General features: G+C 41.8%; 1 protein-coding gene across 1 annotated transcript; it reads right to left on the bottom strand.

The window, feature by feature from the left end:
- Positions 1–18,354: 18,354 nt before the first annotated feature.
- Positions 18,355–64,183, bottom strand: LOC126417140 (proline-rich protein HaeIII subfamily 1-like). Its single transcript, XM_050085036.1, has 4 exons — positions 64,121–64,183; positions 52,867–53,041; positions 48,624–48,959; positions 18,355–18,608 (listed from the first exon to the last, which is right to left on the bottom strand). The coding sequence occupies exons 1-4, from the start codon at positions 64,181–64,183 to the stop codon at positions 18,355–18,357; spliced, it is 828 nt and encodes a 275-aa protein (XP_049940993.1).
- Between the last annotated feature and the right edge of the window lie 7,906 nt (positions 64,184–72,089).

Raw genomic sequence — 72,089 nt, 5'->3', positions numbered from 1 at the left:
TATAATGAGGTAAGGAATAATGAGTAGTGTTTAGGGACTCTGATTTATGAAAAGGATGTTGGAAACCAAGAAACGTACTTTAAGAGTTATGAAATGTGTTTGTATATGCGTGACTGTATCACAATACTGACAAATACACTCCTGGAAATTGAAATAAGAACACCGTGAATTCATTGTCCCAGGAAGGGGAAACTTTATTGACACATTCCTGGGGTCAGATACATCACATGATCACACTGACAGAACCACAGGCACATAGTCACAGGCAACAGAGCATGCACAATGTCGGCACTAGTACAGTGTATATCCACCTTTCGCAGCAATGCAGGCTGCTATTCTCCCATGGAGACGATCGTAGAGATGCTGGATGTAGTCCTGTGGAATGGCTTGCCATGCCATTCCCACCTGGCGCCTCAGTTGGACCAGCGTTCGTGCTGGACGTGCAGACCGCGTGAGACGACGCTTCATCCAGTCCCAAACATGCTCAATGGGGGACAGATCCGGAGATCTTGCTGGCCGGGGTAGTTGACTTACACCTTCTAGAGCACGTTGGGTGGCACGGGATACATGCAGACGTGCATTGTCCTGTTGGAACAGCAAGTTCCCTTGCCGGTCTAGGAATGGTAGAACGATCGGTTCGATGACGGTTTGGATGTACCGTGCACTATTCAGTGTCCCCTCGACGATCACCAGTGGTGTACGGCCAGTGTAGGAGATCGCTCCTCACACCATGATGCCGGGTGTTGGCCCTGTGTGCCTCGGTCGTATGCAGTCCTGATTGTGGCGCTCACCTGCACGGCGCCAAACACGCATACGACCATCATTGGCACCAAGGCAGAAGCGACTCTCATCGCTGAAGACGACACGTCTCCATTCGTCCCTCCATTCACGCTTGTCGCGACACCACTGGAGGCGGGCTGCACGATGTTGGGGCGTGAGCGGAAGACGGCCTAACGGTGTGCGGGACCGTAGCCCAGCTTCATGGAGACGGTTGCGAATGGTCCTCGCCGATACCCCAGGAGCAACAGTGTCCCTAATTTGCTGGGAAGTGGCGGTGCGGTCCCCTACGGCACTGCGTAGGATCCTACGGTCTTGGCGTGCATCCGTGCGTCGCTGCGGTCCGGTCCCAGGTCGACGGGCACGTGCACCTTCCGTCGACCACTGGCGACATCATCGATGTACTGTGGAGACCTCACGCCCCCATGTGTTGAGCAATTCGGCGGTACGTCCACCCGGCCTCCCGCATGCCCACTATACGCCCTCGCTCAAAGTCCGTCAACTGCACATACGGTTCACGTCCACGCTGTCGCGGCATGCTACCAGTGTTAAAGACTGCGATGGAGCTCCGTATGCCACGGCAAACTGGCTGACACTGACGGCGGCGGTGCACAAATGCTGAGCAGCTAGCGCCATTCGACGGCCAACACCGCGGTTCCTGGTGTGTCCGCTGTGCCGTGCGTGTGATCATTGCTTGTACAGCCCTCTCGCAGTGTCCGGAGCAAGTATGGTGGGTCTGGCACACCGGTGTCAATGTGTTCTTTTTTCCATTTCCAGGAGTGTATTTTATTTGGACACTTATATTTTTAGGATTTTCTTCCTACAGATTTGCAACGCTAATTCTTGACCTGTGAAATATTTTTATGTGAGACTGTCACTGTAGCGGAAACTGGTGTCGTAAATATTTCCGTAAGAAAGTTAAGTGACCACCTGCACGTAATGCGTTGTGGGCACGCAGCTGTGTCAAACACCTGGAGAACAAGCCATTAGGGTGTGCCTTTCCAGAAGCACAGGTAGAAAAAAAAAAAAAAGGAAAAAAAGGCAGGCTTTTAACCTCGCCATTGACATTCCTTTAGAGAAAATATTGCAATTGCGACACCCTCATTACTTCCATTAACCTTGCTATTGACATTCCTTTGCAGAAAGCATCGCAAATATTACACGCTCATTACCTGAAAACATATGATTACTCGTACTTTGTGCTAATTACTGCAATGCTTATGAATTGATGGGAAATATTCGTACATCTGCACACCTGATTATGACAAGTGTCTTTCTATGAGAGTTGAGAGCTACTGACTTACGAAATGCCACATGACTATTGAATGATGTATTTATGCTTTGGTTTGCGTAATTGCTTATTTCATTTGACATCTGTTTTCCAGCTGTGTTGCAGCATTGGTTTCATAAAATAAAATTAAATGCATTTGCTAATGTGAACACTTTCTGTCAACAGATCTATTAAATAATAATTTTGTGATCCACATTCTTCAAAAAAGGAGCACTTGGAAAGGAAAGAACAATGAGAAGGGACTAGTAACAGTAACACGTAATTTTCTTTTCAAGTACATGGTAATATTTCTTTTACAATAAGTTGTTGTGGTGCACCACTTTAATTACTTAGACATTAAGATGTGATTATACATTTCCCTTATCTGCATTGTTATCCTTAGTGTACTATTTTTTCTGCTTGAGCTATGTCATGTTTAGATATAAGCTGCTGTTTGCCAGGCATAGTGCTACTGAACTTTAATTTGTGTTACTCTGCTAAGCCAGATTTATTTTTTTGTTGCTGCACATTGGTTCATATTGGTAATTTAGATTTACTGTAGCTTGCTTTGCAATTTTCCAATTTTTTGGTCATTGCTGTTTGTGTTACTTATTTTGTGCTGCTGCATTGCCTCGTCCCTTAGTTTAGCATCTGAGCTCAGTAGATTTATGTTAGCTTAAGAGGAGGTAGCCTCTAAGAGAATGAGTTGCGATGAATTGGAAGAAATGCATTGAGACAACAGGTTTAGGTAGGATTTTCTTGGAAATAAATGTTGAGGTAAGAAATGTGTGAACATATAAATACAGAAAGCATGCTTAGATAGAATTTTTTTGGTGGAAACAAAGGATGAAATAAGAGGAAAGATATATGAAGTTTTGGGTTGGACTGCAGTACCAAATGTTACACTGAAAACGAACCCTGTCCTTTCCTATTGGTGTTATCCCACTATGTGTTTGTGTACCCTTGTGTATTCGTTTTCTTCCTGTCTCTGTGTAGTTTCATAGAATTTTTTCTTCTTTTAATATTAAGCTACATTGACTATGATGAGGAATATTGTTATCCTCAGATATAATTGGCATTAATAATATGTTATTTACCTTGTAAATATGCTTAGACATTATTAATTCTGTTTTGTTTTAATGCTCATGTGTGAAGTTGATGTTTCAAAAGTTATTGTGATCTTTTATGTATGTACTCATGTCATAATTCCACTGATGTATATGTTAGATCGATTCTTTTGTAAAGCCTGTACTACAAATGTTATCTGTATTGTTACGTTTTTAATGATGTATTTTGTACCTTTGTTATTGTATTCTTATGTTATAAAATTGTAATTGTCGCCAGTTCATGATATTATTAACTTGTAAGTTACATTTCACTGCACACGTTTCTGTTGGTCATAGTATATGGACAATATGTGAGAAGTAGAGTCTGATAGTGTTTGCACGTGTGTTAATGATTCAGCAAGGGACTGGATAACAGCATTGCTGGTTCTAGGGACAATTAGAAAAAAAACTTTCTGAGTGCACTAGTGGTGGTTTATGGACTTGCTATATTCTCTGCAAGACTCTTCGATGGTGATTGTGCACCTGCACAGTCGCAACAGATGGCTGCTGGCTGTCTCTACAAGGACTACAGTGGGTCTGCAACTTTGATGACTCACCAATACCATCATCTCTACAAGGACTACAGTGGGTCTGCATCTTTGATGACCCACCATGCCATTATTTCTACAAGGACTGCAGTGGGTCTGCACCTCTGGTGGCCCACCAATACCACAATCTCTACCAGGACTCCAGTGGGTCTGCTCTGTGATGACCTACCTACCAATATTCTTCAAAACTTCGAATGACTCTGCTGTGGGTTTGCTCCATTGTGGCCCATTACCTGTCAGCATGTCAAGAGTCAGCACTGTCTTTCCGTTGGAAGGACAACACTACTTCTTCAAGACGGCATGGAAATCCACTACTTCCGTGTGCATTGTCTTTTACTGCTCAGACTTTGAGAAAAGAAACGGCAGTTTCACTGTGATGAATGATCAGGACTGTCTTTATAGACTGTGAGAAAATTTCAGCTTTTGACCAACATTGTATCAATAAGTGTGTGCATTTGATTTCTTTGTTATTGTAATTATGAAAAATTTTTTCAAATCTGTATTGGGCACTGCCCAAACCAATTTGTAAAATTTTTTGTGGGGAGCATGGGGGCTATGTAAGTAGGCTGTTTATTTTTTCTCTATGTAAGTAGGCTGTTTATGTTTTCTTGTTGGCAACGTTAAGTAGACTGTTTATGTTTTCTCTATGTAAGTAGGCTGTTTATGTTTTCTTGTTGGCAACGTTACGCAGCGCTCAATATGAAAATCACTGGCTGTGCTGTGTGCAGTCTGTGGCTGCTTTGCATTGTTGTAATGCTCGCCATTGTAGTGTTAGGCAGCTGGATGTGAACAGCGCGTAGCGTTGCGCAGTTGGAGGTGAGCCGCCAGCAGTGGTGGATGTGGGGAGAGAGATGGCGGAGTTTTGAAATTTGTCATGAACTGCTATATTTATATATGATGATATCAAGGTAAATACATTGTTTGTTCTCTATTAATATCCTTCATTTGCTAACTATCCCTATCAGTAGTTAGTGCCTTCCATAGTTTGAATCTTTTATTTAGCTGGCAGTAGTGGCGCTCGCTGTATTGCAGTAGCTTGAGCAGAGAAGATTTTTGTGAGGTAAGTGATTTGTGAAAGGTATAGTTTAATGTTAGTCAGGGCCATTCTTTTGTAGGGAATTTTGAAAGTCAGATTGCGTTGCGTTAACAAAATATTGTGTGTCAGTTTAAGCACAGTCATGTATATTGGTTGAAAGGGGACATTTCAGTATGAAATCATTCTGTTTTTTGCTTGAAGGGCCGTATTCTGGTACATAAAGGTTTTGTAATTTAGGTGTCATAGGCAGTGAATATCACACGTTACACACCAGGAAATGTAGGAACGTGAATTAGACATTGCTGAAAGACGTGCAGGAAGAGAATCAATTAGATTCTGGAGGGCATTGACCGGGATGCTGAGTACAGTGCTATGATTACTTGTTTAGGTTTCTCGGTTAAGGATTCATGGCGCGAACGGTGCGATCGAGGTGATCCCACTGACTCTTTATTGGTTGTAAATTCGGGGAGTTGGGCGGCTGGGGGAGTTAGGTTAACTCATCCTGGTGCTCTTAGAATCACATGCATACACGGAGCTGTGCGACATGTTGCAATGCCTTGCTGGTAGATATCATTGTGCCGAGGAGAAAGACTGCCGGTAGGACATTTCGCTCAAAGATAGGGGCATACATGTGTTGATCCACTGTACATGCCAGAATGAGGAGATCACCCAGAGAACACTACAAGAGGGTTCCCAAGGCCATAACGTTTTTTTCTTCGATCTGGACTATTCCGACGATTGTTCAGGGTGTTTGCTTTCAGACGTTTCACACCGATGGCGCTAAAACATGATTCATCTGAATGAGCGAGTGTCACCTGTGATGTTACAAAATAGAAGTGATGTTGTTATTCAATGGAAAGTTGGAAATTGAGATTTAGCTTACTGTTTTATCAATCACAATTGGCGTAAGAATCATGGATTGACCATTGTCATAAAATATTGCATTATGAGATGTGAATAGTTTTTTACTTGCAGTTTCGCGTGGCTTGAGGCAGTCACAACTTGCGTGCTATTGATTAAGAAATTGCGTTACCGTCTTTCTAATTACTTCATGATCGTAGATACGATTATACCCGGTTATTGTTATGACAAAACAATTTCCTAAGGGACCAGAAAGTTCTTAAGGGCGCAAAAACAACTGTAACATCACACAAAAGGGAAATTCAATATTAAAGCTGATGCAAGAAGACGATAAAACAGTTTTCTTTATATCAAGGTAACACGCACATTGGATTGCTGATCTTGGTGTCTGTAATATTAGCAAAATGCATAATTAAAATGAAAATAATACTGAGGAGATAATAGGAGTGAGCACTGCTAAATGATTCAGTATTCCCAGAACAAATATTTATTATAACTAAAACATATATCGTACCTTAAGCTTAGTACTACAATGACGGTAGATTTTTATGTCTGTATCATGTCCATTGAGCGCTCTTTTATATAGCCATTGTCTTCTTTGAGTCGCTCGTGCGTCGTCACGGTAAGTTATAACAGTTCTTTACACTTCACTAAAACTTAGACATAACACGTTTTTATACATTTAGTAAAAATTAGATCAGACTGCCACAAATCTGCGTCAGTCTTACTTGAGAAAAACAGTACAAGTCTCTTTAGCGCTCAAGGCTTCATTTGTTCTCCAGCGAACAAAATAGTGATGGATCGTATATCTATCGGTATTTTCCTGTTTATATTGCCGCCCAAAGACGACGAATTACATTATTTAGAAAATCCCACCGTCGCCATGCGACGTCTCATTATACATTAATCATTATTTATAAACAAGTATTTGCCTTCTGGCTGAAAGTATTAACTCCTCGTATTTGCTGTTTTAATGAAGTCAAAAATAGCGAATATCACACACCACACTGCGGTTGTCTAGTTGTGGTGCAGGCGTGCCAATGCCTGCGCTTGTAGCGGATGAGTAGTTGTCAGCTCGGGTGGATGAACCGTGCAACTGCTGCAGAGGCCTATAAGGTCGTTGGCGAGATATCGTTGATAACGTCTTGGTTCATCGGCTGGTCAGTTAATCAACAGTTGCACGTCTGTTCGCCCGTATGCATCTCCGCAGCTGTCGTTCACAACAGTCACTTATGGTCCATGGCAACCCACACTTGCCTCAGGCCTGGCTCTGGGTAGTGCCATTTTGCCATGCGTGGTATACTTTAACGACGAATTGTTTACAGACTTACCTGCCCCGGGATGTTTCCTGTCGTTACCCAAACGCCACTGATGATGCCCTTTTGGATGTTGAATAAATCACTCTGTTTCAGCATTACGACAACGACTACCGACTACACTGTTGTCTGCGTCCCCCCCCCCCCCCCCCCTAATATGCTTCATCTACCCTCTTCTGTTAGAACTGCTACTTGACATCTGTAAGAGGTTACTGGAAATTAACGTCGAACATAGGCAGACACATTAATGTCGGTGGACCGTGTATTTATTTCCCAGCCTGCACTTCATAGGTAGCTCGAAGTACTGCAAAAATGGTTTTCTTGATATAGCCTAACTCACCAGACATCCTTGAAATAACACACAGACTTCTTTGGTGCTCCGTAGGAGGTGTACTGCTGGTACTAATTGCCTATGTGCTCTTCGAACTCTGGCACACGCCATGGCAGTGACGTGGTCGGTTGTATCAAAACAGAACAGGAAGAAGTGCGTTTGTGGACGTTAAAGTTACGACGTCATGAATAACAATGGCCTAGTTCTAGTGTACCAGTTGGTTGACACTGAATGTTGTATCACTTACAGCTGTGTCGCACAGTGTAAGTTGAACCGTCACATAAATATTGCAGATTAGAGTCGCTTCAGGACAGTGACAATCGGTTTCAAACCTAACAGTAATTTCTGCTGACAGTGAATGTATGTCACACTCAACCTTTTCCGAGGGATTATTGCGAAGGGAACTGCATACAATCGATGTCTCCAGTCGTCTTTCTCGCTAAAGGCTACTGTTCAGAGCAACATAAGACTCTGTATGATTGCAATGGGCAAAACAACATATACAGTGGATGCGTGCGTTGTGGTTTGACCATTCGTGATCTTTCCTCTTTTCAGAATGATTCGTGGCATCGAATGCACGGATGGGCTCAAAGGCGCTTAAGCCGCAATGTGTGGAGGGTGTAGTACAGGGCCGATGTGGTTCTGTTTTGCTTCAGGAGTGTCTTGCTTGGAATGATTTTGGTCCAGACGTTTGATTAACGTGAACGTGAACCAGAATATTTATTTCAACGCTGTCGGTGGCCGATTGTAGGCCTCTCTTCTACAGCTTCATGATGAAACTATCGTCTTATTTAAAAAGGCAGCTAAAATCTACCTGTTATGCAATACATTGTGTACATTTGAAACGTCCCCTTTGAACAATTATACAAGACTGTGCTTAAACTGACACACAATATTTTGTTAGCGCAACGCAATCTGACTTTCAAAATTCCCTACAAAAGAATGGTCCTGACTAACATTAAACTATACCTTTCACAAATCACTTACCTCACAAAAATCTTCGCTGCTCAAGCTACTGCAATACAGCGAGCGCCACTACTACCAGCTAAATAAAAGATTCAAACTATGGAAGGCACTAACTACTGATAGGGATAGTTAGCAAATGAAAGATATTAATAGAGAACAAACAATGTATTTACCTTGATATCATCATATATAAATATAGCAGTTCATGACAAATTACAAAACTCCGCCATCTCTCTCCCCACATCCACCACTGCTGGCGGCTCACCTCCAACTGCGCAACGCTACGCGCTGTTCACATCCAGCTGCCTAACACTACAATGGCGAGTGTTACAACAATGCAAAGCAGCCACAGACTGCACACAGCACAGCCAGTGATTTTCATATTGAGCGCTACGTAACGTTGCCAACAAGAAAACATAAACAGCCTACTTAACGTTGCCAACAAGAAAACATAAACAGCCTACTTACATAGAGAAAACACAAACAGCCTACTTACATAGCCCCCATGCTCCCCACAAAAAATTTTACAAATTGGTTTGGGCAGTGCCCAATACATATTTGAAAAAATTTTTCATAATTACAATAACAAAGATATCAAATGCACACACTTATTGATACAACGTTGGTCAAAAGCTAAAATTTTGTCACAGTCCATAAAGACAGTCCTGATCATTCATTACGGTAAAATATAGTGTTTTTCTCAAAGTCTGAGCAGTAGAAGAAAATGCACACGGAAGTAGTGGATTTCCATGCAGTCTTGAAGAAGTAGTGTTGTCCTTCCAACGGAAAGACAGTGCTGACTCTCGACATGCAGACAAGTAATGGGTCACAACAGGCAAACCCACAGCAGAGTCATTCGAAGTTTTGAAGAATACTGGTAGGTAGGTCATCACAGAGCAGACCCACTGTAGTCCTGGTAGAGATTATGGTATTGGTGGGCCACCAGAGGTGCAGACCGACTGTAGTCCTTGTAGAGATAATGGTAATGGTGGGCCATCAATGATGCAGACCCACTGCAGTCCTTGTAGAGATAATGGTAATGGTGGGTCATCAAAGATGCAGACCCACTGCAGTCCTTGTAGAGACGCCAGCAGCCATCTGTTGCGACTGTGCAGGTGCACAATCACCATCGAAGTGTCTTGCGGACAATATAGCAAGTCCATAAACCACCACTTGTGCATTCACAAAGTTTTTAAAATTGTCCTTAGAACCAGCAATGCTGTTATCCAGTCCCTTGCTGAATTATTAACACACGTGCAAACACTAACAGTCCCAACTTCTCACATACTGTGCATATATTATGGCCAACAGAAACGTGTGCAGTGAAATGTAACTTACAAGTTAATAATAAGATGAACTGGTGTCAATTACAATTTTATAACACGAGAATACAATTACAAAGGTACAAAATACATCATTAAAGAACATAACAATACAGATAACATTTGTAGTAAAACAGACTTTACAAAGAATAGAAATAGACATATACATCAGTGTTACAGGAATTATGACATGAGTACATACATAAAAGATCAGAATAACTTTCGAAACACCAACTTCACACATGAACATTAAGACAGAACAGAATAAATAATGTATAAACATCTTTACAAAGAAAATAACATGGTATTTGAAAAATTCTACAACATAAATCTTATTAGCTAAACACATAAAGACAGGAAAAAGACAAATACACAAGGGTACATAAACATATAGCGGAATAATACAAAAGGAAAGGACAGGGTTTGTTGTACTGCAGTATTTTGCAAACAAAACTTTCTTTATTTATCGGAGATCTCCCTTCATTCGTCATTATTCCCAAAAAGTCCTATCTATACCTGCTTTCTGTATTCTATTCATATTTCTTTCAAAATAAATATGGCTCATTGTACAATACTCATTTAGGCCCAAACCGTTTTCATGTAACTTTCAAAGCATTTTTCCCCTATTCTCCATAGTTCGTTCCTTATATAGTCTACCCCCTCTTAAGCTAACTTAAATCTACTGAGCTCAGATGCTAAACTAAGGGACGAGGCAATGCAGCAGCACATAAAACAATTAATATAAACAGCAATGAAAAAAAAATGGAAAATCGCAAAGCAAGCTACAGTAAATCTAAATTACCAAGCAATTCAACATTACAACTAATATGAGGCAATGCGCAGCAAACAAAAAAAATAAATCTGGCTTAGCAGAGTAACATAAATTAAAGTTCAGTAGCACTATGCCTGGCAAACAGCAGCTTATATCTAAACATGACATACCTCAAGCAGAAAAAATAGTACACTAAAGATAACAATGCAGATAAGGGAAATGTATAATTACATCTTAATGTCTAAGTAATTAAAGTGGTGCACCACAACAACTTATTGTAAAAAAAATATTACCATGTACTTGAAAAGAATATTATGTATGCAGTTACTGTTACTAGTCCCTTCTTATTGTTCTTTCCTTTCCAAGTGCTCCTTTTTTGAAGAATGTGGATCACAAAATTATTATTTAATAGATCTGTTGACAGAAAGTGTTCACATTAGCAAATGCCTTTAATTTTATTTTATGAAACCAATGCTGCAACACAGCTGGAAAACAGATGTCAAATGAAATAAGCAATTATGCAAACCAAAGCATAAAAATATCATTCAATAGTCATGTGGCATTTCGTAAGTCAGTAGCTCTCAACTCTCGTAGAAAGACACTTGTCATAATCAGGTGTGCAGATGTACGAATATTTCCCATCAATTCATGAGCATTTCAGTAATTAGCACAAAGTACGAGTAATCATATGTTTTCAGGTAATGAGCGTGTAATATTTGCCATGCTTTCTACAAAGGAATGTCAATAGTGAGGACAACTGCCTCCCCTTTCTTTTTTTCTACCTGTACTTCTGACGAGGCACTCACTAATGACTTGTTCTCCCGGCGTCTGACACAGCTGCGTGCCCACGACGCATTACGTGCAGGTGGTCACTTAACTTTCTTACGGAAATATTTACGACAGCAGTTTCCGCTACAGTAACAGTCTCATATACAAAATATCACGTGTCGAGAATTTGCATTGCAAATGTGTAGAAACAAAACCCTATAAATATAACAGTGTCCAAAAATTTTTCGCCAGCATTGTGATACATTCACGCATATACACACATTTCATAACTCTTAAAGTACGATTCTTGGTTTCCAACAACCTTTTTCACAAATCAGAGTCCTTAATCACTACCCATTATTCCATATTTCATCATAAGAAATACGTAGCATAATCAAACTCCTCATATACGGTATCATCATCTTATTAAACATAAACATACCTCAACCGTATAATACACATCGTCGTCGTAATAATATCATAACATCTTAGTCAACTCTCAAAATCGTTGTAGCTTCCTCCAATAATTTCAAAACCTAAAAAAAATATTCTCTGCTCATTTCAATAGTGTCATCTGCCTCAAACGTACTTTAAAAATCATGATCTCATACCAAATACATCATTCAAAGCTCTCATAGTATCACAATGGTTCCGAAAAAATATGAAGAGTTCACACAGTACAGACAAAATACAATTTCGTAAGTGTGAAGTTATCCAATGGTGTAATTACGTAAACATGTGTCATTGACGTAGTAAAAAACATGTTTATCCCTCAGTTAAATGATCAGATAGCTGTGTAATTTATGTTTTAGAGAAATATGGTACCGATGTGTAAAGTTGTATAAGCAAATACCATATTAGCTAGGGCTCCTTATGCTTGCCACACACATGGTACACAAAGTAAGCGTGTACCTCCCTGAGGATTAATGTAATTATACCCTCAGTGTTACAGATTACAGCAATGGAATGAAATGTATCACGGAAAACCTTTGTATCATTGTACTCCAAATATCTTTAAAAATAAATGTTTTAAGTACAAAATCAATCACTCAAATACGTGTCCTGTATCGCAAAATGTGCGTCTTGTTGCAACATAATCTCTGTGGAAGTGTCGTAGTTATCGTCCTCCAAAAGCTAAGTTCTGCAGAAGCCAATGTACTTAACTCATGATAAACAAAAGTGAAATGCTTTCTGTATAGATATCGTAGTTATTACGCTTATTGTTGTGATGAAGAAAGTACTGTACTGTAACGTATTGTTGTGCTACGGAAAAGGCAGTCTCATTGTAGCTATACCACAAAAGTTACTACTAAAACCTGTTTTACTTTCCAGAAGAATTCAGAAAAACTGTGCAGATATAAAACAGATATAGCGCAAAAGCAACATTGTAAATTGTCACTCATTAGTAGCGTCGTGATAAAATCGTGTATCTGTCACATAAACTAATCACTCTGTCGTCTGGTATCTCACAGAAAGTACCTTAAATCCAGAATGTATTTTCAAGTAAACCAAAATGTTGCATTAAAATCTCATTAGCAGTACTGGTAAATGTTTTAATCGTGCAACTAACACGCAAGAATGTACACACACAATTACACTGTGTCGTCTGTTCGCAGTAACAATGCATTCGTAATTTCTGTTTAAATAAGTTCTCTTGGTTCTTGACTAGATATTTAACTTCAAACATTGTTGCATGGTAACAGTTTCTGAAGCATACTAGTAACATGAAGTGAAACGTTTTATGGCAAAGACAAAGTTAAAAAGCAGATTATCTTTCAATAAACGGTTTTACATGTGAAATCTGGTGTAAACCTTTACTCTTCATAGTATTCAGAGTTTGAACTTGAATGCAATTGTCAGGCAGTATACGTCGGTAAAGAATACTGGAATTTTTCTCAAGGTCAGCGTCTTTGTCATTTTTCTCTGAGCCAGCCGGCGCACGCGGCTGCCTGCGTTGCAAGTCATTGTCTGTTCCTTTGTTGGCGCGCGTCGTTATTGGGATTAGGAGACCTAACTTCTACAAATTCACGTTGTCGAAAGTGCCCTGCTCTGTTTCAATCCCGCCAGTTCTGATGCAATTCAGATCTGTCGTTACGATCATATCGTCTGTCGTCATGTCAGTAGATTCCATAGTTTCTTTCTTGTCGGTCACGTGGTGGAGAATTTCTCCCTGAGTCGTAACTGCGCGCTGGACCGTTGTGTCTAAAGTTATTCTGTCTCCCTTGATAATAATTGTTTTGGTTCCCATATTGTCTGTTTCTCTGATTGTCTCTGTGATAGTCATTACTACGGAAATGCGATCTTTCTCTGTAACTATTATTACTCTGCCAGCGGTTGTCATATGGGTGGTGTCTGTTTTGGGCACGATTTGCGTTGTAAGAATAGCCTTTTCGTGTCCAGTTATTGTTTCTGTCATCACGGAATTGTGACGTATGTGACCTGTAGTGATTGTTTTCCTGTTTTCGCATCCGGCGACTGTCTGTGTCAATTTCTAATTCCTGTAAGAGTCCTTGAAAAGCTTCAATGTCGTCTTTGCAACGTCCTGCTAAAATAATATGTCGTAAATGTTCAGGCAATTTGATTAAGCAAATGCGGATGAGTTCTGAGGGGCTGTATGGGTTTGTCAGGTACTGATTCTTGTGCAACATGTCTTCAAAAAATTTGACAAGACTGGAAAATTCAGATTGTTCAAAGTGTTTCATCATCATGATGTTATGTTTTACTCGGTCTTGTGTGGCTTGAGACCAATATGCTGAGAGGAAGGCATGGTAAAATTCTCCTTCACTGTGACAATCGTGAATTACCGTTCGCATTCTTACAGCTGGTTCATTCTCCAAGTAGCCACACATAAATTCTAATCTGTGCTCCAATGACCAGTTGGGAGGAAAACAATGAGAGAATTGATGGAGCCACGCTTGTGGATGAATGTTGTTGCCGGAATTCTTAAAGGTTTTGAATTTACGTGTAGTAATGAACAGCTTATAGTCAAAATAATCATGTCGGCGAGTCGCATGTCGGTCACTGTTACTTCGTTTCGGCGGTTCCATCTCAAAATCCAATGCGCCTTGCCAATTTCTTTCATAACTTCCGAAATGCGCCGTGTTATTATTTTATGGTTGTTCCGTATTTCTATGTCCCTCTTCCCGTATTGGAGCGCGAGTGTCCTCTGAAATACGTAATTCTTGTATTACCTGCGTCAACTGATCTTGTACTTCCCGGATTTCTCTTTTGTACTGTGTATTGATTTGATTTTGATTTTGTTTGAATTTTCTTATTTGTTCATACTCTTCTGTGTCAGTGAAGGCTACGGGTCTTGTGTCATTCAGATCATTATCTACCTTTGTAGATAAGTTAGTGACCTGATCCGAAAGTTCGGCTACTTTCTCCGATAGTGTACTTATTTCCTCCATGTGTCTTTCTGAACCAATTTTCAGGGTATCTACTGTGTCCTTTCCTGAGTTCTTGCAAGTTGCGTAACGGAATCGGTAGATGCAACTGAGTCAATTGTAGCTTGCAAGGTCTCATGATTTTCATGAACAATAGTTTGCAGTTCTATTATGGCTGCTTCGTGATTCTGTAATACATTTTCATGACGCGAAAAAATAGGTTGGAAATGCTCACAAATTTGTGTTTTTACGTCACTACAGACCTTTTGACATTTCGATTCGATGTTATGTAACTCAGTGGTTAAATCTTCACGTGTTTGTTCAAGTGTACTGTCTAACTTTTGAAGATTTTGTTCCATTGTGTCTAACTGTTGCTGTGTTTGTCTCTGATGTTGTTCCATTGTGTCTAACTTTTTAAGATTTTGTTCCACTGTGTCTAACTTTTTGAGATTTTGTTCCACTGTGTCTAACTGTTGCTGTGTTTGTCTCTGGTGTTGTTCCATTGTGTCTAACTTTTCAAGCTTTTGTCCCATTTGTTGCATTAATTGTAATAACAATGCACTGGTGTCTGAAACATGTTCCTCAGTGCTTTTCGGCAGTGAATTTGCACCGGCAACATTCACATTTTGACAAGGAGAAAATGTTTCTTGACTCATTTGAGAAAACGGTGAGAACCCAAAACCTGAGTCTACAGTATTTGCAATATTGTGTTCTGCCATTTCCGATTCCTGAGGCGAGCTGTTGCCGATCGATTGATCGATAATGCTTCCCTGTTCACTAATTATTTTACTGCCTACGCCATTGTTTGCCGCCCGCTCAATTTCCCCTTGCGCGATTACCAAATTACTACTTTGAACATTAGTTAATTCATTACTATGCGGCGCTAACACACTGCTTAAGTCTTCACTGTCATTTCTCAGTTTACTTTGGAGCCTAGTATTACGTTTTTCACACGCCATTATTGTCACAGTATTTCACACAACAACACAGAAAAACACAATTTGAAGATCAAAAATAAGAGAACACATTAACATAGAACTGAAAATAATAGCTAGTTAATTGCAGCTGCGAAATACTTGGTGCAAATCTACATGCATGCCACAACTGTTTTACTGTGCATCAACGAAAAACCACAACTACCAAGGAGATTCTCTCTGCAATTATGCAATAGCAATAAACTAAATCTACACTAATTACACAAACTAGAAGAAAAAATTAGAAGATTCCAGTGAGGTATCCTGGCAGGGTCGCCATATGAAACGTCCCCTTTGAACAATTATACAAGACTGTGCTTAAACTGACACACAATATTTTGTTAGCGCAACGCAATCTGACTTTCAAAATTCTCTACAAAAGAATGGCCCTGACTAACATTAAACTATACCTTTCACAAATCACTTACCTCATAAAAATCTTCACTGCTCAAGCTACTGCAATACAGCGAGCGCCACTACTACCAGCTAAATAAAAGATTCAAACTATGGAAGGCACCAACTACTGATAGGGATAGTTAGCAAATGAAAGATATTAATAGAGAACAAACAATGTATATACCTTGATATCATCATATATAAATATAGCAGTTCATGACAAATTACAAAACTCCGCCATCTCTCTCCCCACATCCACCACTGCTGGCGGCTCACCTCCAACTGCGCAACGCTACGCGCTGTTCACCACCAGCTGCTTAACACTACAATGGCGAGTATTACAACAATGCAAAGCAGCCACAGACTGCACACAGCACAGCCAGTGATTTTCATATTGAGCGCTACGTAACGTTGCCAACAAGAAAACATAAACAGCCTACTTACATAGAGAAAACATAAACAGCCTACTTAACGTTGCCAACAAGAAAACATAAACAGCCTACTTACATAGAGAAAACATAAACAGCCTACTTACACATTGAAGGATTACGTATATAAAACAGAGTAGGGGTTTTGTATGAAGCTATTATAAAAATAAAGAATAAAAATGATTATAAAATATCCAACATTTCACACAACACCTTCACACAAGGTTTTAGGCTTCTTTTTTCCTTTTGTAGAAAAACTTACCACCAAGCTATGCATTGCATAATACTAACATCTCTTCCTCTTTCGGAGCTCAACATCTCACTCATTATAGAGGGATGCTGACTTAGTTTTTCAGGGTAGCATATGGGAAGTTATGGTACAGAAAATGGTCCAGAGATCAACAGCGTGTGTGTGTGTGTGTGTGTGTGTGTGTGTGTGTGTGTGTGTTTGTTTGTGTGTGTGTTTGTAGTGAGAGATGTGTTGTGAAACAATGTGTTGACTTTGAAAAGACATTTGACTCCGTTAGCCATGTTGCTGTCCTCCAAGCTTTGAGTGGGCAAGGAGTGTGAAGAGCATTCACTGAAGTTCCATGAAAATGTACGAGAATTCTTCAGCTTATGTTAACATCGGCGAATCAACTCAAGAATTCCACATCATGAGGGGTATCAAGCAAGGCGATCCCATCTCCCCAAAACTGTTCTCTGCTGTATTGGAAATGGCTATGTCAAAAGCTGAGCTAGGAAGGTAAGGGATTTAGAATTAATGGTAGAAGGCTTACCAACTTGAGATTTACTGATGATATTGCCTTACTGGCCAAAGACTTCGCAGAGCTCCAAAACTTAGTTACAGATTTTGCATCGGAATGCCAGCTGGTTGGCTTGAACATGAACCATTCCAAAATAAAAATTAATGTCCAACATATGGGTTTCAGCTGGAGATGTGAAAGTCAAGGACAGTCTATTAGAAGAGGTCAGTGAATATATCTACCTTGGCCAGATTATGAATATGAAGGTAGACGTAAGGCCAGAAATCTATCAACGCATCAAGCTTGGCTGACAAGCATTTGGGAATAATTCAACAGTATTCAGATCAAAAATGCCAGTAAATCTGAAGAAACCAGTATTTGATTAATGCATTCTTCCTGTGATGACGTATGGCTGCGAGACATGGACAATGAACTCATTTACAACAGGGAAACTTACGACTTCACAGAGAGTATTGGAGATATCAATGCTGGGCTATACAAGAAACGATATGAAAAGGGCAGATGACATCCGGTCTGTGACGAAGGTTAACGACATCATAGAGACAGTAGTTTCCTTGAGATGGTAGTGGGCTGGCCACGTCACAAGAAGAAAAGACAACAGATGGACGAAGCTAGTACTGGAGTGGAGTCCGAGAGAGCATCGGAGGCCTAGAGGAAGACCACTAGACAGATGGGACAAAGACATCAAGAAGATCGCTGGTAACACCTGGCAGAGAACTGCCCAAGACCGTCCCACTTGGAGAAGACTGCTGAAAGCCTACCTGAATCCACAACTCGAAGAGGCCACATCATTTAATGATTGAATTGGCTGATGATGATGATACGAATTAAGTTATTTTAAATTGCTCTAAACATGTAAATACTTTGACATGTCCTATATCCTTGCAAAAAAGTTTCTACGGATGGATAAAACTACTACTACTACTGACAACGGCCTTGTTGACAGGGGCTCCATGTGTACACTCCCCACTTGGTGAACACTCGGGATTCCTATAGCACTTTGTCCAACTAAAACACCCTATCAACACTCCATCGATAATATCTGTGACAATTTGGAATGTAGCAATAACATCCCCGGAGCTTTGTTGCTCTACGGCATCTAACCACCGACAGCTGGGTTTAGCGAGTTGTGGTGTTACCTGAAGAAACTTGTTAAGTCACTTTCTCACCAAACTGGGATCAATGTGACGATTGCAGGCAGTGTTACGCAGTATCTCCTGGGATTGAGACGATGGGACAATTTTTTGTCAGGCGTGCTTACACAGTTCACGAAGAGGTGAGATCGAGGGTGTTCCAGCTTTAGTGCTGCGTGCAGCCAGAACGCCCTAGTTTATCTAGGATCATGGCCCATTTCACGCTTCCGTCGGCGCTGCAGTACATTCAGCGAGCAGTGGTTTGCAGGATGCGGTCTGCCGCCGCCCACCGTGGAAGGAGCCAACGTTAAGAAAGCTACGAGCCTTCGCGTCGCGGACAACGGGCCGCCCCCGGGCGGCGGTCCTAATTGATGAGCCGGAAGTGGCCGCAGGTCGCAGCCGTGCCAAGTGCCGCCCTCGGACCGCGCCACACAGCCTCGCCTCCCTACTCCTGTTACCGCAAAAAAGGAACGAGCGAATCTACGTCGCGCATCACCGTTACAGCTCGGTTACACACACCACTAGACCCTTGCCTTTTTCTTATGAGACTACTCACATGACACTATTTGTTCCTCTGTTACTATAAGCCGTCCATTGCTGCTCCTAAGCCGCGCGGGATTAGCCGAGCGGTCAGGGCGCTGCAGTCATGGACAGTGCGGCTGGTCCCGGCTGAGGTTCGAGTTCGCCCTCGGGCATTGGTGTGTGTGTTTTCCCATAGGATAATTTAGGTTAAGTAGTGTGTAACCTTAGGGACTGACGACCTTTGAACATTTTTTTGCTGCTCCTACATCTACATCTACATTTCTACATCTACATTTATACTCCGAAAGCCACCCAGCGGTGTGTGGCGGAGGACACTTTACGTGCCACTGTCATTACCTCCCTTTCCTGTTCCAGTCGCATATGGTTCGCGGGAAGAACGACTGCCGGAAAGCCTCCGTGCTTCTCAGCCAGACCGAGAAAATTATCATTTTACATTCGTGATCTCCTCGGGAGGCATAAGTAGGGGGAAGCAATATATTCGATACCTCATCCAGAAACGCACCCTCTCGAAACCTGGACAGAAAGCTACACCGCGATGCAGAGCGCCTCTCTTGCAGAGTCTGCCACTTGAGCTCGCTAAACATCTCCGTAACGCTATCACGCTTACGTAGTAACCCTGTGACGAAACGCGCCGCTCTTCTTTGGATCTTCTCCATCTCCTCTGTCAACCTGACCTAGTACAGATCCCACACTGATGACCAATACTCAAGTATAGGTCGAACGAGTGTTTTGTAAGCCACCTCCTTTGTTGATGGACTACACTTTCTAAGGACTCTCCCACTGAATCTCAACCTGGTACCCACCTTACCAACAATTAATTTTATATGATCATTCCACTTCAAATCGTTCCGCACGCATACTCCCAGATATTCTACAGAAGTAACTGCTACCAGTGTTTGCTCCGCTATCATATAATCATACAATAAAGGATCCTTGTTTCTATGTATTCGCAATACATTACATTTGTCTATGTTAAGGGTCAGTTGCCACTCCCTGCACCAAGTGCTTTTCCGCTGCAGATCTTCCTGCATTTCGCTACAATTTTCTAATGCTGCAACTTCTCTGTATACTACAGCATCATCCGCGAAAAGCCGCATGGAACTTCCGACACTATCTACTAGGTCATTTATATACATTGTGAAAAGCAATGGTCCCATAACACTCCCCTGCGGCACGCCAGAGGTTACTTTAACGTTTGTAGACGTATCTCCATTGAGAACATCATGCTGTGTTCTGTTTGCTAAAAACTCTTCAATCCAGCCACACAGCTGGTCTGATATTCCGTAGGCTCTTACTTTGTTTATCAGGCGACAGTGCGGAACTGTATCGAACGCCTTCCGGAAGTCAAGAAAAATAGCATCTACCTGGGAGCCTGTATCTAATATTTTCTGGGTCTCATGAACAAATAAATCATAATCATTGGATTCCTCAGAGTTCAACCGTTTGGACTGCAGCAGTACACCATTATATCCTTACATGAAATGTATTCACAGTTGCGTATACACACAACCATCAAGCTTATAATGGAATGACAGCTAAAATCTGTGCCGGCCGGAATTCGAACCCATATTTCCTGTTAATCGCGAGTGGTTGCCTATCAGTGTATGCTTCATAGCCAGACCGAAAAAATTATCAAATGTGTGGTAAGTTCAATGGGACTAAACTGCTGAGGTCATCTTGCCTAGTCTCCAGGCATACACACTACTTAATCTAACTTAAACTAACTTACACTAAGGACAACGGACACAGCGATGCCCAAGGGAGGACTCGAACCTCCAACGGGGAGAGCGGCGCGAATCGTGGCAACGCGCCCTAGACCGCTCAGCTACCCCATGCGGCCCAGACAGAAACTTTCATGTGTCGTTAACCATATGCCTATAACGGGGACTCATACGTTCGTTATGTATATTCCCGTACAGGGGAGACCGTTTAGTTGAAAGTCGCTTGTTTGGCGTCGGTGGATAACTAACTAACTATAGTGCCTATGTTGTTGAGAAGTATTTATCAGCCAACATCAGAAAAGCGACTTTCAATTAAATTATGTCTCCTGTACTGGAATGTACCTAATGGATGTAGGAATGCAGGTCGTAGATACATCTATGACCACATATGGAACTTTGTGTGCCCGCATCTCGTGGTCGTGCGGTAGCGTTCTCGCTTCCCACGCACGGGTTCCCGGGTTCGATTCCCGGCGGGGTCAGGGATTTTCTCTGCCTCGTGATGGCTGGGTGTTGTGTGCTGTCCTTAGGTTAGTTAGGTTTAAGTAGTTCTAAGTTCTAGGGGACTGATGACCATAGATGTTAAGTCCCATGGTGCTCAGAGCCATTTGAACTTTGTGTTTGGCCATGAAACATGCATAAATAGCCTAATGGTAATGTGACCACTAGCTGTAACCAGGATATCCAGGGTTACGTCCCGGTCCTACACAAATTTTCATTGTTGTCATTACATTACACAGCTGATTGTCGTCCATATTTGTAACTGCCACTACATTTCATGAACTTCATAACGGCTGTAGTTGCCGTACTGCCTGTTCCTCCAGACATGCATGCATTTCTGAAAGAAACATTGCATCGTACTTCTAAAGAATACAGGCACTACAATGTCACATATTCCCTTCTGTCTGTTTCGCTCTGCATTTACACATACGCAGCACATCTTAGAATTTGTGCATGTATGACAACCATGGTCGTTCTGTGCTATTCCTCCCCTCAATAGACCCTTCTCCTATTGTTCCAATAACTTCATTCTGTCCTAAAGTGTGTCCTACGAGTCGGTTATTCTTGTCTAGATTTGTATCCAGAGAGATCTGGTGACTTCTATTGTTCCTCAACGCCTTTTCATTGGTAACTCTGTCAGCCTAGCTCATTATCAACGCCCTTGTATACTATGAAATTTCCAGTGTTTCTTGTCGTTTGCTCTCTTCTGCTCACACTTTATTTCCGGCTTCTACCATCCCTTGCGATACTGCCTGATTCCCAAATACATAATTTTTTTATTGCAAGGTAGCTTCTTTCACAATTTATGGGGATGCAGTTAACAAGAAAAAGACGTTATAGAAGGGACATGTTCTCTCATAGACAGTCCATTTCCCTAAGCTCACCTGGCTTTAAGGGAAATGCGAGGTTTGAAGAATTAATTGTGGCCCTGCAATAGTATCCTAAATGTTTTTAGGACACTGCCAGTCTCATATCAGTTTTGAAACTGTTTTCGAGATGATGAAAGTGCCTCTGTGCATGTGCAGATGTAACTGTCCTATCTGCAGTATAATTCCCGTTTCAAACACAAATACCTTTGACGTTCCAACTGTCAAGGACGTTTACGATGCTATCTTCAGATAGAGTATCCACGTCTCCATAAAGAGATTGCAATAGTGCTATAATATTTTCATCAATATACAGGATGTTTCACTAAATGTGTTTGCCTCTGTTAGTTACGAAGTAATGACGACGGAAATATTTATTGCGGTAGGTCACCATAAGAAACGTTCCACTGTCTGCAGCGCTATGAACATAGTTTATTATGTTATTATCCAGAGAGTTGCAGCAAAAAAATATAATTTTTAAATGAAACAATAGTTGTGTCTATCTGGCACTGGAATCAGGAACAACAGCTTTGTATACACCAATTTAAATTGCATTCCTGTCACTCTTAGCTTGGGAGCTACAACCCTTCAAAGTGTCAGGGGCAGATTCCACACGCTGTACATATTACATGTCTGTGTGGTGGGTGATGGATGTTCTGGCGGTGGGAAGTCGATTTAAATGAGATGTTCAAATGTGCGTCCATGTGCCTGAATGCACAATGCAATGCGCCTTTAAGGGATCTGCGGACGAAATGTTACATCGCTGGTGTCATGGAGCAACATGTGTCCTCGATGTGCCGTTTTAGATCTGGGGATGTGGGCTCAGTGACATAAACACAATCCTTTAGATATCTCCACAAAAAGAAATCTCATTCTGCTAAATCAGGCGACCTTGCGGGCCATGAATGAGGACCATGGCATTCCAACCACCTTCCTGCAAACCTGTTGTTTAGTTCTTCGACAACAGCACGCGCAAAATGGGCTGGGTGACCATCGTGCTCCACCCACATATGGACTCTCGTGTGGAGACACACATATTCAGGGAGACTACCCAAACTGTCGACTGTAAGCGCACGATATAACTCACCTGTCAGTGTACCTGGGAAGTAGGGTGTACCGATGATTTCATCCCCAAGGATTCCACACCATACGTTAATAGACCACCTACGTTGCCAGTCGACAGGTCGTACCCACCGTGGATGTCTGCGGCCCAGTAGTGCTCGTTATGGTGATTCACTGCACCTTAATTTGTGAACATAGACTCATCAGAGAACATAACACCTTGTAAAGACTCCAGCGTGAAATTAAACATGGCCCATTCACAGAATGTATCCCTCCCACGGAAATCGTTCCCATACAGCTCCTGGGTCAGTGACTGGCGGTACGGGTGAAACATATGGCCGTGTACTATACGCCATACAGAAGTGAGACTGACACCAGCGACTGCAGCAACAGCTCGTAAGCTGACACGAGGATCGTGGTGTTTTTTTTTTTTTTTTGGTCATCAGTCTACTGACTGGTTTGATGTTCCTTTCCTGTGCTAACCTCTTCATCTTAGAGTAGCACTTGCAACCTACGTCCTCAATTATTTGCTTGACGCATTCCAATCTCTGTCTTCCTCTACAGTATTTGCCCTCTACAGCTCCCTCTAGTACCATGGAAGTCATTCCCTCATGTCTTAGCAGATGTCCTATCAACCTGTCCCTTCTCCTTATCAGTGTTTTCCACATATTCCTTTCCTCTCCGGTTCTGCGTAGAACCTCCTCATTCCTTACCTTATCAGTCCATCTAATTCTCAACATTCGTCTATAGCACCATATCTCAAATGGTTCGATTCTCTTCTGTTCCGGTTTTCCCACAGTCCATGTTTCACTACCATACAATGCTGTACTCCAGACGTACATCCTCAGAAATTTCTTCCTCTAATTAAGGCCGGTATTTGATATTAGTAGACTTCTCTTGACCAGAAATGCCTTTTTTGCCATAGCGAGTCTGCTTTTGATGTCCTCCTTGCTCCGTCCGTCATTGGTTATTTTACTGCCTAGGTAGCAGAATTCCATAACTTCATTGACTTCGTGACCATCAATCCTGATGTTAATTTTCTCGCTGTTCTCATTTCTACTACTTCTCATTACCTTCGTCTTTCTCCGATTTACTCTCAAACCATACTGTGTACTCATTAGACTGTTCATTCCGTTCAGCAGATCATTTAATTCTTCTTCACTTTCACTCAGGATACTAATGTCATCAGCAAATCGTATCATTGATATCCTTTCACCTTGTATTTTAATTCCACTCCTGAACCTTTCTTTTATTTCCATCATTGCTTCCTCGATGTGCAGGGGCGAAAGGCTACAGCCTTGTCTTACACCCTTCTTAATGCGAGCACTTCGTTCTTGATCGTCCACTCTTATTATTCCCTCTTGGTTGTTGTACATATTGTATATGACCCGCCTCTCCCTATAGCTTACCCCTACTTTTTTCAGAATCTCGAACAGCTTGCACCATTTTATATTGTCGAACGCTTTTTCCAGGTCGACAAATCCTATGAAAGTGTCTTGATTTTTCTTTAGCCTTGCTTCCATTATTAGCCGTAACGTCAGAATTGCCTCTCTCGTCCCTTTACTTTTCCTAAAGCCAAACTCATCGTCACCTAGCGCATTCTCAATTTTCTTTTCCATTCTTCTGTATATTATTCTTGTAAGCAGCTTCGGTGCATGAGCTGTTAAGCTGATTGTGCGATAATTCTCGCACTTGTCAGCTCTTGCCGTCTTCGGAATTGTGTGGATGATGCTTTTCCGAAAGTCAGATGGTATATCGCCAGACTCATATATTCTACACACCAACGTGAATAGTCGTTTTGTTGCCACTTCCCCCAATGATTTTAGAAATTCTGATGGAATGTTATCTATCCCTTCTGCCTTATTTGACCGTAAGTCCTCCAAAGCTCTTTTAAATTCCGATTCTAATACTGGATCCCCTATCTCTTCTAAATCGACTACTGTTTCTTCTTCTATCACATCAGACAAATCTTCACCCTCATAGAGGCTTTCAATGTATTCTTTCCGCCTATCTGCTCTCTCCTCTGCATTTAACAGTGGAATTACCGTTGCACTCTTAATGTTACCACCGTTGCTTTTAATGTCACCAAAGGTTGTTTTGACTTTCCTGTATGCTGAGTCTGTCCTTCCGACAATCATATCTTTTTCGATGTCTTCACATTTTCTTAGCTTCCCTGCACTTCCTATTTAATTCATTACTCAGCGACTTGTATTTCTGTATTCCTGATCTTCCCGGAACATGTTTGTACTTCCTCCTTTCATCAATCAACAGAAGTATTCCTTCTGTTACCCATGGTTTCTTCGCAGCTACCTTCTTTGCACCTATGTTTTCCTTCCCAACTTCTGTGATGGGCCTGGTGTACTGCAGCTAAAACAAACACCTCCGTCTCCTCACTTCTTGCAGTTCTTTGTCTGTTACTGCAGCGCATTACCAAGCTGCCTGTTTCCCTAAGTCTTTGTTCGGCACGTAAGGTCGTAATGGCTGCCCGAGCCCTTCGCCTAGGATATCTCACGGCATACGCCATGGCTGCTTCAGTGGCATCGTGTCGGCAGTGGGCGAGCATCCAGCAACATGTTAACGTACTCGTTTTTCGTGTATGTCGTCTTCATGCGACGTCAGTAACTGTGATACATTGAGCCTCGTTTGTGTGGCTCGAACTGTAGGTTATACGGCCGTGTGCGGCGACAGTCGGCAGTCTAACAGAGCATCGAGGAATCTTCTCGCTCCGTGACAGCGGCGGCGATACAACTCGGCCGCACCACATTTAGAAGGCGCATAGCTTTATGCGCTGCGTGTGTGGTATCCGCCCCTGAAACTTTGAAAGGTTGTAGCTACCAGACTAAAAGTGATGGTAATGTAATTTTCAATTGAAGTATACACATCTGGTTTTACTGATTCCAGTGCATGACAGAAACCACTATTGCTCCATTTAAAAAAATAATTGTATCTTTTTGCTGAAACTCTTTGGATAATAACACAATAAACTATGTTCTTAGCTCCGCAGACAGTGTAACGTTTCTTATGGTGACGAACTGCAATAAATATTTCCGTCGCCTATTACTTCGTGGCCTACAGAGGGAAACACATTTAGTGAAACAGACTGTATATGTATGAAAGATTATATTATGTCTTCAGCCTGTCAATATTAACTAAATAACACTGAAAATTTGTTCTGTTTAGGTCTATGTTGCTGAGGTATGTAAAATATGAAACCAAGTCGTATGTAGTGCGACTACCCTGCCATTCCAATGCGGCGCATTCACAATTTCCGCCTCCTCACCCTCCTTGCGGTCAGACAGCATGCTGTGGTGGTTGATGAGTGTGCCAGCCAGGTGGAGCGCTACGGCACTCGTGTTGAGGTAAGGTTCGTGATCCGAACTGTTGGTCAGCCCTGCTCTAGACCTTATTTCGTCTATGTGATCACAGGAGTATCAAAGGCACCTGGCAGCATATCCATATTCTGTAGGATAATTTTGATCCAACCTCTGCTGTTTCTTGAATCTGGTCTGTTGTTTCCCGGATGTACGGATATAAGCATTCAGTTTAAGAGGGCAGATAGAGCGCATTTTTGTCTCACGCCTTTTCTGATTTTTGCTTCTTGTTCCCCATAAAAGTTCCTAATTACAGCTACTTCGTTATTTTAGGAGCTGGAATTATCCGCATGCCTTTGTATTTTACACCTGTTTTGCTCAGTATTCCGAACATCTCGTGCAAGATTACACTATTAAATGCCTTTCCAGGTCAACGAAAGTAACAAGTTATTTTACTTTTCCGTAACTGGTTTTCGAAGAAGTCAAGCCATGCCAGTGAAACCGATGGTGTTAGGCCTTGTCTAGTTTTTCCTTTGCAGTACGGCACGTTTTTCTCAACGATGGATGATTTTGTTCAAGAACACTACGTTTTGACTTTTCAGGTAACTTGCCTCCTATCCAGCTTGAGAATTCACCTTTTAATTCTTCTGGAAGTGGCTATCACGCAGGGGTTTCTTCGTGTGAGGCTAAAAGAATAGGTCACTGTGCGTCATGTTCACAGAAAACATTCGTGGAGAGATGGAAACTTTGATAGCCTAAAGCGGTTTTTCGTGGATGATGCTGTAGTATACAAAGAAGTTGCAGCATTGGAAAATTGCAGCGAAATGCGGGAAGATCTGCAGCGGATAGGCACTTGGTGCAGGGAGTGGCAACTGACCCTTAACATAGACAAATGTAATGTATTGCGAATACATAGAAAGAAGGATCCTTTATTATATGATTATATGATTGCAGAACTAACAACTTCTGTAAAATATCTGGGAGTATGCGTACGGAACAATTTGAAGTGGCGTGATCATATAAAATTTATTGTTGGTAAGGTGGGTGCCAGGTTGACATTCATTGGGAGAGTCCTTAGAAAATGTAGTCCATCAACAAAGGAGGTGGCTTACAAAACACTCGTTCGACCTATACTTGAGTATTGGTCATCAGTGTGGGATCCGTAATAGGTCAGGTTGACAGAGGAGATGGAGCAGATCCAAAGAAGAGCGGCGCGTTTCGTCACAGGGTTACTTGGTAAGCGTGATAGCGTTACGGAGATGTTTAGCAAACTCAAGTGGCAGACTCTGCAAGAGAGGCACTCTGCATCGCGGTGTAGCTTTCTGTCCAGGTTTCGAGAGGGTGCGTTTCTGGATGAGGTATCGAATATATTGCTTCCCCCTACTTATACCTCCCGAGGAGATCACGAATGTAAAATTATAGAGACTCGAGCGCGCACGGAGGCTTTCCGGCAGTCTTTCTTCCCGCGAACCATACGCGACTGGAACAGGAAAGGGAGGTAATGACAGTGGGACGTAAAGTGTCCTTCACCACACACCGTTGGGTGGCTTTCAGAGTATAGATGTAGATGTAGATGAAGCATTATGTATTATGTCCTGAGCATAACGAGATGGTATGCACTCACGGATCAAAGATCAGAATCATCTCTTTGGACAACTAGTGGCGACGCATAGTGTTGAAAGTTTCCCATTAGCTCGTAAAGAGATTTCTGCAGTAAGGTGTTCTCACGGTTTGTCGTTAACAAGTTTAAGCTGTTAGCAGCACACTGTCGCAGTCCCAAAGACACAGAGCACCGCCTAGCCAGATGAGAGCTGGCTCTTCGCCTTTTTCGTCTGTCAGGGGTTTTCACAGCTTGCATTGCACCATTGTCTCGGAGTTATATTAGATGCACAGCACTCATCCTAGATGATACAGGCGCTATAACAGTCATCTGGATCATCGTGTCAGAGTTGCAACATTTCCTGTAGTTCAATGAACAAGCGGTTTTTGATTGGTTAGGATCAGTCAAGGGGATAAGCGATCAGTGACTTTTGTCACGTCAAGATGTCATCAAAATGTGAAAAACTATTGCGTGACTGACTTCCACTTTCTGCTTAATTGGCTCTAATGTGATACACATGTTGTCAACCATGAGACCCCCGTGTTCCTGATAATTCCCTCTTCCGTCCTTCGTCATTCAGACTTGCCTCCCCCAATGGAAGCGTCGCGTCACCTGACTACCGTGACAGGTGATGGTGCATTGATGGCGCACACATCCAGCAAATCAGCAGTGATTATTTCAGCTTTGTTGCCCTTCAAATTCGAATCTGCATTACTGCGCATTACATCACTCTCTCTATCGGCTTCAATACTTCTCGTCGGCTTTTAACTTCTCGTCGGCTTTTACGGAGGCGTATTACTATACGGGGGGATTTTCATGTTTACCGCGGCTACAGACAGCTACCAGGCACATTAATGTGACCACCTGTCAGAAGCCTGAATAATCACCTTTTGCAGTGCGGACCGTTACGAGGCGTGCAGGAAGAGTCAATGAATTTCTGAAATGTACCGACAAGGCCGTGGCCAGATGCGCTAGATTTCTCGGTTGAGAATCAATGACGCGAACAGCCCAGTCGAGAAACAGCCTTCTGATTCATCTGGATTGTCAGTTGCTCAAAAAAATGCATGTCTATTCACCCACACACATCTCCGCAATCGTCGTTCAAGCCTATCATCTGTGGCAAGCGCAGCAAGACAGTTGTCTCGGCACCGTTTTCGGATAGCGACATTTTGCCATGCCAGTGTACTTGAACCATGGTGGCAAGAGAACAATTAAAAAACTAGGACGTTTCTTCCGCAGATTCAGCGTCTCAATGAAATGTTTTCTATACCCTCCATTGACAGTGCCACCCCTACGGTCGCAGGTTCGAATCCTGCCTCGGGCATTGATGTGTGTGATGTCCTTAGGTTAATTAGGTTTACGTACTTCTAAGTTCTAGGGGACTGATGACCTCATACGTTAAGTCCCATAGTGCTCAGAGCCATTTCAACAATTTTTGAACAGTGCTACCCCCTACTGTATGTGAATGATTATTGCGTTTTTACATCGAACATATGCGGTAGTCCCATTGCATGATATCTGTCGTCTTTTACTACTACAAGGTACTGATAGGATCAGCTACACGAAATATCTCTTTCCTGATTTCCTAAATCGCAGGAATGGCTATCCACGTAGAGCCTACGTTCACTCGCCTCGAACAAGTACCAAACATAAAGTTTCTGATTAGTGGGTTAGATTTATTTAAATATTAATGAACTGAACTGAGACGAGGGTGCCACGTTACAGAAACTTTGACGATCTAATGAAGTACCAATCCATATATTGGATATACAATAATCGTGATAAATTTCATTGAAACATTCTGCAAACCGACTGATGTAAAGGATATTGACTGGGAAGCGGAATGGCGCTGTAAGATGTAGTAACAACGAATTTTGTGATATTTAACATTTATTTCCTCGTTACAAGCAAAAAATGCACAGATCGTAAGTTAAAACACAGGTACAGAAACGACTCGTGTAGGGACAAGTCTGCTACATTACTGGTCACAGTTTACCACGATCACAAATACCACGTTGACACTGATCACTCAAACAACAAAAGATAGAATGTAGAAGAAAGTTTCCCTACTCCATCAGATCAAAGCTCGACTGCCTCTAACGGTCAGTTTCAGAGAACAAAGCCAACATCCGAAATTCCGTACAATTCAGTAATTTTATAAATAAATTTACCGAACGTGAAGACATCTACGCCGCGATGAAACCGAGGGTTACATTTAATCACGAGAGGTATTTACGCCGAATTGGGGCCTCATGGAATACAAAGAAACGCCGCTGTGCGTCAGAGTACGGGCTGCTAAGTCCGTCGGGAATAAACAAAAATTGCACGGTAAATTACATAAAATTTAACACAACCACTCCACAAAGCACAGAACACATTCATACATGACACACTAAACTAACTAAATATATACATCACGTGGTGGCACCGCTCGTCCATGCCAAGTAGCAATTGGACAAAAGATTTAATCGAATAAACTGAATAATAATGTAATTAATACCGTTCCCTCACTGAATTGCCCCTCCCGCCGGAGGTTTGAGTCCTCCCTCGGGAATCGGTGTGTGGGTTGTCCGTAGGGTAAGTTAGTTTAAATAGTGTAAGTCTAGGGACCGATAACCTCAGCAGTTTGGTCCTTTTGGAATTCACACACATTTGAACATTTACTGAATTAGTTCGTGCGGCGTGATTGTCAATGCCACACACCAGAGTGACAACCATAGAATCAAACAAATGCTAACTATTATACATTTCAACTTAGCAACTACAGATGCTTCGCAGAGCATCCTCACTCACCGGCGTCCTAAGGAAGAGCAAAATTATCCTGCCCCGACGCCGACATCTACACAGCAACCCCTAAGAGCTCGGAGAGCGTAAGTGATTTCAGCCTGTACAATCCTCACAATGGATGCCACTCTGACCCAACACAGCCATATTCAAAACTCTGTACAAAAGTTTTCTAAACTGCCCGTAACATTCAAGGAAATCTCCCCGCAACTGATAAAACCTACAGACAAACCACTCTTTTATACCAGCAGACAACAGTGGGGACAGGAAAGATATGACATGAATGTATCGTAATGGATTATGCAGGTACATACAAACATAGTTATGAATTTGGAATTGGAAAAGACATTCTGCTTTAGCGTTGAAGTACCACTGAGAAATGACGCTGTATTACTGTATTATCAAGCAATCTCCCGTCCATCTTTCTCTCTAGGCATAGTCGTACCGAACACTTGAGTCGTTAAGAATTTTAGCGAAAGCGAAGGTTGATATCTAATATCAATGGGGCGGCTTCCATCGGGACGTTTCAACTTTGCTTTGGTTGGACAGTGTATATGTACCTAAAGACATAGAAAATACCAAATGCGTAAATCTATTTCTTCGAGGAATAACTTAATCGATTATTAGTACTGATGATATTTAAAATATAATGAAGTACTCCAGTCCTAATTTGTCTGACAATTTGTCCTTTCTGCTGCCGATTTAAGCGTTTAGACGTCAAAACATTTTTACACGCGAAAATTCTAGTCTAGAACGTAACCGATATTAACTTCAGTTAGAAATGGAAACTGCTTTGACCAGTCACATTTACTGTAATATACTTCCTATTAAGTGCCTCGTAGGATTATACTTACGGCATCTGGTAGCTTATCATTTAATAAGACTTGGCTGTAGTGTACATTCGACTGTTGAGTAGGGGAAGGTGGGGGAATTACAAGCATGTGGGTAATCCCACGCAGGCTGATTTACGAAGTTTGAATGGCGCAAGCTGTTCCCAGTTGGTGCTACACCCTGCCGGCAGGAGTAACAACTACTATGCGGCTTATGCCAGCCATTTTCCGGTGGCATTGTTGGAGTAGTGAAGTATTGTTTATTTTCGGCGTGTCTCATGTAATTTTGGTCAGCTGTATTTTGCAAGGCAAGTGCTACTATAAGTTGCTTTAATGTAATTCTTGCGTATCAACTACTAACCGTAGATGAAACCATTAATTTAAATGTGGATTTGTCCCGCTATTTGAATTAGGTGCCGAGTTATGCATAGGTTAGTCATCGAACTTACAGTGGGGTGTTGCCACGCAGCTGTTGAAGTGCGTGGTATTCCCCCTTGCAGGTTATATTTTCAGTACTAACGAGTTTTTTTTTTAAATCTCAGATGGGTAGATATTATAAAAGAAAAACCCAGAAAGCAAAATGGACGCAAGAGGAACTTTGTAAGGCTCTTGATGCCATCAAATCGGGAAGAAAAATAAGATAAGTATCAAGAGCTTTCTGGATTGATGAAGCTACTCTGCGAACGAGAACGAACGTTAAAAATACCGAGGGTCCAAAACTTGGAAGATACCCAACACTTTCGACAGAACAGGAAAATGGGATCATGTCATTACAATGGCATTACATGCATGCAGCTGCGAAAGATTGCATTTGAGTGTGCAGAGGCTAACAACATTGCAAACAATTTTGATAAGTCATCTAGGTTAGCTGTAAAGGATTGGCTAGCTCTGTTTTTAAAAAGAAACCGAAATATTAGCATAAGAAAACATGAAGTAACTAGCATTAACAGAATACAGGCATTTAATGAAGAAGGGGTTAATGCATATTTTGAAAACTTAGAACATGTCTTTGATAAATATAAATTTAAAGAGGGGCAAGTGTTCAACGTCGATGAAACAGGCATAAATACAAAAGCCCGACAGAATTTCGGCTCCTAAAGGTGTTAAATAAATAGGTGGGGCCATGTCTTGGGAAAGGGGTAAAAACGTGGCGGTTTCAGAAGATGTCTGTTTAGTTTGTAGAGAGTTTGGGAAGGACAGAGAACTATGGTACCGATGTATTTCTTGTAGCAGATGGAGTCATGAAGAATGTAGTGGCTGGAACACCCCAAAAGGTTACATGTGCGATCTTTGCTGTATGGTATGACAAAATGAACTCTTTTCACATAAAAAAATGTACAAAACGAAAATTATTAGATATGTTTCTAGAATTACATTATTTCGTTCTTAAATATACTGTTTACTATTTGTAGTAACTAATAAACAAATAAAAATAGCAAGTATTGTACATTTTTATGGTTTGTTTGTTTTACGTGTTATTACCCAGTACTTTGCGTGTCATTGCCCTCCGGGGTGGGGAATACCACGCATTTGCAATTTTTTTTATTTTAATGTTCAAATTTAAGATACAGTTTATAACTATTTACAGACGATTGGAATATGTGGAGAAATGTCCATTGTATGGTATGTACTTATTTTCGTAAGTTTTAATGACGTAACGAATGGTTCACATCGATTTTTCCTTAGGTGCGTGTATTTCCCCCACTCTCCCCTACCTAGCTATGATAGGGTCTTTTCCAGTAGTATTTACATCACATACATTTTTTCTATAAAGAAATGATGTTAGTTTGACACTTAAAATAAAGAATCGGAAATAGTGAAACGTCCCCTTGGAAAAATTAATGAATTACTGTGCTGATAAACCTCTTACATTATTTGATTTTCAAACTGCTGATCAGAACTGAACGTACTAAGACATTTCGCTCTTTACCTATTCTGATCAACACTAAACTCACACACAATATTTTTAGCGCAACGCAGTCTGACTTTCAATAATCTCTACAAAAGAATGGCCCTGACTAACATTAACCTATACCTTTCACAAATCACTTACCTCACAAAAATCTTCGTTACTTGAACTATTGCAATACAGCGAGCGCCAATACTGCCAGCTAAATAAAAGATTCTAACTACTGAAGTCACTAACTACTGATAGGCATAGTTAGCTAATGAAAGATTTTGATAAAGAACAAACAATGTATTTACCTTAATAGTGTTCAAAAGACATTATATATATATATATATATATATATATATATATATATATATATATATATCAGTTCATAACATACAGTCTTACAAATTTACTGATTCTGATGGACACACGTCCAGATCATCCGCTCTCAAAACTCCGCCATCTCTCTCCCCACATCCACCACTGCTGGCGGCTCACCTCCAACTGCGCAACGGTACGCGCTGTTACCAGGCAACTTGCCAAAACTACAACAGCAAATTATAACAATGCCAACCAGCCACAGACTGCACACAGCACAGCCAGAGATTTTCATATTGAGCGCTACGTGGCGTTACCAGCATAAAAACCTAAACAGCCTACTTACAATAGAAAAAAAAAAAAGATCAGATCCATAGAAGGAATCCTGGTGGGTATCAACAAAATCAAACAGTAAAAATTCCGCTTCTCAGTATGGGGAAACAGTAAATAAACTTTAGAAATGCCTGTTGAACATCGATATTTTCCATTACATTTTCAGTAAAACAAGATGTCTCGTTTCCTGATGTTAATACACCAATGCGTTATTTTCATGGCTATGAATTTTTTAAGTTGTTATTTGCGTTGCTTGGAAAACGCTACGTGCTTCGGTAAAGCACGTAATGAAAGTTGAGCTAATTTTGTTTTAAAAGCAACATTTATTTTGATTTGTATGGCTAAAGTGTAGCCCTGGCCTAATATTTGACATAATTTATGTCTGAAACCTTCTAAACCAACCATCAAGTTAGTCGTCATTAGTAACTTTACACCTTAGGACTAACACCAAATATTTCTATTACCCGCAACTTTACAGTTATTGTGCAGTCATGTAGAATTCTTAGTTGGTAGGATTGGTAAGTCTATGACTGTAAGTTTGGCGGTGCTGCACCTCACGTAGTTCCGGAATATAGGGACTCTTGGAGTGGATGTCTTGTTACTTATGAAATTTCAGATGCTATTGTTTTGTTCTAACGAAGAAAGTGACATTTCGTCCATCCGACTGATACATCTGGGTGAAATGGTTCAAATGGCTCTAAGCACTATGGGACTTAACATCTGTGGTCATCAGTCCCCTAGAACTTAGAACTACTTAACTAACTAACCTAAGGACATCACACACATCCAAGCCTGAGGCAGGATTCAAACCTGTGACCGTAGCGGTCACGCGATTCCAGACTGAAGCGCCTAGAACCGCACGGCCACACCAGCCGGCTCATCTGGGTCCATGGATGAAGTATTGATGAACACATCTACAACATACACTCCTGGAAATGGAAAAAAGAACACATTGACACCGGTGTGTCACACCCACCATACTTGCTCCGGACACTGCGAGAGGGCTGTACAAGCAATGATCACACGCACGGCACAGCGGACACACCAGGAACCGCGGTGTTGGCCATCGAATGGCGCTGGCTGCGCAGCATTTGTGCACCGCCGCCGTCAGTGTCAGCCAGTTTGCCGTGGCATACGGAGCTCCATCGCAGTCTTTATCACTGGTAGCATGCCGCGACAGTGTGGACGTGAACCGTATGTGCAGTTGACGGACTTTGAGCGAGGGCGTATAGTGGGCATGCGGGAGGCCGGGTGGACGTACCGCCGAATTGCTCAACACGTGGGGTGTGAGGTCTCCACAGTACATCGATGTTGTCGCCAGTGGTCGGCGGAAGGTGCACGTGCCCGTCGACCTGGGACCGGACCGCAGCGACGCACGGATGCACGCCAAGACCGTAGGATCCTACGCAGTGCCGTAGGGGACCGCACCGCCACTTCCCAGCAAATTAGGGACACTGTTGTTCCTGGGGTATCGGCGAGGACCATTCGCAACCGTCTCCATGAAGCTGGGCTACGGTCCCGCACACCGTTAGGCCGTCTTCCGCTCACGCCCCAACATCGTGCAGCCCGCCTCCAGTGGTGTCGCGACAGGCGTGAATGGAGGGACGAATGGAGACGTGTCGTCTTCAGCGATGAGAGTCGCTTCTGCCTTGGTGCCAATGATGGTCGTATGCGTGTTTGGCGCCGTGCAGGTGAGCGCCACAATCAGGACTGCATACGACCGAGGCACACAGGGCCAACACCCGGCATCATGGTGAGGGGAGCGATCTCCTACACTGGCCGTACACCACTGGTGATCGTCGAGGGGACACTGAATAGTGCACGGTACATCCAAACCGTCATCGAACCCATCGTTCTACCATTCCTAGAGCGGCAAGGGAACTTGCTGTTCCAACAGGACAATGCACGTACGCATGTATCTCGTGCCACCCAACGTGCTCTAGAAGGTGTAAGTCAACTACCCTGGCCAGCAAGATCTCCGGATCTGTCCCCCATTGAGCATGTTTGGGACTGGATGAAGCGTCGTCTCACGCGGTCTGCACGTTGTGGTGTAACGACGTATTAGTTTTTCGTTTGATATATGACCATGTGCAGACTTCGTCACCTACGTCAGTTACAACCCACTTCAAAAATGATTCATATTCTTTTAAATTGTCATAGAATGGTTCTTGAACGAAACTGTAAAACATCAGTTGAGTCGTGTGCAAAGAATTACATCACTTGGGCCAATTGGTTTTTGTAACTTTTTCGAATTTAAATTTCGTTTGTTTCTCCTCAGAAAATTATATCGACACACGTTATCTTGATCTAATCGATATCAGAATCACACATTAAATAAACTTTTTAGATTCAAAGTTTCGGCCAACGCTGTCTGAATCAATAATCTTGTCAAATATATTATTAATCCGTTCACATAACTCTTCATAAATAAATCTTCAAGACACGTGTTTCAACTTTAGTAGCATACACTATTTTATTAGCTTACTACACATACAGATGTGAACTTGAGCGTTGACAGACAGTGACTAACATTTCAATAAGATTAAGATCTATATGATGTCATTGTTGTACAAAAAGAGTATAAAACTTCATTTTTAATTTTTAGAAGCACGACGCAACAACTCGGTTCCAGGATCTTCTGTTGCTCCTTGGCTGTCGACCCGCGACGTATAGCGGCCAGCAATTTCCTCTCTGGTCGCGGCAACGAAGATGCTGTCCCCGTTCGTTGCGCCGCCCTCTCCGTACATGAAACACATAAAAAAATACAAACTTTTAGATAATTCACATATATTACAAATAATAAGAAAACACATAAACCAAACTAAATTAAACTTATAGTCACCTGCAAACTGGGCTGACTTTGGTGGATGGGTGACGCTTAATTTCGTCCCACTACATACCCCACCCACAAGCTCAGTTTGTCAGGTTTTAACCGGAATTAAAACTGTTCAATATTCAATATTTAACTGTTAATACATTTTCCTCACATTTTACGTAACCTAGAGTCCTTGCTATTAGATAGATTTAATCCTTTTAATACGATATCGTTGTGACTATTTGTCATTTACTCTTAATTGTGCTCTTATGGTAATTCGTAACCGAATATAGGGAGATTGCTCCTCTTCAGTTACTAGTTGCTAATAAATACTAATTTAGTACGTTCTTTAACGTTGTACATTAGGACAGAGCGTTCAAATTGTGATAGATTAGTTTCAGTTTCATTTATTTACTAGAGTTATTCTTTTCAAGAATGTATATTACTAATAAGTTTCTCACAATAACTAATAGTACTATTTACTTTACGTCATCCTCTTCCCTAATGCCTTATTTATGCCTGAGGTCAAGAAGAAATCAAGCAAAACTTTCTTTAGAATCTCGGCACGGCTTTCTTTACCTTCGGACACCTTGTTGGGTAATGGCCATTTATTTAGGAGAAACAAGCGAGAGAGCCCCGTTTGGTGTGTTCTATATTAACACTATTACAAACCTCTATTAAAGGCACTCTGCTATGTTCTCGTGAGCCACATAGCTCTGGACGCCCATGGTCCCTAAAACTATTAACCATCCCCTTTGGTTCCTACTATCCGAGTAAATTTAAAATACGCAAAATTCCTTTAGACCTAAGAGCAAAATTTCCTCCATATAAATCCCCCTTTTGGTTATCTTCCTCTTTTTAAGTACCAGTAGATTATTGTAGAACACTTGTTTAAGCTTTCTGTTCTATTCTTTAAAATAATACGTAACTATCACGAAAAACTTCACATGAATAAACTATGAACGCTCTTCCGTGTGTAACATATACTAAATATTAACTTATTTAGGAATGAAGGGTTTCATTTGATCAACACTATATAATCCTTTAATTACACCTGATGAAGGTTCCATAAGAAGTAATGCTTTGGGATGTACAATCTTATGTACAACATATGGACCTTCAAAGATCAAGAAGAATTTTCTACATTCCTTACCGATCTTAGAACTTTTAGGATGAGATCGTACTAACACAAGATCTCCTACCTGAAATGAGGGTTCTATAGCCTGTTGATTATAACTTTTAATTCTCCGTTCGGCATTTTTTACAATCTGTTCGCAAACTTTTTCGTCTGGGATACATTGTTGGATCTCATTTACTGGTGGCCAAGGTAAAGCAGCTAGTAAAGGCTCACCTATAATTCGTTTGCCTAAAATTTCTATAGGTGATAATCCTGTCGTTAGGTGAGGCAATTCATTTAATATCTTTTCGAATTCAGGCATTAGTTTGGCCCACCGAGTATGTTTATGTGCACAATAAGTTCTACATAATCGTCCTAATTCTTTCATGACTCTTTCTACTAAATTACTTTGAGGGTGATATTTCGAAATTAAGATATGTTTGATTCCATATTGTCTTATCATATCTTGAAATCTTTGACTAATAAAGGCACTACCGTTGTCAGACATAAGTCGTTTAGGAATGCCCCAGTTAACAAAGTAATTTCGGGTGAGGCAGCGTATAACGCTTGCTGTATTCGCTCGTTTCAAAGTATACAGTTTCACATGTTTGGACCAACATTCCATTACAACAAACACATATGTTAATCCTCCTGAACTCCGAGGCAGAGGGCCGAAAAAATCTAATGATAGTAGATCCCACAAACCTCGAGGAATTACAGCATATAATTTATAACGCTTGGATTTGTTATTAACTTTAACCTTTTGACAGGTTTCACAAGCCCTAATAATACTTCTCACAATACGTGACATATTTTTGAAATAATAATACTTCATTAGATGTTTAATACATTTATGAATTCCAAAATGCCCGTAACCTTCATGAATATAAGTAATTAACTCGTCCACAACAGTTTTCGGAATGCAGATTTTCCATCTCTGGTGTTCCCTCTGTGCTTTCCAATACAACAAGTCGTTAAAATATAACCACACACCCCGGGTGTTAACTGTTTCGTCCCCATTATTAAGGTTTTGTATAAGGTCCCTATATTGATCGTCATTTCTTTGATTGCATCTAACAGCAGTTACTATCCGTTTAACCTTACGTTCGTTCTCCTTAGTTAAAAGGAAATAAACATGATAATTTGTTCCTGGTTCTTCTGCAATATTAATATTCTCCATTCCTACGGGAAGCCTTGACAAAGCATCTGAAATTACATTCTGAGATCCTTTTATATACCTAATTTCGTACTGAAATTCTTGCAAGTATAATACCCAACGTAATAGCCTACGGTGAAGTAACCGGCAATTGTTCAAAAAGATTAAAGCCTGATGATCAGTATATACAATTGTTTTTCTTCCCATTAATAATCCTCTAAATCGTTGAAAACCCCATACCACTGCGAGAGCTTCCTTCTCGGATACAAAATAATTTCTTTCATGTTTATTTAAAGTTCGACTAGCGAATCCAATAGGCCGATATAATCCCTCTTCATTGGTCAGATCACCTTGGAATATTACACAAGACACACCATAATCAGAGGCATCCGTACACATACCAAAGTCCTGATCGAAATCTGGGTGGTATAACATTTTGGCTTTGGTTAACGCTCCTTTTATCTTATTAAAAACTTCCTCTTCCTTTTGTCCCCAGAGCCATACTGACTTCTCTTTCAATAAATCTAGTAATGTAGGATTAACAATATCCTGCCCTGGAAGAAATCTTCTCAGAAATCCTACCATTCCTAAGAATGATTTCAATTGTTTCCGATTTCTAGGACTCGGGCATCGAGCAATAGCTTCAATACGTGCTGGGTCTGGCCTAATACCTTTACTGTCCACTATATGCCCCAAAAATCTCACTTCCTCCTTTCCGAAGTAAGACTTAGATAATTTTAAAGTAATTCCTCTGTCAATTAAACGGTTAAACAATTCCCGTAATATCGTTACGTGTTCTTCCCACGTTTTAGTAGCTACCAAAATATCATCTACATATAAAATAATCTTTTGTAACAATTGCTGACCCAAAGCAGAATCTAATGCCCTAATGAAAGTTGACACTGATATATTAAGTCCAAAAGGTAAAACTTGGAACTGATATGATCTGCCTTCAAAAAGAAAAGCCGTATATTGCCGTGAATCCGGGTGTAATGTTACTTGATGGTAGCCAGAGGTTAGATCCATTGTACTCATATAATGAGAACCAGCGATCTTAAGAAGTACGTCCTCCATAGGAATAGGTCTGTCTCTTTCCATCTCTATAATTTTATTTAATTCACGGGCATCCAGAACCAGTCGTACCCCACCAGTAGCTTTCTTAACTACCCACAACGGACTGTTAAAAGCGCTACATGATCGTTCGATAATGTTTTGTTCTAGCATCTTACTTATTTCTCTACTAGCCGGTTCTTTGAATTGTACTGGAATGGGATAAGGTTTCTTAAAGAATGGTTTTTTATCTTTAATCTTAAGTTTACAAACGTAATCTTTAATTCTCCCCGGTTCATCTGAGAAGACGGCTCTAAATTCTAACATCAAAGATTCCAACTCTTCCTTTTCTTGCTCGGATAGACAATTCGTAGATAAACATTTTTCTTTCACTTCGGTTTCGATACTATTACTAGCCTGACATTGGTATACTGCATACCCAAGATCACTAAAATCTGTTAATAGATTCACGGTCGGTGCGTACTTAATCTGTAAGGATTCGTAGCAATTTTCAGGTACTTGACTATTAGAGAACCTCACTTTAAAAGTACATGCCTCCTTATGGATGATTAAGGAAGAATCTTTAAAATCTAATATAGCTTTATATTTACACAGCCAATCTATACCTAAAATTATGGCCACATTTAAGTTGGCTACGACGAGTACAGAGTGAGCAATTAATTGTTTAGCAATTTCAAAAGTTACATAAACTTCTTCAGTAATATTTTGACTTCTTTTACCAGTAACTCCTATAATTTTCACTCCAGTTACAGGTAAAGTCGGGAAATTCCAATATTTCCTTTTAAGCTGAAATAATTCTTTGGATAAAATACTTACTTCGCTACCCGAATCAACTATAATATTTACTTCGGTATCTTTAATATAACCTTTAATAACGGGTTTATAAGTTACATTCTCCCTTATCTGATTGTCTTCCTGAAGTAAATCTTGTTGCCAGTCACCGTCCTTTTGGCAGCTTAATGATAAATTGCAATTGGGTCTTGTATAATCTTGACCAATAGTTCCCTTTAGTTGACCCGTACTAAAGGACTTCACTAGTTTTCCGAACTTTCTATGATGACGTCACCTACCACTTGACCTTCATTAATTACTTGAGGATGATTTATCTCATGATCGTTATTGTATAATTTCCGCACTTTAGAGTTATTACCACGATTTTGTTGGCTCTCTTTATCTTTAGATTGACGTTTTATATAACAGAACCGGCTATGATTGTTGTTATTAGCTTTTCGTGGTTCTGAATTATTATTATTGTTTCGAGGATTGTCATTTCTACCAAATCTAAACTTCTCGTCTTCCCTTTCTCTATTAAGTATATCTAACTGCTCTAAATATCCTAACAATTCGCACGGCTGTGACCATTCTCTTTCTATCATTCTTTCCTTTACGTAATACGGTAACCTACTAATTAGGACTCGTATTAAATGACTTTCAATAATTGGTTCTTCAATTAATTTAGCACGGTTTAAATGCCATTCAAAATAATTCCTATAACCTCCCCACCGTTTAGAATATGGAGGAGGGTCTAACAACTCTTAAGTTAAGTGTTGTTGTTTTCCTCTTGACCAATAATTTTGTTTAAACTGCTTAACAAAATCATCCCAATCCCTGAATTCATTTCTATGCAGTACTGCCCATTCCGCAGCTTCTGCTTCTAAATGTCCTATTACAAATTGAATGCGTTTTTCATTACTCCATTTAGAAGATAATGATGTTTCAAAAGCTTTTATAAAGATTATAGGATGAAGTTCGCCTCCTGGTTTGAATACAGGAAATCGACTTGCTACATTTGAATTTGTCGTTATGTCATCCAGACATTCTGCGAGAGAAATAGTCGGATTTTGTTTAGATTGCAGAGACGGAGTTGCATCGGATTGGCTTGCCGTGATTGCTTTATTCATATTGTTGTCTTCCGTGCTAGCAAATTCGATGCGACTGTTGTCTCTGATTATGTTATTACCTCTGCTACCTGAAATGTTCTCGTTATTATCTAATTCCGATAACCGTTTAGTAATTTCCTGTATCATCATTTCTGTATTGGATACGCGATTAGCTAATATCGATTCTTCACTGTGTTCACGATGTGAACGCTCTGTACCTTCGTCAATATTATTATCTTTGGCAGTCTCAAGGTTACTGCATATTTCAGTAATTAAAGATTTCATGTTTTCGATTTCAGTATGGTCCTTTTCTACTTGATGAGTTAATGTCTCTAATTCTACATTATCTATTGAAGAAATCTCTACAGGTTTGGTAGAGACCTCTTTAATAGATTCCAATAATTCTCTACGAACAGTTTCCGTTTGCATAGAAGGTTCATCTCGTAACATGTTATTATTTTTCTGTATTTCATTTACAACTAAGATATTGACACTATCTAGTCTGTCGGTTAAGTCAGTAATATCGTGTCGCATGCGAGCTTTTTCCTCGCGCGATTCCTGGATATATTCTTCTAACCTTTTACAATTATCAGCAATCTTATTACTAAGTCCTACTAATTTTTCCTGCATTTCAACTTTAGAAGACTCTATTTTATCACTTAATTCTCGACTGGTTTCATTAAGATATTCCTGCAACCTGTCTGTTGATTTTGTTAGCTCCCCTTTAAGTCTAGCAGTAGATTCCTCGTTAGACTGTTTTAATTCCTGTTTTAGTTCCTCTTTTAATCTAGCAGCAGATTCTTCGTTAGATTGTTTCAATTTAGCGATCGCCCTAAAAAGGGATCTCACGCTCCTATCGGACATAGAGTGCTCTTCGTCTGACATTTCACTTCCCGACATTATTGTAAGAAATTAACTAATTACACACGCAAACTTGTAATCAACAATCCTGTAAAAGCACACTCCCTATATACAACACTCCACTCCCAACTTGAAACAAACTCACCGGACACTTAATATTGTAATTTGTAGTTCTCGATGATCAGTGTGCTGCTATGGGCTGCAGAAGTAACAGCCGTCGATGCAGCCGCTGAGATGCTGCGACCCCGCTTCCGCAACCGGCAGGACGCTGAGTCGAACACCGGAGACGTCACTGGCTGCAACCACGCCCGGCACCGCCGTAGACAGGCGAAGCCCTCAGCAACAACTCTAATACCAGCCGGAGGAACGCCCCACAGCCGACGTACTGGGCCTATTAGTTTAGGGAGAAAAAAGGTTGTCGGGGTTTGCAGCGTTCAGCTGCTGCCCAACAGATGCGCCTTCTCGTGGAACAACTGCGTGACCGTACTGCTTGGCTGCGCTCCGTCAGATGCCCACACCCGCGAAGTCGCCGCTGGCTGGTGAAGGCTCCACGAAAACTCGCGTTGACTTTCGAAGGACTCTTGATGTTTTGTTCCGTACCTGTGTGCCTCAGTTGCACACAAGTCCTGTTTCTAAGGTCGCCACGGTGCGGTGTAACGACGTATTAGTTTTTCGTTTGATATATGACCATGTGCAGACTTCGTCACCTACGTCAGTTACAACCCACTTCAAAAATGATTCATATTCTTTTAAATTGTCATAGAATGGTTCTTGAACGAAACTGTAAAACATCAGTTGAGTCGTGTGCAAAGAATTACATCACTTGGGCCAATTGGTTTTTGTAACTTTTTCGAATTTAAATTTCGTTTGTTTCTCCTCAGAAAATTATATCGACACACGTTATCTTGATCTAATCGATATCAGAATCACACATTAAATAAACTTTTTAGATTCAAAGTTTCGGCCAACGCTGTCTGAATCAATAATCTTGTCAAATATATTATTAATCCGTTCACATAACTCTTCATAAATAAATCTTCAAGACACGTGTTTCAACTTTAGTAGCATACACTATTTTATTAGCTTACTACACATACAGATGTGAACTTGAGCGTTGACAGACAGTGACTAACATTTCAATAAGATTAAGATCTATATGATGTCATTGTTGTACAAAAAGAGTATAAAACTTCATTTTTAATTTTTAGAAGCACGACGCAACAACTCGGTTCCAGGATCTTCTGTTGCTCCTTGGCTGTCGACCCGCGACGTATAGCGGCCAGCAATTTCCTCTCTGGTCGCGGCAACGAAGATGCTGTCCCCGTTCGTTGCGCCGCCCTCTCCGTACATGAAACACATAAAAAAATACAAACTTTTAGATAATTCACATTTATTACAAATAATAAGAAAACACATAAACCAAACTAAATTAAACTTATAGTCACCTGCAAACTGGGCTGACTTTGGTGGATGGGTGACGCTTAATTTCGTCCCACTACAACGTCCAGCACGAACGCTAGTCCAACTGAGGCGCCAGGTGGAAATGGCATGGCAAGCCGTTCCACAGGACTACATCCAGCATCTCTACGATCGTCTCCATGGGAGAATAGCAGCCTGCATTGCTGAGAAAGGTGGATATACACTGCACTAGTGCCGACATTGTGCATGCTCTGTTGCCTGTGTCTATGTGCCTGTGGTTCTGTCAGTGTGATCATGTGATGTATCTGACCCCAGGAATGTGTCAATAAAGTTTCCCCTTCCTGGGACAATGAATTCACGGTGTTCTTATTTCAATTTCCAGGAGTGTAGTATACTACTGGCCATTAAAACTGCTACACCAAGAAGAAATGCATATGATAAACGGGTAATCATTGGACAAATATATTCTACTAGAACTGTCATGTGATTACATTTTCCCTCAATTTGGGTACATAGATTCTGAGAAATCAGTACCCAGAACAACTACCTCTGGCCATAATTACGGCCTTGATACGCCTGGGCATTGAGTCAAACAGAGCTTGGATGGCGTGTACAGGTACAGCTGCCCATGCAGCTTTAACACGATACCACAGTTCATCAAGAGTAGTGACTGGCGTATTGTGACGAGCCAGTTGCTCGGCCACCATTGAAGAGACGTTTTCAGTTGGTGAGAGATGTGGAGAATACGCTGGCCAGGACAGCAGTCGAACATTTTCTTAATCCAGGAAAGCCCGTACAGGACCTGCAATATGCGGTCGTACATCATCCTGCTGAAATGTAGGGTTTCGCAGGGATCGAATGGAGGATAGAGCCACGGGTCGTAACACATCTGAAATGTAACGTCCACTGTTAAAAGTGCCGTAAATGCGAACAGGAGGTGACCGAGACGTTTAACCAATGGCACCCCATACCATCACGCCGGGTGATACGCCAGTATGGCGACGCCGAATACACGCTTCCAATGTGCGTTCACCGCGATGCCGCCAAACACGGATGCGACTATCATGATGCTGTAAAAAGAACCTGGATTCATCCGAAAGAATGACGTTTTGCCATTGGTGCACCCAGGTTCGTCGTTGAGTACACCATCGCAGGCGCACCTGTCTGTGATGCAGCGTCAAGGGTAACCGCAGCCATGGTCTCCGAGCTGATAGTCCATGCTGCTGCAAACGTCGTCCAACTGTTCGTGCAGATGTTTGTTGTCTTGCAAACGTCCCCATCTGTTGACTCAGGGATCGAGAGGTGGCTGCACGATCCATTACAGCTATGTGGATAAGATATCTGTCATCTCGACTGCTAGTGATACGACGCCATTGGGTCCAGCACGGCGTTCGGTATTACCCTCCTGAACCCACCGATTCCATATTCTGCTTACAGTCATTGGATCTAGACCAACGCGAGCAGCAGTGCCGCGGTACTATAAACCTCAATCGCGATAGGCTACAATCTGACCTTTATCAAAGTCGAAAACGTGATAGTATGTGTTTCTCCTCCTTACACGGGGCATCACAACAACGTTTCACCAGGCAACGCCGGTCAACTGCTGTTTGTGTGTTGCCACCGGCGCCAACCTTGCGTGAATGCTCTGAAAAGCTAATCATTTACATATCACAGCATCTTCTTCCTGTCGGTTAAATATCGCGTCTGTAGCTCGTCATCCTCTTGGTGTAGCAATTTTAACGGCCAGTAGTGTAGAACCGTGTTTTTCATTGTCCAATCGCTCTGTCATTTAAAACTGTATGCAGTCCCAACCGGACTCGTTGGGACTTCTTTGCCCATAGAATAATTTTAGCTTACATTTGTGACTAAGCGATGTTGCAAGGGAACGGCGTACCCATGTAGAACTGGAGCGGGTGTTGGGCAGGTATTCTGGGATAAATGAAAACTGCACCCAGTGAAATTTTGCACCTAACCAGAAATCTGTGAAATTTACACTCAGTTCACCTGGAAACTTCCTGCCTACTACGTCACAGCCTACCAGCTCCCAAAGTCCTAGCCACAGAAGAGTAAGCGCAGCGGCATTTCCCACTGCGAAGACTGGAGGGCGTGTGCCCGGAACCCTCACCCCTCGGGTATCTTTAATGCCTAACGCAGCAACATTAGCGCAGCCGTTTTCCCTGTGTCTGCTTGTTTACTCGCTACCTCACCTCGCCTTTCAATCGGGTTTGATTTGTTAGTTCTCAAGATATTGCCCACGGCAAAAAGCGGAACTAATTACATACAGGACCTAAGGTGTCGAAAAATACTCGAAAGTACACGACTGACGCGCGTGCCTCGGTGTTGAACAGTCATGTTATAGTCATAATGTGTTACTACTTCTGCATATTCTTAGTGTATGATAAAATGGATTGTCATTGCACGAGTATACATTATTGTAGAGTGCGATCATATGGAAAAGTGCTGATAAATAACGTAGCTCATTTCTGACCAGAAGAATAACGGAAATGTTTGCTTCGTTAAAAAAAGAAAATCTCGTTGAGAGAGAGGACATTCTTGGATGTCGTGCACACTTTCTTAGAACAATGAGGGAAAACGAGGAAATTGTGAAAATACCCACAACTTTGATCTGAACCCGACCTCCCGTTACCAGACAGTAAAACAACAGTTTTCTTTCAATTTCGAACACTTCTGTCGTGAAGAAGATATTAATATTTTATTACACTTTCGCTTCAGTTATTAGACAGCAACATAAGTTTCATTCTATTTTATATATTTTTTTGTTTCCTACGCTTTTCTCTAGAATATATTAAAACCGAAAGCACCGTCGTCTCCTACGTGTACAGCTGCATTGTGCACCCGTAGTATTGTTCATTTCGATTGTTTTCCTGTAGTCGTGAGCTAACAGAGCGGGTGTTTCTTTTACTTGCTGCACTTACAGAAAGTACAGTTCAGGAACCGTCTTAACATTTTGACTGAGCGCGGTTACATCACTCGTGCGCCATTCGAAACAACCAATAGAGGAACATTTCATCAGTTCGCAGGGCACTGAGCTGAAACGGCAATTGTAAGGTGAACACGTTGTAATAAGAGATCGAATACATTCAATAATATAGATAACATTGTTTCCTGAAACCAGGCTTCGCTTTGTATCGTCAGTACACGAAGAAGAGAAAAACGAGACAGCTTCACACTTCGCATAGCAGATGGCAATAGCCTCGCACGTGCCTCGTAGCCGCCAATATCGTAGCGGAGAGTCTAAAATTACCTCAGATATTTTCTCGAGAATGGGAACAGACATGATTATCCCTGAAAGGAAACCCTAGTGGGGACTCTTTAAATAATTGTGTTGGCGTAATTTTAGTGTTCTAACAACATTTATTTTTCGAAAGCAAAACAGACATAAATTATAATAACCAAGTTATTGATTGAATACCATAAACAACTAACAGGTGTTTTTTTTTTTTACTACAGTGGAAAAGGATCCTGAGTGGCATAAATGAGTCAAGAACCCTGGCCCTAAAAATGTGGAAAACGCAACCTGAATTGATCTCACGCTGAGCAGACTTCAATTGATCAAATCTAATGTAGTTTCTTTTGTGGCGGTGTTCGTAGCGACAAGCAATTCGCCGTAGAAACGGCTTACCAAGTCACCGCCACACTTTTAATAGCGGGCCGACCGGTCCGCTGGAACAGTGAATAGAAAGATGAAAGCCCAAACACTCAGATTAAATAAAAGTCGGTACTTATCTTTATTAAAGAAGATACAGCAACACAATAGTGAACTCCATGTCTACAGAAATCTGTCTAGTTCGAGTCGGAGCGGCTAGGTCAGCGTCGGCTGACGGCAAACAACAACTCTGCTGCGATGAACACACGACTGACTAGCAAGTACACAATTCGGTGGCGAGTATACAACTGAGCGGCGAATACAGAACTGTCTAGCGCTCGCGACTCCAGCGCTTAAGAACCCAGAAGCCAGCGGTGGCGCGCGCAGACTCCCGGCGATTTCCTGTATCGCTGGCGCTGCTTATGCGGACGGCGTCCGGACTTTGATGCTGCCAACCTTTTGGCAGCGGGCTCGGTTGGCATTACTGGCTAGGATATAACACTCCTCCCCCCCCAAATCGCCGCACCGTCGTTGAATAATGACGTTTCGAGCGTCGACGGCGGGGGAGGGGTCTGGCCGCAGGCGTAACAGAAGAGACCGGGGCGGAGACTGTTGTCGGTGGCAGTCCCCGGTCCGCACCCCAGCATTGGCTGCGCGGGGCCTCGGGAAACACCGACTGAAAACCGAGGTCAGGGTGCACGCCTGTGACCACGGGCGCAGCTTCTGGTACCGGACGCGACGGGGCGTCGGGACCCACGAATAGAGGCAGCGTCTCCTGACGCGGCGTCGACGGCTGCTGAGTGGGCGCCGGACAAGGCGCTGCGGTGTCAGACTCCTTGGGGGTGTCCAAGGAAAGCGGCTGCAGGACAGGCTGCACAGCCACCGCTTGGGAAGGCGGCCCGGCTGAGGGGTCGACGTCCATCAGCTCCGAAGGCGGTGGCGACTGAAGAGGGACCGCAGGCGCCGGAGCGACCTCCTGGGGCACTCGCGGATGAAGCTGCGCGGGAGGCATCAACGGGACGGGCTGTCGGCGTGGTAGCGGCGACGGCTGCTGCTGCTGCCCTGGGGGCGGCAGCGAAGTCGGAAGGTGCGGCTGGAACCCGCCGCGAACCAAATCTGTGGACAAAGAACGAGCGGCAGAATCCGGGCGGCCAGCGCGGCGCAACTGGTTCTGATGCCTCCTGTGCACCCAGTAGCACCTTGAACAGTATAAAAACCGCGACCCTGGACACTTATCACGGTACCACGTTCCCAACGACGGCGACCGTGATAAACTCTGAAAAAAACGGCGTCGTTGCGCTGAAAACACGTGCGATGCTCAAAAGCGGCGGGTCGATCCGGGGGGTGCAACAACCGTAGTAGGGTGGGATGACGACGGCCGTGGAGAAGCTACGCAGGCGAAGGGCCGTCGCGTGGCGTGGTCCGGTACGACGACAGGAACGTGATGAGGGCCTCCTGACGAGAGTGCGTAGCACGAAGGCGGTCCATATGATCCTTGAATGTGCGTACAAAACGTTCCGCTGCACCATTCGATTGAGGGTGGAACGGCGGAGTAAGAACATGGCGAATGCCATTGGCAGAACAAAAACTTTCAAATTCAGCAGAGGTAAATTGTGGACCATTGTCAGACACTAAAACTTCTGGAAGACCCTCAAGACAAAAAATGGAAGTCAACGCCTGTATAGTTTGTGCAGACGTTGTAGACTGCATGGGCACAACAAACGGAAAATTACTAAATGCATCTATCACGATGAGCCAACGAGAATTCCAATATGGACCAGCGAAATCAATATGTACTCGCTGCCAGGGACCGGCAGGGCGTGCCCACTCAAAATAGCGTTGAGGCGGAGCAGCTTGGTGTTCGGCACACGTCGAACAATCGGTAGACATCTGCGTAATCTGCTTATCAATGCCGATCCATGTACAATGACGGCGGGCAAGCTGCTTGGTGCGGACCACTCCCCAATGACCTTGATGCAACAAGTCGAGGACCTTGGATTGGAGCACTTGGGGAACCACTACACGAAGCAGGTCATTCTCGGTGCGTAACAGCAAAACTCCGTGCGAAACAGACAACAGATGACGTTGCGGATAATAGCGACGAACCACAGGATCCGATATGTCCTTTGCCTTGGACGGCCAACCACGTTGAACAAAACGTAAGAGTAAACTCAGATGAGGATCCGTAGCTGTCTCACGAGCCACCTGACGATAATCAATCGGAAAATCCCGGAGGGATTGATGCTCATCGGCGTCAATCTGATGGCAAGAGTCGTCAGAGGAATCGAAGACATCATCCGCAGCAATCGGCAATCTAGAAAGCGCGTCAGCGTTTGCATGCTGAGCTGTAGGGCGATACAGTATCTCATACTGGTATTGTGATAACAAAAGAGCCCAACGTTGTAGTCTCTGAGATGTCCGCTAAGGAACTGGTTTAAACGGATGAAACAGTGACGTCAGGGGCTTGTGATCTGTTACTAAATAGAATGGTCTACCATAGAGGTAGTGATGGAATTTTGTGACACCGAACACAATAGCCAACGCTTCCTTGTCCAACTGGCTATAATTACACTGAGCTTTGTTTAACAATTTAGATGCGAACGCAATAGGACGTTCGGTGTTACCGACTCGGTGAGACAACACAGCACCGAGGTCGAAAGAAGAGGCATCACATGCTAACACCAGAGGCTTGGTAGGGTCGTAATGGACCAGACAACGATCATCCAATAAAGCCTCTTTAAGCTGCTGAAAGGCTGATTGGCAATCAGCTGACCACACAAACGGAACATTCTTACGGCGGAGACGATGCAACGGTGCAGCAATCTGTGATGCATTAGGTATAAACCTAATATAATATGTCAATTTGCCAAGAACCGCTTGCAATTCATGCAGATTGCGAGGGGCGGGCAAATCACGAATAGCTGCTAAATGTGACTGGGAGGGATGAATGCCTTGAGCATTAATAACATGTCCCAGATACTCCAACTCCGTAAGGAAAAATGAACATTTATCGATGTTGCAACGTAGGCCTGCCTGAGACAACACTTTAAACAAACACTCCAAATTACGGAAATGTTCAGCAGGCGTCCGACCGGACACAACAATATCGTCTAAATAGTTGCAACACGATGGCACATTAGCCAGAAGTTGGGACAAAAAACGCTGAAAACTGCTGGAGCTGACGCACAACCAAAAGGCAAACGCAGAAAACGGAACAACCCCAACGACGTGTTTATGACAAAATACTGTTGTGATTGCTCGTCGAGGGGCAATTGCAAATATGCTTCACGGAGATCAATTTTGGAAAAGAAACGAGCTTCCCCTAACTTATCCATCAGCTCGTCCGGTCTAGGCAAAGGAAAAGAATCAATGACAGTCTGAGGATTAACTGTCGACTTAAAATCAGCACACAAACGTAACTTGCCAGACGGTTTCTTTATAATAACTAAGGGAGAAGCCCACTGGCTCGCTGAAACGGGTTGAATAACACCGTTGTTTTGCCAACGACGAAGTTCATCTTCTACAGGCGCCCGGAGGGCGTGAGGCACTGGACGAGCACGACAAAATCGAGGCTGAGCATTATCTTTTAACGTAATATGAGCGGCAAAGTTCGCAGCACAACCTAGTTCGTCTTTAAATATGTCACTGTATCGTTTACACAAATCGGTTATGCTATCTTGAGGAACAACAACCGAATTAATTTGCAACACATTGTCTTGGATAGACAGGCCAAACAAGTCAAAACAGTCTAATCCGAAAATGTTTACACTGTCTGTAGCACGGAGCACTGTGAATGAAACTGTTTTTGTATTGCCACGGAATGTGGCTGGCACGCTACATACACCTAACACAGGAATTTGTTCGCCACTGTAAGTAGCCAAAGAATGTTTTGCCGCTGAAAGTTTAGGGCGGCCGATAGCCGCATACGTAGCACTATTTATGAGAGTCACAGACGCACCAGTGTCTAATTGAAAATTGAAGGTCTTATCCTGGATGCGTAGCTTCACAAATAGTTTATTACACTGTCTCTGGATCGGTGCAGTGGAGGCGGAAGACATAAAATCAGCGCGTTTAGCGCGTGTTCGCTGCTTACGACAACTCGTGGGTTGGGCGGGTGGAACAACAACTCCCGCTTCACTTGCAGTCTGTACATTACTTTTTACAGCGATTGAATTACGCCTGGGTCGCATAGCAGAGGGCTGGGTGGGTGGCTTATTGCGAACAAGTTTATTACCCACACGAACCGTGGAAGAGTCTCTAAACGCGACCTCCTGGGCGGGCTGGCTTTGAAGAACATGAATATCCATGGGCTGGGCAGCACTAGAATTGTTCTTGCGTTTACGCAAACAAACAGTCTGGATGTGTCCTTTCCTTTGACAAAAGTGACAAACCGCGTTTCTTAACGGGCAACGTTCACGAGGATGAGCAAGAACACACTTAGGGCAAGACTTAACTCTATCAGTTTGCACACGCGGCTGACGAATGTGTTTAATATGAAGCGGCCGGCGAGTGTTTACAATCAGACTCTGCCGGTGGGGCCGCGGGCGTGACATAACTTGCTTAGCACAGGCAATTTGAGAAATACATGGCTGATATAACTCACACTCAGCATAGTCAAAAGTATCTTGGGCTTCAATGATGTTCATCACAGTCTCTAATGACGGGTCAGGCAACTTTAAGATAGCAGCACGAATACGAGAACCTGCAATGTTTTGAGTAATAGCGTCTCGTAACATGACATCACTGTAGGAAGCTCCACACACACAATTAAATCGGCACTGACGGGTGAGGCCCCGTAAATCTGTTAACCACTGTTTATTAGATTGATGTGGCAGTTTCTTTAATCTGAAGAACTTGAATCTGGCTGCTGCCACATGAACTCGCGACTCGAAATACTCAGCAAACTTGTTAACAACAACGTCATAGTCTAAAGCTTCTGGCTGGGATTCCGGGAACAACTTACAAAGTAGTCGATAGACGTCCACGCCTGCAGTGGAAATTAAATAAAGCTGCCGCTCAGTACCTGTGATTTTGTAGACTGTCATGTGCGCCTGCAACTGCGCGAAATATTCTCGCCATTCTTCTCTTGATGCATCAAAAGCACGGAAAGGTGGTGCTGCCTGTGCTTGTTCCTTTTGTGTTGGAGGATTAGCCGCTTGTTTGGCGATTGCTTCCACCAGACTTTGTATTTGCTGACTCTGTAACAAGATCAACTGTTGTAATTCGGCAGACATAGTGAACACAAATTAAACCAGCCCCCAAAATTTTATCGCTATAATTAGTATAACCAGAAACAAGTTGAACCAGCCCTGCACACGAGTTCGGAAGTCCTCGTCGCCAGTTTTGTGGCGGTGTTCGTAGCGACAAGCAATTCGCCGTAGAAACGGCTTACGAAGTCACCGCCACACTTTTAATAGCGGGCCGACCGGTCCGCTGGAACAGTGAATAGAAAGATGAAAGCCCAAACACTCAGATTAAATAAAAGTCGGTACTTATCTTTATTAAAGAAGATACAGCAATACAATAGTTAACTCCATGTCTACAGAAATCTGTCTAGTTCGAGTCGGAGCGGCTAGGTCAGCGTCGGCTGACGACAAACAACAACTCTGCTGCGATGAACACACGACTGACTAGCAAGTACACAATTCGGTGGCGAGTATACAACTGAGCGGCGAATACAGAACTGTCCTAGCGCTCGCGACTCCAGCGCTTAAGAACCCAGAAGCCAGCGGTGGCGCGCGCAGACTCCCGGCGATTTCCTGTATCGCTGGCGCTGCTTATGCGGACGGCGTCCGGACTTTGATGCTGCCAACCTTTTGGCAGCGGGCTCGGTTAGCATTACTGGCTAGGATATAACAGTTTCTCTACATAGGTGCAGCTGAGAGCAACGAGGGATTGAGATCTGTACATCCTGTCAATGCCAGAGCAGCAGTACGTTAGCCTGTTTGCTTCGTGCGGCGATGTAGCTTGCAGCTGGCGAGATGTGCGCGGTGAAGGTGAGACTCAGTGGCCACGAAAGAAATGCAGAAATCTCAAGGTCTAGTGATCAGGCAGATGAATCACAATCTACTCTCTACCAGAGTCCTGAAATCACGATTCCAGTGTGTGATACACTCGTTTGCTGGTCATACCAAGGACCAATTTAGCTCACTGACAGAGCGCACAAGGATACCAAACGTGAAGACTGGTAAACCAAAAACGAATAAGTGTACCTTCGGCAAACGAGCAGTCCGAGACGTTTCAAATCACATTGTCGGTACAGTAAGAACTTCACCACAGGCTCCCCAGGCCAAACTATTTGCAAGTGTAGTCAGTCTCGGGACAGGTCCCAAGCACCAACTACATCTACCAGAGCTTCAACCAGAAGTCCTTCCAGACCGCAGTCCTGCCCCCGAGTGCTTCGCACCAAAAAATAAATAAATAAGTAAAATAAAACAAAAAAAGAAATAGAAATAAAAAAATAAAAAAATTTGTCCTAGGGGTGAAAAACTACCCTTGAATGCGGAAGAATCAACAAAAGATCAACGGCATGAGATGGCAATGGTAACCACTGCATTAAAGACACGTAACGTGTATCCACTGGACATGTGGCCTGTAATTGAAGAAATGTAATGATGATCTCTCCTTTAGCAAAAGATCCTGGAATAGTCTCCCATTCGGTTCTCCAGGAGGGGACCGCCAATGGAGGGCTTACCAGGAGAAAAAGGTTGAATAATCAACGAAATAATAACGTTCTACGAGTCGGGGCGTGGAATGTCAGAAGCTTCAACGTGGTAGGGAAACTGGAAAATCTGAAAAGGAAAATGCAAACACTAAATATAGATATAGTAGGGATCAGTGAAGTGAAGTGGGAAGAAGACAAGAATTTTTGGTGAGATGAGTATAGGGTAATATCAACAGCAGTACAAAATGGCAGAACGGGAGTAGGATTCGTTATGAATAGGAACGTAGAGAGTGTGTTACCGTTAACAGTTCGGTGATAGGGTTATTCATATCAGAATCGACACCAAACCTACACCGACAACGATAGTTCAGGTATACACGCCGACGTCATAAGCTGAAGATGAAGTGTACGAGGATATTGAAAAGGTAATATAGGATATAAAGGGAGATGAAAATCTAATAGTCATGGGGGACTGGAACGCAGTTGTAGAGGAAGGAGTACAAGAAATACAGGACAATTTGGACTCTGGACAAGGAATGAGATAGGAGAAAGACTAATTGTGTTCTGTAATAAATTTCAGTTAGTAATAGCGAATACTGTCCTCAAGAATCACAAGAAGAGAAGGTATTTTTGGAAAGGGCCGGGTGATACGGGATGATTTCAGTTAGATGACATCATGGTCAGACAAAGATGCCTGAATCAGATACTGTATTGTAAGGCGTACCCAAGAGCAGATACAGAGTCAGATCACAGCATAGTAGTGATGAAGAGTAGGCTGAAGTTCAAGACATTAGTCAGGAAGAATTAATACGCAAAGAAGTGGGATACGGAAGTACTAAGGAATGAAGTTCTCTAAGGTTATAGATACAGCAATAAGAAATAGCTCAGTACGCAGTAAAGTTGAAGAGGAATGGACATCACTAGAAAGGGTGAAGTCGCTGAGGAAGGAATTAAATAGGAAGTGCTTGGAAGCTACGACGAAATGGCTGCTAGAAAAATGTGAAGACATCAAAAAGGAAATGATAGTCGATAGGACTAACTCAGCATACAGGAAAGTCAAAACAACCTTCGGTGACATTAAAAGCAAGGGTGATAACATTAGGAGTGCAACGGGAATCGCACTGTTAAATGCAGACGAGAGAGCGCATAGGTGGAAAGAATACATGAAAGCCTCTATGATGGGGTAGATTTGACTGATGTGATAGAAGAAGAAACAGGAGTCCATTTCGAAGAGACAGGTTACTCTGTATTACAATCAGAATTAAAAAGAGCTTTGGAGGACTTAAGATAAAAAAAAGGGATTAAGGATAGATAACATTCCATCAGAATTTCTAAAATCGGTGGGAGAATTGGCAACAGAACGACCATTCACTTTGGTGCGCAGAATGTATGTGTCTGGCAACATACCATCTGACTTTCTGAAAAACATCGTCCACACAATTCCGAAGACAGCAAGAGCTGATAAGCGCGAGAATTATCGCACAATCAGCTTAATAGCTCATGCATCGAAGTTGCTAACAAGAATAATATACAGAAGAATGGATGAGAAAATTGAGGTTGCGCTAGACGACCATCAGTTTGCCTTTGGGAAAGGTAAAGGCACGAAAGAGGCAATTCTGACGTCGCGGTTAATAATGGAAGCAAGACTAAAGAAAAATCAAGACACGTTCATAGGATTTGCCGGCCTGGAAAAAGCGTTCTACAAGGTAAAATCGTGCAACATGTTCGAAATTCTGAGAGAAATTGGGGTAAGCTATAGGGAGAGACGGGTCATACACAATATGCACAACAGCCAAGAGGGATTAATAAGAGTGGACGACCAAGAACGAAGTTCTCGTGTTAGAAAGGGTGTAAGACAAGGACGTAGTCTTTCGCCCCTACTGTTCAATCTGTACGTCGAGGAAGCATTGATGGAAATAACAGAAAGGTTGAGGAGTGGAATTAAAATTCAAGGTGAACGGTTATCAATGATACGATTCGCTGATAACATTGCTCTCCTCAGTGAAAGTGAAGAAGAATTACTAGACCTGCTGAATGGAATGAACTGTCTAACGAGTACACTGTATGGACTGAGAGTAAAGCGAAGAAAGACGAAGGTAATGAGAAGTAGTAAAATTAAGAACAGCGAGAAACTTAATATCAGGATCGATGGTCACGAAAAGATGAAGTTAAAGAATACTGCTACCTAGGCAGTAAAATAACGAGTGACGGACGGAGCAAAGAGGCTATCAAGAGGAGAATAGCGATGGGCCAAAAGGGCAATCCTGGCAAAGAGAAGTCTACGAATATCAAATATCGGCTTTCAAATATCGGCTTTAATATGAGGAAGACATTTCTGAGAATGTGCATCTGGAGTACAGCATCCTGAGGTAGTGAAACATGAACTGTGGGAAAACCGGAACAGAAGAGAATCGAAGCACTTGGGATGTGGTGCTACAGACGAATGTTGAAAATTAGGTGGAGTCAAATGGCTCTGAGCACTATGGGACTCAACTGCTGAGGTCATTAGTCCCCTAGAACTTAGAACTAGTTAAACCTAACTAACCTAAGGACATCACAAACATCCATGCCCGAGGCAGGATTCGAACCTGCGACTGTAGCGGTCTTGCGGTTCCAGACTGCAGCGCCTTTAACCGCACGGCCACTTCGGCCGGCAATTAGGTGGACTGATAATACATGAATTGTGGAGGTTCCTTGCGGAATCGGAGAGGAAAAAGAAAATGTGGAAAAAACTGATAAGGAAAACGGACAGGATGATAAGACATCTGTTAAGACATGAGGGAATTATGCACTTCCATGGTACTAGAGGGAGCTGTAGAAGGCAAAAACTATAGAGGAAGACAGATATTGGAGTACATCCAGTTAATAATAGAGGACGTAGGTTGCAAGTGCTACTCTGAGATGAAGAGATTAGCACAGGAGAGGAATTGGTGGGCGGGCCGCATCTAACCAGTCAGAAGACTGATGACCCAAAGAAAAGTTCTACGACATTTCCACTTACGTACACAGATAACATTGGTTCCACTTCCTTTAACGTTCATAGTCTACTTTTCCTGCTTTAATGATGCATGTATCTCCCCTTGCATCTACATGAGTACATTTGAATTCAGAATTAAGTACCTGGCAGAGGGTTCATAGAAACCTTTGACACTTTTCTCTAGCGTTCCACTCTCGTATCACGCCCAGGATAGACGAACAGCTAAGTCTCCCTTACGAGCTCTGATTTCCCTATATTATTAACATGATCATTTTCCCCTACATAAACTTGCGTCAACGAAACACTTTAGCAATAGGTGGAGGCTAGAGATAAAAATTTCGTGTGGAGAACTCGCCGAAACGAAGACCTCCTTTGTTTTAATGATTGCCGCCCAACACATGTTGTCATATCCGCGACACTCATCCATAATTTGCCATAGTACAAAACGAAAACATCAACAGTGTGAAACCGAACTCGCAGTTTCTTTACATGGCATCCTGAAAGCCATTAGTCAAAGCAGTCAAGTAGATGCAGTATTTCTCCATATTTATCCATTTCCATACCACGTCTAAACTGACTGTCAAAAGTGCAGTCGCGTGTAATTGTGTCCGAAGTGCACCTTTTTTTGTAGGGACGACGTAGCAAGTTACCTGGGACGGAGGATCATCGACGGGTGCAGAAGTATCTCCGAGTGCGCCCCAGGTAAGTGTGTTGCGACCCCTGTCGTATAGTAATCACGTTATGGAAAACATTTTAGTAACCTCAGACTTCTGCAGACGATCTAATTGTGCGTCATCTGAAAAACAAAACTACACATATAAATCCGCATTTTTTGACCAGTGGGAGAGAGACACGGAGATGATGAATCTCAATTGGCAGACTCTTGAACACAGACACAAACTACCCGGAGAAAGCCTAGTTATTAGGTTTCTAGAACCAAGCGTTAAGTGAGTCTTTGAATATACTACAATCACCTACGCTTCGGTCCTATAGGGACAACATGGACAGTTTAGACTAATTACAGCGCCGACTGAGGCGTTTTAAGCAATCATTCCTTCCGAACACAATATGTGGATGCATCTTAAGAAACCTACACAACTGTTACAATGGTATGTACCCTCTGCCATGCATTGGATATAGATGAAGAATTTTTGTAACAAAGAAAACTGTTTTCATGTTTTTAAATCTCATACAATGGTCGCACTCACATTGCGCTAGAAGTGGGAGAAGAAAATACGTACAGCTCATGCCATCTGTGCAGGATTAACCAAACATCAGTAGACAAAATTTCAGAGTTTATCCAGAGACCTTTTCTGAGTATTTTGGTGTATACACCAATGGTTTCTGATGGCTCGTTACAAAGTAATAATGTAATTATGACTTATCAGGATTAGATACGAGAATTATAATATTGTTTTGTAAGTAGGCTGTTTATGTTTTCTTCTTGGCAACGTTACGTAGCGCTCTGTATGAAAATCACTGGCTGTGCTGTGTGCAGTCTGTGGCTAGTTTGCATTGTTGTCTGCCATTGTAGTGTTGGGCAGCTGGATGTGAACAGCGCGTAGCGTTGCGCAGTTGGAGGTGAGCCGCCAGCAGTGGTGGATGTGGGGAGAGAAATGGCGGAGGTTTGAAATTTGAAAGACTGGATATCATGAACTGCTATATACATTATGACTTTTGAACACTACTGAGGTAAATACATTGTTTGTTCTCTATCAACATCTTCCATTTGCTAACTATGCCTATTAGTAGTTAGTGCCTTCAGTAGTTTGAATCTTTTATTTAGCTGGCAGTAGTGGCGCTCGCTGTATTGCAGTAGTTTGAGTAACGAAGATTTTTGGTGAGGTAAGTGATTTGTGAAAGGTATAGGTTAATGTTAGTCAGGGTCATTCTTTTGTAGCGATTTTTGAAAGTCAGATTGCGTTGCGCTAAAAATATTGTGTGTCAGTTTAAGCACAGTCCTGTATAATTGTTTAAAGGGGACGTTTCAATAAATTCTCAACCAATAACAGTAGCAAACAACATCACTTCCAAATACAGCTTCACTGTTAACTAATTGTTTCACTGTCTACACCATTGTTTGCAGCCCGCTCCATTTTCCTATGCACAATTACCAAATTACTACTTTGAACATTAGTTAATTCATTACTCGGTGGCGCTAACACACTGCTTTCGTCTTCACTGTCATTTGTCAGTTTACTTTGGAGCCTAGTATTACGTTTTTCACACGACATTATTGTCACAATATTTCACACGATAACACAGAAAAGCACAATTTGAAGAGCAAAAATAAGAGAACACAATAACGTAGCACTGAAAATAATATCTCGTTAATTGCAAGCGCAGCTGCGAAATGCTTGCTGCAAATCTACATGCATGCCACAACTGTTTTACTGTGCAACAATGAAAAACTACAACTACAAAGGAAATTCTCTGTATAATTACGCGCTAGCAATAAACAAAAGCTACACTAATTACACAAACTACAAGAAAAAAATCAGAAGATTCCAGTGAGGTATCCTCGGCTAAGGGTCGACATATGAAACGTCCCCTTAGAACAATTATAGATGACTGTGCTTAAACTGACACACAATATTTTTGGCGCAACGCAATCTGACTTTCAGAAATCCCTAGAAAAGAATGGCCCTGACTAACATTAACTTATACCTTTCACAAATCACTAACCTCGCCAAAAATCTTCGTTACTCGAACTACTGCAATACAGCGAGCGCCACTACTGCCAGCTACATAAAAGATTCAAACTACTGAAGGCACCAACTACTAATAGGCATAGTTAGCAAATGAAAGATTTTGATAGAGAACAAACAATGTATTTACCTCAATAGTGTTCAAAAGTCATAATGTATATAGCAGTTCATGACATCCAGTCTTACAAGTTTCAAAACTTCGCCATCTCTCTCCCCACATCTACCACTGCTGGCGGCTCATCTCCAACTGCGCAACGCTACGCGCTGTCCACATCCAGCTGCCGCTGCCCAACACTACAATGGCAGACAACAATGCAAACTAGCCACAGACTGCACACAGCACAGCCAGTGATTTTCATACAGAGCGCTACATAACGTTGCCAATAAGGAAACATAAACAGCCTACTTACAGTTTATACGAAAATACTTCAACAGCGGTGCAAAAGGTAATCACCAAAATGTATAACACGAATGGATCCGATTATTCATGGGCTTCTACGTACAGATGCGTAGCTGCTGCGGGAACAACTGAGCATATCGTCGCCGTGTCGTCTTTCCATTGCGCTCAGGGAACCCATAGATGGGGACGCATATTGGCCGATTGTTCATGAGGGTACATATCCAATCTGTGGTGTATCGCTGTTAACGTGCAACCAACACTGCCGGGAAAACCAACCCGAGACTTCACCGAGCAGTACTGAATACTGGCTTGAGGACCAAGAGTAAAGTAGGCCTTCTGTTGTCAACAATAACTAACGTGAGTGAATGGAATAAGTTGGTGTTCAAACAAGATACACAGCGCTTACCGTCGACATTGTCACTATTGTGAAGATATTTTCAGTGCAATATCAGTTCAAGGGCTAAGAAATCCAACGAAATGTAATTTCTCTGTAAAGGACCAGTGGTTGAAGGCCTAAGAAATTGAAGGAATTCTAATTACTCTGTAAAGAGCCAGTGGAGATCGAGCGTCCCTTATATTAAATATTAGGAAAATATCCCTAGACAGCCTCCAAAATTATGTCGGAGAATTCTGTTTCACCCTGTATACATGCAAAATGATCTTTCCGTTAGAATTACAACGGCCCTTACCCACATTACTTGTAACAAATGCTGATTCACGGGAATGGACCATATTTGATTTTAAAGTATCCTTTGTCGAGTAGAATAAATACGGTTTTCTCAAATAATTTAGCCATTGCCGTTCTTGTTCGATCAGCTCCGGGCTTCTTCATCAGCTCACCTGGTAAGGATAGAGCAGAGTGGCCGTCGTCCTTCTGCCTGCCAGGCAAATCGCGGAGTTGGGACAGGGGGTTGGTTGACCCATCCCGCACATTTTCCGGCTGCAAATTTCATTGCGTCTTTCACTGGATGCAGTTTACAGTACATCGGTATAATGCAACCGTGTTTAATACATTGATGGGTGTCTGAACTGTCGCTTTCCGTAGCTCGACGAAGTTATGAAAACTAGAAACTCTATTTCGGCAAAGTTTGGCAAAGGTTCAAATCTGTCCTGAGTGCGAAACAGAATTGAATCCGCGTCATGGGCCTGTAATACTTACTTTTGAACAGCCCGACTACCAAACAAATCCCAGTTGCGGACTGCCTGCTAAGACCACAGAGCTTTCTCTTGCACTCGTCAGTTCTAACTCTACGGTTTAGTAGACTCACATACAAACATTTAAAGATATGTGTAAGAATTTTGCAAGTAACAAACGCTCTCATTCCAGAGCCCAGGAGGAGTAGATGCCCCGACTTGTTCTCTCGCTCCCGTAGGGGAAGCGTGTGATGTATTACAGTCTCTGTGAGCTTGCAACGTAACCTTTGTACTAGCGGTTGTATAGTTATAACTCGACCTGGTTGGAAGATTACCCGACTTGCCATGTCCTACAGCTCCTGCAAGCCATCCTCCGTAGTGATGGCTTAACATATTCGTGTGGTCCACAAAGCTACAGGCCCCTGCATGTTATTGCCGGGCATTAATAATATCTAGCGGGAGGGTTTAACCAAGCGGTAAAAATTTGAAGGCAACGGATAACGCAATGGATTTTTAGAACCACTAAAGAAGGCACCTATACAGGGCTTAAAAGGGAGCATAGAGCTATTATTAACTTTCATTGCCCAGCATTCAACTGTGGTACTGACTTTCACCTATTCTTTATGATGAAGGGAGGAAATAGTCAATCGAGGGCATAGGTTAATTGATATTTATTCAGTACGGATGGCATTTCAACAACTAGCCGTGTACCTATTGGAATATATTGTACAATATCAGAGCAGGACTCTCTAGTTACATGATTCACTTTTGTAACGTAGTTATGAAAAGGGAGGGGGGAGCGCAGACCTGGCTTCAATGTAATTTTATGCAGGCACACAATGCGAGATACTCTGTGTGAGCGATGATCGTGGTCATTACGTATCTGCTTTTCGCTCTGTGCTTACGAAGACGACAAGCCAAATGATTCGCGTGCTCCGAGTATGACTAGAGCCCGCGTACGGGATATCCACCGATTTCGGACTTAGAAAATTTCTGACTAGTAGCGTCAGCCATCAACCACCAAGCGTACATGGAGAACCAGGGGCTCAAGGATGCAACAGCTTTGTCTATATAAGTAATGAATCTGGTAAGAAGGCTTCAGTCTTCGTGCAACCGCGGGTCCAACAGTATCGGACCGCTCACACAGAAGATGCCACGATATTATAGGAGAAGAACGCGTACCCGCCCTACAGTGTATAAAGCAGTAGACAATATTGCTATTAATGCCTCAAACTACGTAGGTTCACAAGTCGTGCTGCGTGGTACATCAGTGTTCTGTGGTGGAGTCCTTAACTTCACCATTACCAATAATGATACCTTGCAGCATGGTAACGGATGGGTAACCGTGGCCCTTGTCCATGGACCAAAAGCCTCATTTACCTTGTCATGTTTGTGAACACAGTGCGATTAGTAGTTACGTAACGACCACGGTCATCGCTCACACAGAGTTTCTCGCATGTGCCTGATGCAATATTGTAAGTAATAATTTTTTGGTAAGGAATAGGAAAGGGAAAAATTTTGTTTAATTTCTGTGATAATGGGTGAGATAACCAACAAGATTAATTTCTTTACAATGGTCAGCACCTTTGACCCACACTAACACAGATTCGGATTCATTTATTTTAAAATGATTCCTGGTCCTCAGAACGAACGGCATTGACGGCAGGTAATATGATTTACCCAGGTCTCTATTGTAGATCTCTGCGACATGAAATGTTCGGTATGCGATGACGTCACAGCTGTTAAAGCTTTCAAGGCCTGCCACTTTGTCGACTTTTGGTCCACGGACAAGGGCCACGGTTACCCATCCGCTACCATGCTGCAGGGTATCTTTATTGGTAATGGTAAAGTTAAGAACTCCACCACAGAACACTGATGTACCATGCAGCAAGACTTGCGCACCTACGTAGTTAGAAGTATTAACAGCAGTATTGTCTATTGTTTTATACACTGTAAGGCGGGTACGCGTTCTTCTCCTATAATATCGTGGCATGTTCAGTGTGAGCGGTCCAATGCTGTTCCGTACGTGGCTGCACGAAGACTGAAGCCTTCTTACCAGATTCATTAGTTATATAGACAAAGCTGCTGCATCCTTGAGCCCCTGGTTCTCCATCTTAGGTTATCAACAAAATGCAGATTACTTCTAAGTTTGTGATATCCATCCCTGAGTTTGTCGTCAGGAATGAGAGGAAAGCGAAGAAGACAGGACCAATACATTTTTGGTTATGGTATCTTCAAGGTCCCCATGATAATTTCAATCCCAACATAACGCAAAATTACTGATGCTGTTGTTTTCAAACTAAGTGAACTAGTCTGAACAGAATTCAGGTTTGTTTGATACGCCACAAGCTCCCAAAATTCAGCTGGAAGGTATTCCATGAAAGATTACAGTACCTCTTTAGGCCCACTGGAATCACTTTCCTGTTTGTTCTCCACAGAAGGGCCCATCTCAGGCATGCTGGAATGGAAATGAACAAATTATGGGTTGTCACTAAACCAACATTTTTTTTAAATTGGTTGTGACACTTTACATATTTTTGTTGCAAATAAAGAAACAAACAAACAGAAATACTGTTCTTGAAAATCAATAACGATACTAACCAATTAGCTCTCCACCTCAAACCTCTTGTGGATTTGTCAACACCACCATTTGTTACATCTTCAATGTTTTTAGACTCTATTTCGTCATTAGCATCACATTCAGAGTCAGAAATCGTAGGCTGTTGATTCGTTTCAACAACTAAGTCATCCTCAGTGTCAGAATTTGAACATTCTGCATCAGTATGCGTGATATCTCTTCATCAGTTAGCACATGAGCTGAAAAAAAAGAAACAGTACATTATGAAGTAGAGATCTATCCTAAAAGTACACACCATGAAGCAAGGTACACAGACGTGTACCATAGAATCGTCGTTTACTGCACAGGAAAATTGAAATAACACACATTTGCTGCATTTCAGATAATTCTCCAGTATTTCAACTTTACTTATCACTCACTACAACAAAGATAAACACATATAGCTCTGTGTATTATTTACTTACTGTCATTACGACGCTGTCGGGCCGCCATATTCTTTCACAACAAACTTCTGATGCGTGTAACTCACGAAGTACTGCTACAAGAGGGCTCCAAGCGGTGTCGTTTGAAAGCACAAAGGTACACGACCGTGACCTCGCAGTCTCAGCACACAGAATACGCAACAGACAGTGACACAAGCTTCCGAACGAAGGTGCACTATGTTCACTTATAGACTGAAGAGGATAAAGACACATTGTTTTATGATAGTGAAATGGTCACACTGAAGTGATTACGGTGAGAACGTTGCTGGACTGTACATTTGCTGGGCATTTACAGGACCGTATATTACATGTTTTTTTGGTCAGGGAGAATAAGATATCTACGATACGATATTGCTGTACCTGTGTTGTTCTGAATTACGATGCAATTCTCCTTTGGCTATGCATAAGTGCCCACAGGAACATTGCATCGTAATTCAGAACAACACAGGTACTGCAATATCGTATTAACCCGCCGATACCGGGCAAGCGACATTCAAGTGAAAAGTATCATCTGTACGTGAGTACACATAAAAATGTACGAGTGCAGGTTGTAGAAGCATGGGTGACGGAATATGGAAGTTTGGGTGTGGCCGGGAGTGGTGCACGGACAACCAAATGGTAAAGCGATCGCTAGCGATAAACGGGAAATCCTGATCCGTGACACGGTCCGGCACCAATTTTTACTGTCGTCCTTCTATTCTGCAGCTTATAGTTGTTCATATTAGCAATTGTGAATACATGTAAAGTAATTATATTGCTATCTGCGATACTTTATGGAGGCGTGTTCAAAGTGTGAAATGATATGTCTTTGTTTGGGACTTCATCTTCTTTCAAACACATGCGTATCAATATAATTTTTTTGTTCAGTGGTCCACAGTTTCCATTGAATTATCTCCATACTTTTCCATTTACAAGGGAATATTTCTGGAATTAATAATAATATGTCGAGATTTTCTTTCGTCTATTGTCTCCTACAGGAATTTAATGGCACATAGTCTGTTTCATTGTATTTATGTATCACATATTTTATTCTGTATTCAGGCATATGGAACCTCATTACATTTGAGCATACGTGAGATTTTTACGAACGTATTATTTTCTCGACCTGATTTCGGTTTAATAAATTTTTCCACGTTTTCACTAACACCACTGGTGTTCATTCAAGAACCACGCTGTAGGAATCTACCCCACTCATTTTTATTGTACTCTAAGCTAGGTTGAAGTATCCTTTCATAAGCAGAGAGTGCAGCCTTATTAAATAAAGATTTCGTCTAGGCGTAAGTGTGTGTTTGTCGTTGTTGAACTTTGAGACATGTGCCAGTGGACAAAGAGAGATCCAGATAATTTCTGTTATCACATAAGCTCAGGATTTTCAGCTTATTATATATACGGCACAGTTGGCTGAATCATTTGCATTGCTCAGACTGTATTTATGAGATGCAATATGGTTACACATATAGTCGGCAGCTGCATGAAATCTGCAGTGACGAACCTAGTTTTAGTTTTGTCTTGGTTTGTTCGGGTTAACCCCACCGCTTTTTTCTTTACTCCATTGCCTCTGTGAAAGTCCTTACCACTCCTTAACATAAATAATGTATTTACCGAGAGTTCGATCTGATATGAAGGGTAGCATTTTAGGGTTTGAAACCAGGCTTCTAGCCTTTAATTAAATCCTCAGGTGAAGAAAGAAACCGGAGGGCAACCTTTCACAATTGAATTATTCTACAACTATGATATTCATTAATGTGAAGATTCTTGATCTTCCACTAAATTGTCAGTGCAGCTACAGATTTAAGTTTTGAAGTAATAGCAAAGTCCAGTGGAGGTTACTTTCAGTGATGTCGGGTATACCTTTCCGGTTCCCCAGTTAAGCCAATAATGGTATACATATTTCCTCTATCTGTACAACACTATAGAGGTAGGTGCATGCCGCTTATAAGCGCTACTTGGTCATTCAAAATGCAGCAACGTTCGATTTCAGTGTGGCTATATATTTCTATACCTTCTACCAAATTCATCTGTATTCCCTTCCTAGCATAATGCAGTAGTTACAAATTTTCTTCGATGCTGTTGCCTGCATGCCCGTTTTGGGGCAGCAAATGGTGCCTGGGTGTCACCATGTGTTACCTGAATCTTATGTTAAAACTCTAGCAGTTTCGCCAATATAAAATTAGAGGCACACAGAACAACTAAGATTACAAATACTAGGTATTTTTAGCACTGGAATTTTAAAATATAAGTTATGAATTAGTTTATTGCTTGAGGAGAGGCTAATACGGCTATTTTTTGAACAGAACATGTTTGAAACTTAATATGACACCTTATTAATGAGTGGTTCGCGGACATATTTCACAGCAGTGGATAGGGGGGGGGGGGGATGGGGAGAGAAGTAACGGGAGGGGGGAGGGAGGTAACTGTGCTAAAGTGCCGTTTATTGTAGATATGAAGCTGTTTATATTATAATAATTGTTTTTAAACCTGCTGCGAAGCTAATTTATAATGATTTACGCACAACCATTATTGTCATTTACCATTTAAGTTGTGTTAAGTTTATGTAGTTCATCTGTAAAAGGAACACTACTGAAAATGGAAGATAAACGACTGTACGATAAACCGTTGTCTTACATTACGTATAAGAAGTAAGTACTGGACATGTACATATTTAGTAGCTTTAGCAAATACATAATATAATTACAAACGACAGGGGAAAGACGTGCTATAAACAGAAAATACAAATATATATTCTGTTACATTAAGTCAGGATATCGTACATTTCACTGTATTCGAAAGATCAATTTCAAACAGCAATGCAGTTGACTTTTTCTGTCTATATTAACATTTACTTAGTTATTTACACATTAAATTAGACCGTAAACTAGACATGAAATGCTTTATACACAACTCATAACATATTTAAATTTGATATGAATTTGTGTGTTTCATTGCTACAAAGATGTGATTGCAGAAAGCAGGGAAGTTCCCACTCTGACAAGGGACTGTTTGACCTCGAACGCTTGAAACCACACGAAACTATGCTTAGACTAACACTAGGTTATAAAAACAACAATGGTCTGTGTTATTTACGTGCAAAGCTTCACACTCGTCTGCTAGCGCCATGAGACGGGAGAAATTGTAACTGTGTTAGCAAGTGCTCGAGCTGCGTGAATAGTATGGCTGCAATACGAATGCTTCTGTTGGAGTGTTCGCTCGCGAATTATTGCGTAAAATGTGTACAGTGATGTCATGAAGAGAATTAATTCAACGAATGTTGTCCAAATATTAAGGAAAAAAAGCTGCGACATGCTAAATACGAAAACGTAATAAGGGTCGAAGATCGAGATTTTGTGTATATATTATGTAACATAATAATTCAGAAACGGAATGAGGACGACGTTACGCTTAACAGATACACTGATTTTGAAGGACAGGAAGTACCTGAACCTGAATCTGCCTATTCAAGCCGTACACGACGTTCATCTCCAGAGCAACGGAACAGCCCACTCAAAGTGAATACGAAATATCTTCACCGATACAATCGTGGCCCAGAGTATTAGAAGATACTGACGACAAAGAACATTTATGAAGACTCCTAAAGAAAGCTAACGAAGCTCTGTAAGTGCATTGAAAGTAAATCAAATTGCAGATTGATTCTAAATTATGTTTCTTGCAAATTATGTGTCGAGCAGGAGCTCATTTCAGAAGAAACAAACTACCACAAATACAAACTATAAAAAAGCAATTATTGTCGGAATTTGATACAGAAGGGTCGTACGTATCTACAGTTCACTATTGCCATCTCTAAATGTTGGCACTAGAAGCGTACAAAATGGCTGGCTTGGATAATTTCAGAACATTGATTTTTTATCGACATTCTTAAAAAGGTTGAATATGGTATTTCGACTAAGGTTATTACTACATTTGTCACAAGCAAGCATGAAATGTGTCCATCATCAACACTATCTCACACGGAAAGAAAACTACAGCTCATGTATTGCAATCTGTACATAGTTGTATCCAAAGCTACGCGACTGATTTGACTCTACCAATGACAGGCAGACTAGAAACAGGTGGTACATTTGTTTTCGGTCCTCATATTTCAAAGAAACTTGGAACATCTCGCCTACAAAACATTCATGTGGAAGGAAGAAAAAGTGAAAAAATGACCAAACAACGCATGAAACGGTTTAGAATTTCGGTCGTTGGCGAAGAAGTGAAAAGAACCTATCGCTGTGTTATTCCTGATCAGGTCATACGGATCGTATCCTTCTAGATGCAAGTTTTCTAAAACGTGGTTCTGAAGGTATTTCCAACGCAATCAACAAAAGATTGTGAACTCCGTGACGTATATCTCTCGGCAATATGAGCGCTGTACCAGAGGGACTGCTGATTTTGTAAGACCACAATGTGACAAACCGCAAGTGAAGTCGCATGATTGTTGTTTCATATTCAGACTTCACTGTGTGATTTAGAATCAATTTTCTGCACGAAAGTACACGCCTAAGTTGCAATATGCTTGGACAAAGGTGGGTTATGATACTAACATACCCACAACATCATTTGAAAATGTAATTGGCGTGACTTTTGATATTTGACTGTTTGAATGCGAAAGTGATTTTGAATGTATAAACGCAGATTTAGTGAGGTGTGCACACTGTTTTCTTCCACTTCATCGAAATCCTGCTTCTGCATTAAGAGGAACAATGTAAGCACTACCAGATTTGTAGGATACGTGTGGTCTGCGTTTTTATAATTACTTTAAACAGAGAGGTTTTGCCACTGTTGACTGAAAATATAATAATGCACTGACGTCACTGAATTACGTATAATTTACCTGCTTTGATATTATTATCTTGTCACTTTGTTTCCCTCTATTAAAATGTCACCTGTGGTAGATTGCAATGTTTCTCTGGAAAGTGACACAGACCACTGTTTTTTTCATGATCGATTGTTATTATAAACATGGTTTCGTGCACTACCATGCGTTCGAAGTCGAAGGTGCCCCTTGTAAGTGTCGAGTTCCATCGTTGCATAAATACACACGGAACAAACTTCACACGATTCACTGACTGGTGGTGAACACATCTTTCCTCCATAAGAATATAATGGAATTATTGTACATAAGAAGCATTTCAGCTACACATTTACAAATGCAATAAAATTACAGCACCGTGGAAATGTCATTGCGCGCTATTAGTACATCCTGTAAAAGACAAGTGAAGTATGGAAAGTGAAATTAGAGATAATGATTATCTGTAGAGGTCTAAACGCCCATAATCATGTACTATTAGACAGTATATGTGATCACATTCTCACTGTTGTTGGAATATGGTTTCCGTTTCCATGAAATTTTCGTAGGTTGTAGTATATGTAATCTTATCAGCTCTGTTGAAGTAAAAGATTTTCGTTCAAATCAGTGGCCCAAAATATTAACAGCGGAACTGTATATAGTGATTCAAACATGGAAATGAAAACAATATACAGAGCAGACTTACACAGAAAAATATATAATTTAATTCTCAGAAAAACTAGTTGCAATGCCACATTTGAAATACCCTAAAAACCTCAGATCTACAGTGCCATTTACATTTGCCTCTTTAAAACAATTAAGTCACACGATTTTAAATCCAGACAGATCCTTCAAAAAAAATCAACTTCAACAGGGATTTCAAGAAATACATTATAGTCAACATAGGATGACCTAAGATACTCAATACACAAAACATTAGCAATAAGGATGACTACCAATTATCACAGACGGAATTAGAAAAACAAGTGCAGTTATTGCCTCTGACATCACAACATATATGTTAAGATGGGACATACGACTACTAGTCGATGATGACAGAAACCATATGTTCAGATAATGTATGTAATCTGCTTTAAATGTATCTATAGCGAAGTTTATAGGACGTCCGTAACCATTTGGTCCTGACACCAAAAACTTCAACACAGTTGAGCTTCATTTCATACAAGTCAAACTGATCCGACGCTGCCTCAAGATAATATGCAAGCGGAAAATCTTGATAGTCAGCGCAACTCCTCAGCAGGTCGAGGCAGGCGGCACACACAACCCACGGACCACTAGCCAAGAGACAAACGATATTTTCTTGCTGATTGCTGGACAAGGAAGACCACGCTTGGAGACCCACGCTGCCGGAACGAGCCCCGAATCACCCCCTTGTACTGGCCGCTCCCTGCTTCTCCTTATCGACGGCGACAAATAGTCCATTGTTCAAGGTTATTCTATTTGACGGACGATCGGCGTGATAATATTAGCTGCGTTACGCGTGAGAGTACCCGTAGCAATAGGCAGTTAGCAACAGCCAGAAATAATAACTGTGCCTTACGTAGACGAAGACAATTCTTTGATGTTATTAATGCGTGCGACACTATTTGCAAGTAAGTCACGTGCCCACTTTTATTAATCGCAGCGCCTAATAAGCACTACGCTTTGCTCAGTATAAACATTCGCGCTGCAGGAGAGGCCATCATAACAATACACCTACGTAACTAGAGAAATTTATGGGGAACATATGCTGACCTTTGATTAAAATATTACTTTATCCTTAGAAAAGGGTCATTAATCCACTAGTTTATCATATAGGTTCATTCAGAGATTATTTTACAAATTTATTTCGTAGCAAAACTAAACATGTCGGTATAGCTTTCTCTCTAAAATAATACAGATAACGTTTCTTTATTTATCATGTAAAATCTGTAGCGTTTGAAATAAAGTTCCTGTGGCGTAATGGCGGCTGATGGCCTCTAACCATTAATGATCTAACGGCAGAGTTTAGCAACGCTAGGAAAAATCTTGCAACTCGATTCCATATCACAGGAGGGAAGTGCAGGTAAAGGAAACCACGACAACTCGAAATTAATAAGTGATATATTATTCGAACACACTTACATGATACATACAGCTTCAACAGACTGCCAGTATCTGTGTTTCAGAGAGTGTAGGAGACAAATAGTTTTTGTTATTCTTTCACTTTTAATATGTTCTTTTACACGAAACTGTTGAAAATGAAAACAAAAAGATTGAAAGCGAACGTGTCATACATTAGAAATTAATACGTACTTTTACAGAGATGCATTCAAAATCAAAATTAAGCTCTCGTTTTACGATCTAATGACTTGAATGTGTTGCAGATTAAAAAAAAAAAAAACGCTTTCGGTATTAACACGTGAACCCACATGAAAGTGTAAGAATTGAAAATGAATTAGAGATTCCAGTGCGCGAACTATTAACTAAATACAGACGAACAGACGCAGAACTGGATTTGCTATTACATAAATTTAC

The sequence above is a fragment of the Schistocerca serialis genome, chromosome 8 (assembly GCF_023864345.2).
Source record: "Schistocerca serialis cubense isolate TAMUIC-IGC-003099 chromosome 8, iqSchSeri2.2, whole genome shotgun sequence".
NCBI classification, from domain to species: Eukaryota; Metazoa; Arthropoda; class Insecta; order Orthoptera; family Acrididae; genus Schistocerca; species Schistocerca serialis.
This window is presented reverse-complemented; position numbering and strand designations above follow the sequence as displayed.

Bases quoted from the DNA above. Each gene is read 5' to 3' on its own strand.
- LOC126417140 (XM_050085036.1), bottom strand. From the start codon at position 64,183: ATGCCTGAGATGGGCCCTTCTGTGGAGAACAAACAGGAAAGTGATTCC. The intron at 53,042-64,120 runs GTACTGTAATCT...ATCTTGTTACAG, and splicing joins ATTCCAGTGGGCCTAAAGAG to AGTCAGCAAATACAAAGTCT. The intron at 48,960-52,866 runs GTACTGAGCGGC...CTTTGTCCACAG, and splicing joins GACAGTCTACAAAATCACAG to ATTTGGTTCGCGGCGGGTTC.